We start from the raw sequence: 61,729 nt of genomic DNA on the forward strand, positions 1-61,729 counted from the left end.
CTATTTATTGACAAAAGATTCAGAAAAATACATATTCATAATACCAGCCCCTCCCATTCCCTGCTTCCTATGATAATTAGCTTGAATAGCTATTAAGCATGTGTAAATGGCTTCCTAAATTAAGTCTGGGGTCGTTTTTGTGGGGAGGGGTCCTAAAAGGAGGAAGTAAGGCGAGTCTTCCTCGCCCTGAACTTTCGACCCTTTTCTATTAATGACAATACAAATGATTTCTGGGGATATTCCAATTTTTCAAAGAATGGGTTTCTGGTTGTGATTGTTCGTGCTTCTTCAGGCCTGCTTACCAGTTTCATCTTTTCCCATTGTAAGCGCAGCTGAGCAAACATAAGATGACAGACGATCAATCAATTATTTAAGTTTAACTAAAATCTAATTTTTCTAATATTATGTTTCAATTGTCCATTAACTTCGGCAGTTTTGTGTGGAGAAAACTGTTATAGCAGTCTTTCTCATGTACTTAAAATAATGTGAAAACGAACATGTATCAAATAATGTGAACACTGATTTTCAAGTACCGAAATAACTTCAAAGTTGTCCAGTTTGAAGTAATAATAATTTCACTTAAAGTTACTTAACTAGTTAATAAAAGTGATTTTAATAGACATATGTGTATGTATATATGTGTATGTGTACATATTTATGTGTGTGTGTATATGTATATTTTTATATTCTATACTTAAATTTTTCACTTCATATTCAAAAACTTGGTTTTGACTCTTTTCTTACTGCTTGGGTTGCCTGAGGGCTGATTCTGCCTCTGACACTGTGTGGCATAGAGAGCAACACTGTGTGACACAGAGTGTGGCACTGTGTGACATGGGCATCGGGTGACACTGAGAGTGTGGGACAGTGTGTGACAATGTGAGTGTGACACTGAGTGTAATACTGAGTGTGTGACATAGTGTGACATCAACAGTGTGGGATGTTAGTGTGTGACACTGAGAGTGTGACATGGACTGTGACACTGTGAGTGTGACAGTGACACTGAGAATGACACTCCGTGTGCCCATGGCTACTCACACTGCCCTCTGTGATGTGGCCAGCGACCCCAAGACACCCCACGAGGGTGACAGATGTTCCTAAAGCACATTTTGTGTGTGTGTGTGTGTAAGGGACCTCATCCTACAGCCCTACAGGGGATTGGGGTAGCGTGAGGCACCTCCAAACTCACCCTGCTGCCTTGTGGGGGATCCCAAACACCTCCAAACTCATCCTGGTGCCAAGGGGGGTTCCTGACATCCCAGCACCCCTCCTGCTGTCACTCTGCACAGGAACACAGGCTCAACAACCTGCAGTCACCCATGGGTGACAGAAACGTCACTCCTCCAAATCCTCCAAAACTGAACAGGGGTTCACCTATGCTTGTTTGCGTATGTGTGAGAGAGAGCAAGTTGCTTCCACCCCCCAATCCACACCTGGTAAACAGCAGGAGGGGGTGTTGAAATGCTTATCTGCGTGATAAAACACCTGGCAGCCTAAAAGGAGGGACGGTTCCCAGGATTTCCAAGTGTGGGACAGCTCCCCGTCCCAACACACACCCCACAGCCTACGAGGGGCAGCCTGGATCACCTCCGGGGTGCCAGCTGTCCCCCAGCACACTTCCCGTGGGCTGAGGGCTGGGGTGGGAAGGGGAGGCTCCCAGATACACACCCTGCCTTCCTGGGGTGGGGTCACCTGTTTATGGGACAGTCCCCCCCGTTTTTGCAACATGCCCAGGAGGGAGGAGGGTAGGGTGATACTGCTGTCTTGGGGACAGCTGGATGGGCAGGGAGCTGATACCTGCACCTCTGCCACCCCTGGGTGTGAAATGTCCCCTGTGTGTGTGCAGGGTCCCCCCTCTATGTGCAGTGTCCCCTCTATATGTGCAATGTCCCCTCTCTGCGTACAATGTCCCCTCTACATGTGCAGTGTCCCCTCTCTGTGTGCAATGTCCCCCCACACACTCATCACAGCTGGGACAGGGAGCTGCTCTGTGCCCACCTGCCAGATTCACCCCACAGAACCATGGAATCATTTAGGTTGGAAAAGACTTCCAAAACCATTGAGTCCTCACCTTGTCACCCAGCCCGGAGTGCCACGTCCAGTCATTCCTTGGACATCTCCAGGGATGGCGACTCCAACATGTTCCTGGACAGAGCGTTCCAGTGCCTGGCAAGCTTTTCTGTGGAGAAATTCTTCCTCATATCCAACCTAAACCCTCTCAGGCACAACTTGAGGCCATTTCTCCTTGTCCTGTCCCTGTTCCCCTGGTTGTCCCCTCCTGTCAGGGACTTGTGCAGAGCCACAAGGTTCCCCCTGAGCCTCCTTTTCTCCAGGCTGAGCCCTCCCAGCTCCCTCAGAAATTCTCCAGCCCCTTCCCAGCTCTGTTCCCTTCCCTGGACATGCTCCAGCTCCTCGATGTCTTGTTCTGAGAGATCCAGAGCTGTCCCCAGAACTGGAGGTGCCTCACCATGCCCAGCACAGGGGACAGTCCCTGCCCTGCTCCTGTGGCCACTCTGTGGCTGGTACAAGCCAGGTGCCCTTGGCCTTCTTGCCCACCTGGGCACACTCTGGCTCTTGTTCAACCAGCACCTCCAGATCCTTCTCCAGTTTTCCAGCCTGGAGCAGTCCATGGGGTGGTGGTGACCCACAGGGCTGTAGCTGTGCACTGATTGTATCCCCAGCCCCACCTGCACATACCTGCACAACTTTCCCAGGGTAAGAACAGGGAAAAGGAGGTGACAATGTCACCTCTGCCTCTGAGCTACCCTGTGCTGGCCTATGGTGGATAGAGGGGCTTTACCCCTAAAAAAACAGCTAATGTGTGTGTGAGTGCCATGTACATTCTTGTGACCCCCTAAAAGTCTGTGTGTGAGATTCTCCTTCAGAATTTTCAGCAAAACTCCTCTCACGGCCCCACTGTCAGTTGTGGGGGGAAAAACCCCCCAGGGTACAGAGCATGTGTTCCCTAATTCCCCCTTCTCCCACGCACCCTGCTCATCCCCATCCTCCAGCCTGCAGTGACAAGGGAACTTCTGTGCATTCCATGGTGCTGGATGTCCAAAAATAGGCTTGTGCTCCACCTCCTACGTTTGGTTTCAGCTGGGGAATCCTGTTAATGGAGTGTGTTAAAACCCAGAGAGAGGCCAGGCTGAGTTCAGGCAGCAAGGGGAGGTGAAGCTTTTAAAAATGTTCACTGCTGGCATGGTGTTTCCCTGAGTCATTAAAATCCTGCTGAAACGCTGCACATGGATCCTTGGATGCATCAGCAGCGCTTTCCAACCGTAAAAGCTCCAAGAATATTGTGAATTCAACCCAAGGAGCTCTGAGCCTGCTTCTTCTACCTTTTCAAATGGAGAAAGAGGGAAAAGAGAGGGGACAAGCAAGGAGCAAGCAAGGAGCCAGGGGAGGAGGCTGTGGTGCTTGACCCCACTGTTTTAGCATGATCTCTTTGTTTAACTTATCTTTTGCATTTCTAATGAGCTACACGAGGTAACCTCACCCTGAAGCCTTGTCTCAGATTTTTCTCCACAGTGGGGAAGAAGAAGGGAATGTTCATTATGTTGTAGATTGATTTTTAGACACAGGTTGTAGGATTCTCACTTTTTATCCCCATTTCTATCAGTGTCAGTGTGATTTCAGCATCTTTTCTCCTCTGACAAATGTTTCACCCTTCATGTCACCCTACTCAAATTCTCCTTCCTTTTTCTCCTTTTCTGAGATCAAGGGAAGATTTTCCAAATGAACAAGGGGCACTCCAAATGTTTTTTACCCACCTTATGTATTCCTTCAGATCATGGAATCGTTTGGGTTGGGAAGAACCTTAAATCCCATCCAGTCCCACCCCCTGCCATGGGCAGGGACCCCTTCCACTGTCCCAGGCTGCTCCAAGCTCTGTCCAACCTGGCCTTGGACACTTCCAGGGATCCAGGGGAAGCCACAGCTGCTCTGGGAATTCTATCCCAGCCCTACCCCACCCTCACAGCCAGGAATTCCTAATATCCCATCCATCCCTGCCCTGTGGCAGTGAAGCCATTCCCTGTGTCCTGTCCCTCCATCCCTTGTTCCCAGTCCCTGTCCTGGAGCTCCTTTAGGCTCTGGAAGGAGCTCTAAGCTCTCCCTGGATTCTTTTCTTCTCCAGGATGAAGAACCTTAGACTTAACTGAGCACCAGATGTTCATCACAATCATCCTCCTCCTCATCATCATCATCAATCTGAACCACAGCAGAGAGTTGTGATGTGATTTTTCTTCCTTGGAGACCTATGGGGACACATGGCCTCAAAAACAGTTTATTAAAGGCAAAATTAAGGGAATTCCAGAGCCTGGAACCCTCTCCTGAAGGATTTCTGTTGGATTTCACTTTGATTTTGGGAGGTCTTGGCTGGGGTGGGCTTGTATGAATGATGTTGGAAGCCCAGACTTCTCTCATTTGAGCTCAAAAATGAACAATTTCCCCATTTTTACTTCTGGCAGCTCTGAGCTCACAGATGTGGAGGAGCTTGAAACTTTCTGGCATGACATGGGACTCAGGCTCCATCAGCAGAGAATTACACGAAATGAAAAATAAGACCAAAAGTATAAATTTCATTTACTATCAGAGGAAGAATTTTCCCTTTGAGTAGAATAAATGTGGAAATCTTATCGCCAAGTTACTTTTGTTTTGAAAAGTCATTTATAGAGCTCTGTGAATTTCCATACAGGTCCTTTCCAACTCAGGACATTCTATCCTATGATTAAGAGTGGTGGATACTGGGATCCTTCTGTAATGAGATCTTCACAGAAGACTTCCACAGCTATTTATATTTATATTTATATTTATATTTATATTTATATTTATATTTATATTTATATTTATATTTATATTTATATTTATATTTATATTTATATTTATATTTATTAAGTATTTATATTTATATGTATCCATGTTTCCTGCACAGTTGAGAATTTCCTGGGAAAGAGGTAAGGAGGTCCATGAGAAGCTCCTGAGGATCTCCCTTTGTCCAAGAGGAAAAGGAAAAGTAGTGAGAATGTGTGTAACTGCACATCATCTCTGAATATCCACCGATTTGTAATGTTGCTTTTAAAAAAAAATGTGCAAGAAACCCTCCCTGAAGGGATTTGAAGTCCATGTGGATGTGGCACTTGGGGACAGGGGTCAGTGGTGGCCTTGGCAGTGCTGGGGAATGGTTGGACTCTGATCACAGAGGGCTTTTCCAAACTTAATGATTCCATGAACTCATTTTACAGCACTTTGTTTACAAATACACTGCTCTGATCAGTGCAATTTTAAGTAGTGAAGCTATTTACAGTTTGGAAACTCTCATGATGTGATCATCTTCCATTTTCCTGCAGCTCCTACGCAAAGCACAATGAATAGCACAAGTGAAAGTGCTTGCAAGAGTCCATTAGAAACAGCCTTTATTCATTGATGAATCCTTTATTTCCAAGCCACTTTAAGATCTTTCCATTAGCTGTTTTTAAACCATTTGCTATGCACTCACATTGATTTAGTCTATTTTTTTTTCCTCAAATCAGGGTATTGCACAGCACTGAGTCAACACCATTCCTGATAACAACTGTGTTTGTGATTTTATTAAAGAACAAGCTGAAGTTTGCTCTGTGACAACAGGAACCATTTGCCATGAAATCTGATTGCTGTTCCATTACATCCCCACTCTCCATCTCCTCCTCAGCTGGTACAAACCACTTCATCATCCCAGGGTCAGGAGCGATGCTGGACGAGCCAGCCTGAAACTTTGTGGACTTACCTGAGTCACACTCTTCAAATATTGACTCAGTGCTGTTTTTCTTCTTCAGAATGGTCTCCTGGGCTGTTCATAAACTCTCACATTCCCACCTGGTGTGAGAACAAGAGCCAGCTCTGCAAATGATGACACACATGTCCTTTAGACTCGCTGGCTTTGAAATGTTAGTTGTGCTTTTCATGTTGCTTCTTCAACCTGGCTCAGGGAAGCACTTGCCCAACTTGCCAGCCCATCCCTTAGCCCAGCTCACAGAACTTGGGCTGCCATGGATCCTGTCTGACCTGGGGCAGGCTCACAGCTGTGCCCCAGTTGTGTGGAGAACTCGGGATCATAAAAAGAACTGAAAACTGGGACACCCCTGAGGGTTTGTTTCCACAGTCATCCCCAGCCATAAATATGAGAGCTGTGATTTCTAAATCCCATCCTCCAGATTTCTTTCTGCCAGATGTCTGGATCCTTTTCTCATTCCACTCTTTCAGTTTTGCAGTGCCTGGTCACAAATTCCGGTGCACGGCATGGGATGAGTTTGCAGATCCAGGGTCTGCACTGAGTGGAGTTCTGTCAACCAAACTAGAGGCTGCTGAAATTGCACCAGGCAATTTCTCCTCTGAAGATGTGTCCATTGATGTCACTTCCTTATCTCTTTCCATGAGCAATAAATAGAAAGATAACTGTCCTGGGGTGACGTTATGGTGGTCTGTATCCCCAGTCGTGTGTCCTGTTTAAGCAAAAGTTTGTCTAGTCTACTTATCAGTTGGCTCCCCTCCCCCATGTCTGTGCTTGGGAGGCTAGCTCTGCTGGCTCGGCTTTGCTGCTTTGCTGCTTTGCTGCTGCCGCATGCCGCTTGCTTCTGCTAGCTTTAGTTTGTTTTTGCTTATTAGTTAGGCAGTCCAATCTCTTTCTGTGGACTGTTCTTTGTTCTTTTCCCTTTTCTTTTCTGTATACTCTTTAAACCTGTTTGGACCGGACTTGGATCACCGAGGGACACCGGGAACCCTGCAAAGCTGAGACCTGCAGCAGTCATCCTGCCCGGAAAATAACGCTACTTACAGGAGAGACTTTCCTGAGCTTGTCACCCTCCTACACCAGTGAAAAAGTTTTTGTTTGCCATCAGGGGTTGTTAATTTTCCTCTCTCGTGTTGGGAGTGTTTTGTTTAATTAATAAACAGGTTTTTTCCACTTTTATTCCTCTGAGGAAGTTCTTCCCGAACCCAGTGGTGGGGGAGGAGTCTTGGGGGTTGGTTTGTTTGTTTTTTTTTAAAATTGCCCTTAACTAGGACAATAACCCAGTGTTTTGTCTGCAGTGCCCACAGGAAGAGTGAGATTCTGGGTGTGGAAATGTCACCTTTGTGACAGTCCTTCAACCTCTGGAGGACAGTGCACTCCTGCCATCTCATGGACACCTCATGAACAGGGAGGAATTCTTCAAAAGGAAGAGGGGATTATGATGAATTTTTCTTCAAATCTATTTCAACAGGTGAGAATGTAGCCAAGTATTAAACAGATTAATTTTTTTTTTTTTGCCTTTTTGTAGGCTTTTGATTATGCAGTTTTCATAATGAACTCAGTGTGGTTGTTTCCGATTTGGCCCCGTAGCATCTGGCAGGGAGCCTCTGTCTGAATGCGAGACTTGCTGCATCCAGATTTGATTCCTTTTCCTTGGCACGGCTTTGCCTCCTGCTGATGGAAGCTTTAAAGAAAAAAAAATACCATGACATCTAAAATACTGCCCAAAAACATCAACATGCTTTCTGGCTGCCATCTATTGTGCAATGCAAACCTCTTAAGATTTAATATTTCTAGAACTGTGGTGCACCTGTTTGCAAGAGAAACTACCTTGTCACATGATGACATGTTTTGCCAAAACACTTAATTTTTATTTTTTATTTGCTAGCTTTAGAATATAAGTTCCTTCCCTTTCCTCCCTCTTTTTCCTTCCCACCCCAAATTTCTCCATGCAAAAATCCTTGTTCCAAGAATCGCTATCTGTAATTATATAATGCATTTCTGCATTTCCCACCCTCTGGCTTTGACTGATTCTTGTCTTCTACCTACAGTGAGAGCTGCAATGACTGGGTGCATTTGTTGTGAAGACCTTGGTGCCTGCTGTACCCAATTTATACCCAGATAAACCCCAGTTTGGTTCAACTGGGAGCTTGCCAGTGTCTGCAAGGTCACATTGGTTCAACTAGTTCTTCACTACCCCTCACTGGACTGAAGAGGGCTCTGCTGTCTGGCCAAACCTCTCTGTCTGCCACAAAAGAAAGTTTCTTATTCAGCTTGAGTTTATTTCAGTTGTTTTTCAAGGTAGATTTCAGCTCCACAGCTGCTTGGCTGGGATGGGAATCTGAGACAGAGCTGGATGTCACAGGTGGGCTCGGGTGAGCCAGGAGAGCTTGGAATGAAGAAGTCTCCTGAAAAACAAGTGGCATCACTTCATTTTGCTCCCACCTGGTAGATCAAAGTATTGCTCAGTGATAATGTCTCACTAGTCACCTTCCAGGTGTCACAGAACTAAAGCGCTTTGCTCAGGTTACACTTGCTTTTTGCTGGTCTCGCTGTCACCAGAGAGAGCACAGCATGCTGACTTCAGGAATTCCTCCTGAAAGACCTTCTCCTACTTTTCGGAAGAGTGGCAGCATGGTCTCACTTCCACCTCCCTTTGACCAATTGTTTTTCTACTCTTCAGGGAGCAGAAGGACTGGGTGTAAATTGGCTTAATTTCGAATCAGAACCATTTAAGCACTGTAGGTCTGGTTGAGTTCAAGAAGAACTTGCACAATCTAGATTCTGGAAGAACATGTTATACAAAGAGCAGGAAAGATGGTTTTCTTCGTCTTTGTGGTCTTTTTCTTCAGCATTTGCCAAAAGTTTGCTGCCTTCTTCCTAATTTCTGGCATATACTCCTACATTTACACCCTGTCTAGTTAGTCATTATTTAGCAAAATTCCTGTTGCTTCTCTTTCATGTTTCCCCCGGTTACTCTCTGCTTGAGTTCTCACGTCCTCTGCTTCAGCTCTCCTGGCCTCAGCTCAAGCTCTCCTCTGGCCTTTGCTCTCTGCTTCATTGCTTCTGTTGTGTAGATACTCCACAGCACCAAGAGCAGGAGCAGGTCTTCAGTAGCAGTCCAGAAAGGACACCCATGTGCAGGAACACAAAACACCTTTCCCTCAGAAGGGATCTGCTGAGATAAGGACCCCTCTGGTTTTCTCCTCCATGGAGCAGTTTGGATGCACAGTGTGGGTTGATGCAACCTCAGCATCGTCCTCCTCATCCATCCTTGGGTTCCCCTTGAAGAGTCTCAGCCCCGGCATTCTGTCAAGGCCCCTAGGAAGGGGATATGCTCCCAAAGGATAGGTGCCAGCTGCGTCTCCATTCCCCCTATGCCTTATGTCCCTGCCTTCAGGTGGGCACAGAGAGGATGGGGACTCCTGCCTGCCCCACGGCCTGTCTGTCGGGCCTGTCCTAGGGCAGCTGGGCTGTGATTCCAGTCCTGTGTCCCCCCCAGCCCTGCTGTCCCTGCTGCCAGCGCCCTGTCCCTGGGCAGAGCCGTTCCCTCCCTGGGCACAGCTCAATGGGTGCTCTGGCCTGGCCTGGTCCCAGAGCAGGGTCCCCCTGTGGGTGGCCCCGGGGTGGCTGCGTGTCCCCAGCCGGCTGTGCCTGGGCAGCTGCCTCAGCCGTGAGGGATGCAGAGCTGCGGGAGCCCGTGGCTCTGTGCTGCCCGCACTGCAGAGCTCCTGCTCCAGCTGGCAGGGCCTCGGAGCCCATCCTGTGCCCTCCCACCCCACTGTTCGTGCCAGGCCCCACTTGCTGCCCTCATGGTGGCACTCCTGGCCCCAGGGCTCTGCCAGGGCTCCTCCAGGGACACCTTCCTGCAGCCTTTCAGTCCCTGCCCGGGCCCAGCACAGACCTGCACAGGGGCTGTTTGCAAGGACCTGCAGGGACAGCACCAGGGCCAGTGGCTTCCCAGTGTCACAGGGAGGGCTTAGGCTGCAGATGTGCAGGAAATTCTGGCCTCTGAGGCTGCTGAGGTCCTTGTCCATGCTGCCCACAGAAGCTGTGGCTGCCCCATCCCTGGCAGTGCTCCAGGCCAGGCTGGGTGGGGCTTGGAGCATCCAGGTCTAGTGGAAGGTGTCCCTGTCCTTGGCAGCAGGGCTGGAACAAAGCAATTTGTAAGGACCCATCCAAGCCAAGCCATTTTGGGATTCTGTGATCACAGGGCCTGGGGGCAGCTGGCCTTAATTTCTCATTAGAACCACTTCAGCACTGTCAGTTTGGTTGAATTCAAGCTGACAGCTCACAAGCCCAGGTTCACAGTGTGTGACTTTTACCAAAGCTATCAATTTGGCTGAGATCAAGAAAGTCTTGCGCAATCTGAATTCTTACATATTGTATTTTATTGAAAAAAGATCAAAGCAGTTTCCAGCTCTCCAATCAGAAATGCAATAACTGTAGAGCACTAATTTGGCTTGCAACAGAGAGCGACGCAAGATATGGCTTTACTTGTACATAAAAGTAATATCAATATATATATGATATATACATATGATATAAAACATAAATGCTATATTTCTATTAATATATAACCGCTATAGTACATCTATATCTATGTCATATATGGCATAAATACATCTACTTTATGGAAATCTTTCCAGACATAAATGCACTAAGTGCATTAGTACATGTCACAACAGGTAGTGACACTTAATATGTACTCTACTATTATAATTTAAGCATTACATAATAAACTCACCAGAATTATTTTTAATAACTTTATAACTTCATATTTCATATCTTTGATAATATTTATATTATTATATTGTTCTGTTTTCTCATATTTTACTATATATATGACAATTTATACACTTTACAGTATATAATAGGTATACACTATATATATATATAAAGCTATGAAAAAACCTATCTCGATTCCTATATATACGCAATTTCAGGTCAGCTCCAAGACAGTTTGTCCAATGCTGACCTAAAGGTGTCCCTTGCAGGGACAAGGAGAGACAGCATCCATTGAGTGATGCCAGCCAAGCAGCGCTGACTTTTCCTCTTGGACTTTTTTCTTTTTTCTTTTTCTGACTGACATTACCACTTCTTTCATGCCCTAAATTTTGGCGCTTCTCAAAGACTGGGCACAAGTGCATATTAAAAGTGGGGTTGGTGATTTTGGTCCTGCATAAACAGCATGTTCTCTCTTCATGCATATTCTCAGGAGTGGGGAAATTCCAGCAGGGCTTTATGCAGATCCAGGTGCCTTCTTTGGAAAATTAAATGATACAAGGAGCTGGAATAAACTCTCCCATGGCCCTCCACCTGCTGAGGTGGCGGCAACAAGGGCTGTGGGACCTTGGCCAGAGACTATGCTCACACCCTCTTCTCCTTCAAGCACCAAATTTCTGCTATGAGGTGTCTCTCTGCTGCCAGCTGTGAGCAGCACAAGCACAGCTCTGTGCATTGGCACGTTCATTCACTGCTCGCCAAGAAGGATTCTTTTGAGCCACTGTAGCAGAAGCCGGCACTCATAAATCGCCTGGGTGTGGGCGGCCGGTTCCTCTGCCAGGTGATGGAAGAGATTGTACCGCGGAGCAGCTTGAACATCTGAGGGTAAATGGATGTGCTGAGGCAGCCTCCGGTTGCCCACAATGAAATGGTTCAGGCGTTTTGCGAGCACACATATGCGCAGGCACTTGCTGATATCCAGCAGTCGGTTCAGCAAATCTCTCCTGCGCCACTGTGACACAGGCACCACATTGAGCAGGTGCATGACAATGGTCTTCATGGTGTAGGGGGAAAAGCTGAAGCCCAGCAGAAGACGGGTGAAGAGCTGCAGGCATTTGAGGTGCAAACTGTCAGGGGGTGCCTGCTGGGCAATGTGCTTGAAGAACTTAGCCTCAGCCACAGCATAGGTCTCAGGCCAGGTTATGCTTTGCGTGTGGGCCTCTGTAGGCTGGCTGCTCACAAAGATGTCTGAGTCACCTCTCTGCACCCCAAAGAATATCTCAATCCTGAGTCTTTCTCTACCGTTGGTCACCTGGAATTGGCAGGAACGTGTGGAGGGCAGCAGCTTTAAATGCCAATTGTGTGACTGAGGCAAAGCTGGCCAGATGGCTCTCACCAGCTGGTAGAACCAGCGGGCAGTTTTCTGCACATCCAGGTAGGAGTCGGTGCACAGAGTGTCTAGGAGGCTGGGATCCTGATTGCTCCTCAGCTCCTCCTCGGGATGGTGCAGGAAGCACAGCACATTCTCAGCCTGCTGCTCCTTCGTGCAGGTGCACTCCAGCTGCACACGGACACGGAAGTTCCTCTTGTGCCTCTGCTCTGCAGAGTCCAGCTCCAGGTGGAAGCTGTGGCCTCGGGGAGGAGTCATGGGTATGAGCACCTGGTACACAACATCCTGCTCACATGGACTCCAACCTTCGAAGGCGCTGCCCACCTCGATGGCTCGTTGCAGGCCTGGGTAGAAGCTGTTTGCTAAGACGTGTCCAAAGTAAACTGTGTAATTATCCATTAGGTTCCTTGTCCACTCACAGCCCGCCTGCAGCTCCTGCACCGACCACTGTATGCGTTCCATAACAATTCTTCCAAGGTCATCGTCAAAATCAGTCCCTGCTTCATAGACTGCAAGTGCATGATCATTGTTTCCTGCATTTGCAGCCTCATTGACAACTTCATTTTCAATATCATCTTCTCCATTTGCAGCAACATTGCCGTCTTCCTCCTGAATCGCATAATCTTCTTCTGCATTTCCAACATCGACTTCTTCATTTGCATCTCCGTCTCTGACTTCCTCTTCATTTGCACCATTGTTTTCTCCATTGTGCACTTCTCTCCTCTGGCTCCTTTTGCATCCCATCAACCACAGGACCATGACAAGGAACACGAGCACAGCAACAGCTAAGAGCTGCAAGAGCTCCATGAGCTGCACCTGCTTCAGGGTGAGCTGCTCCACCTCCTGCTCCAGCCGAATCCTCTCGCATTCCAGCTGCTTTGCACGCACTTCCATGCGCAGATGGGTTTCCTCATCCCAAGCATCACCCACGAGCTGTGGGTACTGGATGAGGCTTTTCAAAAGCACGAAAAGCAGTATTATGGAATTCATGGTCTGCAGGAAGATGGAGAGAAGGCCTTGAGTGGGGCTGTGAGGGAGGCAGCTAGCAGTGGGGGCAGCAGGGATGGGAATGCTGAGGGTTCTGAGGGCAGGAAGGACAGGGCCCCAGACAGCTGGCAGGCAGCAATGCCTGTCCTGCTGCCCCAGCAGCAGCAGCAGCAGCAGCAGAAGGAGAATGGTACCCTGCCCAAAGCTCTCCCATGGGGGTCTGTCCCAGCATGCAGGGGGAGAACCCAGCCCTGGGTGCAGCGTTTCTGCCCCGGCCCTTGTCCCCAGCCTGGCTCCCCCACCACGTGTGCACTCACCGCTTGCCCAAGCAACACTGGGCCAGCGTTACCTGCTGGGGCCTTTTAGAGCTACCCCCATTGTGACATGTCCCCTGTGATGTCACAGGTGTCACAGCACATCAGAACCCAGCCGACCCCACCCTTTGTTCCCACCCTGGCTCAGCCTCTCAGAGTTGCCCTGGTGTACTGGTTAAGGCTGCCTTTGAGTGAATCGTTTTCAAAGATCTCCCCTTGCTCTTTCTTTTGGATTGGTATTCATCTGCCTTGTACAGGCAATCTCACTGATATCCATGTTGGAAGGCAGCCTTGAGGATCATTGAGTCTAAGCTTTGACTCCTCACTGCTTGAGCTACACTTCAATCTCAGAGTCAGTGAGGTTGAAAATGTCCCTGAAGATCACACAGTCCAACGGCAAACATAACCCTGCCTACTGCACCAAACCCCAGATGCCACATCCACATGACTTTGAAACCTTTTGAGGATGGTAACTCTGCCATGTCCCTAGGCAGCCTACTGCCAAGCTTCGTATTCTTTCAGGTGAAGGAATGTTTCCTAGAGATCCAATTGAAACCTCCCATGGCTCCACTTGGGATCATTTTCCTCTGGTCGTATTTTTTTGTTCTCAGGGGGTAATATAATGATCCCCACAGAGCTACAATATCCATTCAGGGACCATTGTGTCAGGCCCTTGGGCTGTGAATCCAGTTCCTCTCAGAGAAGAGAAAGGTGGTGCTTTTGCACTGTGATTCCCATGATTCAGTGGGACAAAATGGATTTTTGGTGGGCAGAAGAGTTTCATTCTGCCCAGAAGCATTTTCACGTGAAGAGAAACTTTGTGTCAAATCCATCAACCAGGGAATCCATCCCTTTCCATGCAGAAAGAAAAATCAGAATTTTCCTAGTAGAAAATGGAAAGGTTTGGAGTGAAAGTCAGTGCTGGAATGTCCCCACATGTCCATGTGGATTTCAAGAAGCTGCAAGGCCAGACTGTGAAGAAAGGATCCCAGCAGACAAGAAATGCCCTCTTGCTCTCCGGCCTTCCATGGCACTGGCAGCACAAGTGAGAGCCCTTCCTTAGCCTTTGCCTTCAGCAAGGCACTAGTTTGGGCAAACCCTGAATTCCCTGTGAAAGCAGCTCAGATTTGCACTGGCTGGCCTGAAGGAGGGATGCCAGAAGAATGACGAGCTCCACAAGGTGCTTGTGCAATCCAGCTTGGGCTACAGCTTTGTGCCCTTGTGTCTCTGGAGACTTGGAGGAAAAGGCTGCATGGCTTGCAGTGACCTTCACCAGCTCTCCTGCTAACAGCACTGGGCACCCCAAGGCTGTTTGGTCTCAGCACAGGCAAGAGCAGGAAGAAGCTCTCACCTGAATTTTGGAGACGCCCCCTCAGACGGGCAAGGACAAGGAGTGTGCAAAGAGAACATCAGCACTGCACAGCAGCTTCTCTCAGCCATCAGTCATAGATAATCCAAATATTACTGTTTGGGTTTTGCCTTTGTGTTGCCTTTGGTTTTCAGCCTTTCCCCCACGGGAAGACCTGTGACATTTTCAATGCTGGTGACCTGGATTTGAGTGGTCCCCTTTTGGTGCTGTCTAGATGGAACTCAAAATTGTGCCTTTGCCCCTCTCTTTCCTCTGTTACCATGTGTCAGTCCTAGGGCTTGATGGGTTTCTCTTTTCTCAACTTGTGTTAGGAGCTGGGAGAGATGCCAACCCCCCTTCCCTGCCCCAGCTTGACCCTAAAAGGGTTCTGCAGTAGGGTAAGGTGGCATGCTGCCAGTGGCTCAGCTGCCAGCCCTGCTGCAAGCTGACAGGAAGGCTCGTCTGTATGGCTTGAGTCAGCTCCCAGCTGCCAGCACCTGGGCTGTGTCCCATCCCACACTGATCCTGCCATCAAATCAGAGGGCACAGATCTGACACTCACAAGTTTTCACAGTCCACAGAACCTGAGCAGGGGTCGTGATGGTTCGTTCGACCGCGGGGTGCAAAGGACAACAGCAAGAGTCTAAGGTTTTGTTCAGCAACAAGCCGCAAAGCAATTCAGTGAGGGCCAACAATTCAGTTTTGGGGTAATGGTGAGAAGGAGAGAGATAAAAAGATGATGAAGTAGGGGGAGAGAGAGACAGAGAAAGGGACAGAGACAGACAGACAAAGAGAGAGGGACAGAGAGAGACAGAGAAAGAGAGAGTATAGGGGGAATAGCTACCAACAGATGGTATGTCCTCGGGTCATCCAGCGATGTCTTCCATCCATGGGGAGAAAGAAGTCTCAAAGGTCTCTTTGGAGAGTAATAATTTTATAGTTCATTTCAAGGCGAGGGGCCGCTGGCCGAAAGGTGGGGAGATTTATGGACCATTGTGTTCAGAGGACCGTGGTTTCAAGAATCAGGTGCAGACAGTACGGCTGTTCTAGCCTCATACCTGCCCCAGTCCATTGTACCGTGACAGTACAGCACACACATCTCTACACAGTCCCTTGGCAAGCATCCACCTCGACCAGGACCAGCAGCTCCTGCCCATAGAAAGTGTTGGAGGTCTCAGGGTCTCAGTCTCTGACGATGATTGTGAGGCAGATCAGGCAATCTTCGGACCGACCCTTACACCACCCCGTGACTCGCGATCATTGTCAGGAATGCTTCTTTGTGGTGTTGTTCTGGTGTCTTCAGGACTCGTCCAAGTTGGTAGCACATCCCAGAAAAACAAAGACAGGACAATGGACAGGATAGAAGAATAGGAAAAAGATAAGGGAAAGAAAAAGAGGAAAAGAAAACAAACAAATAATCAATTTTCAATTATTCAATTGTTTTTTCATTACACAGAAACAATTTCTGATTACAAAGAAAATAATAAATTTCAATTCAAAATGCAACTAAAATAATCAATCTTAATCAATATTCAGAATATAATGTGACTAAACTAAGCAATTTTAAGTTATTATTCACAATATAAGACAATCAGAAATAATCAATTTCAATCAATATTCAAAATACAGGACAAACAAAAAATAAGCAATTTTAATCAATAACACGTTCTACAAAAGCAAATCACATCCTGCAATTTTAGTAAAGTTATAGACACAAAGATTTGAATAATTTTCTGTACTCCCTACCAAAACAAAACCCAAAAAACTATTACAAGCAGTTTTTAAGCATGCACACCTATTGCCTAAATATATATATCGGTACTGTTTCAAGGAATTTCGTTTGGATGATTTTCATTCTTCTGTGTCTAAGCAAATATCTTGAGCTATGATTGCGTTACTTTCACAGATAAACTCTCGTTGTTCCCAGACAATGCAAATTTCCAAATTAACATTTTGCCATTTTCCGCCAATTTGACAGGCCCACTCTCTATGTTCAAAGGATAGAGAACAGCTCCATTGTGATTCAGCCCTAATGCAATGACAGGAAATATTGAATGCACTGAAGCACTGCATATTGTCCATACAAAGGCTGTGGTTATATTTGTGCTGGGGTCATAGGTAAAATTTAGCAGGTTCCTCCAGGATTGGAATTTTCTTTCAAAGTTAGCAGCACTATCCAAATTTCAGTAGGAAAAGGGCTTTCCTTGCCTTCTCTTATAATTGAGACAGCAACTGATTGCATCCACAATTGAGCCTGGATACAACTAAGAGATAAAGAAATGTTGCAGTCAATTTATCCATCAGTATTTCTGAATCAATGCTATTCAAAATTCCCAATCCTGTTCCCGCAACACCAGTTATGTCTCTTATTATTCATTACTTAAAAGAATTATTGACAATTTACCTTGTTTGAAAAACTATGCCGAATTAAACAATAGTGTTGTTAGCCAGTTTTTCTAATTACCTATGGTCTAATTTCAAAAATTTTCAGGTTCAGTATAACCGGTGATTGGGTGTTAGGTGTTACAACATTAACATCAAGTTATCCCCAGTATTTTGTATTATTTTTACTACACGTGATTTTATGGGAAAAATTGTGCGACGATTAAGTTAAACCAAGAATTCTGATTTTAGATTTCAGAGTATAGAACACGGCTGAGGAGGTCTTGTGCCATAACTGTATACAGGTTCGATGAGGGATTCAGCAATTAATCTTGATGTCCTGTGGCATTCTTCTGTGAAAAGTAAACACAACAGAATCTGCCACAAAGAGGCAGGGGGTTAAAATGATGAAATTATTCATGTGGACTGGAATTCTGGTGGCTAGAGGCCACTCTGTACCTCCTTTAAACACAGCACAAGGGTCAGTGTAGATGCAAACAAGAGAGGCAAGCTGTACCTCAGGTTGGAAAACACCCCAAACAGCAATCAGCAAACTCCAAACTACTATTAGCTCCCCGTCTCTTATAATTCTTTTCTTAAATCAAGAATTTGCTGTTTGGGGGAGAAAGGAGTGGCTAATGTGATTACTGAGGCAGGTCTGTTTTGGCTGCCAGCCAAGCTCTCAGTTTCTGGAATTGTCAGATTTTTTACAGCTGCTTTTGTCACTGAGAAGGTGTTACAGTGATGCTCTATCAGGTCATACCACTTCCTAACTGAGGAGCTCTGGGACACCCTGTCAGGGGGGAGGGTCCCAGTGGTGGTTGTCTTCAATGCCTTCAGTTTCTGAGCAGGTTTTTGAGTTTTCTCTGAGGAAATTTGAAAATTAAGGCTTTCCAAATGGGAGATTACTTTTTGTTCAGTATCCCCCACTACTTCTATTTCGCCTCCTCCCACAGGAAAATCATTAATAAATTGATAAACAGCCACGTTGTCAGGTTTGGGGTTTTGTACTGACCATATAGGAGATTTGAAAGGAAAATTAGTATTAATTATTGTTTCTTGGTCTTGCAAATCCTTTATAACTTGTTAGATCCCCTCTTTGGTACTAGAGGGAAGAGGGCATTGTTTTACATTTAGAGGTGATTGCACAGGTGATTTATAGCCAGCAGTGAATTTTATTTCGAGCACAATTTGCAAGCAGGCAACTTTGCGTAAGTTTTCTAGGAGTTGGTTGGGCGTACCAATTAAAGCTACAGGGTCTTTCCTTTCCAAGGGCTGAAGTCCCCCTGCTCAATAAGCTGCACACCAAGTTAGGGACCATGAGCTGTGTTTGTCTCCCATTGTTAAGAAAACCCAATGTCCCCAGTACCCCCTAGTTACTTGTTCTGACAATTCAGTAGCAGTGAACAGGATTTCTTTAGTGGTTACTCATGGGTCAAAATCATCATCATTGATACAATTGAATTCTGGTTTAATTACGGGTTTCAAGCTAGGACAGCAGTGTTCCCCACGATTTCTCATTAGAGTTAGTTCTTTTGGAGGATTTATTTGATTAATTTCCTTCTCCTCTGTTTCTGTTGGTGAGTCAGTGTGTTTTAATGTTTGGGTATGTTCTTGTCTTAAGGAGGCTTCTAAAATATTAGAATTCATTCCTTAAAACATGATGCTTATTCCTTTCTTCTAATTGTTTTTGTAAAATTTCCACTTGATTTTGTAAGGAGTCAATAGCTGTTTGTTCCTGACATTTTTGCTAAGGCGGGTTTCTACAGCAGCTGTAAGACAAGCCCCCAAAACTGAGCAAAGGATGGTTTTATTCCTGCCCAGTTTAAGTTTTGTATCATGTTGTAAAGAGTTTATGCTATCAATCAGATTTTCTAAATTGACCTACATTCATGCTATGCTTGCACTGAAACCTTGGCTCCCTTGAGTCCCTGTTACGTACCTCCAGTCTCCATCTCCAGCTGCATTTCTGTTTCTGCTACGACTGCATCTCAACTGTGACTCTGCCCATCCAGGGCCTCAGCAAGGACACATCCCCTCCCACCTGGAGGTGACAGACGAGCTCTGGCACCAGCTGGTGTCACTTCTTGGGGATGCAAGAGTCGCCGCTTGGTCTCCAAATGGGGCTCTGTGGCCAGGTCTCCATCTCAGGGCCATTGGGCTCACCAGGCTGCACTGGGACTCACGGTCCCCACTGAGCCCTGTCCTGAGAACAGCTCTCCAGCCCTGCAAGCAATCTTGGGGACCGCCAGGCCCTTGACACCACCAGGAGACCCAGAACCTGCTTCAGGACACCTTCCCCAGCATCCCTGTGTCCCTGCAATGCAGGACTTCAGTGCCAACAGCCCATGGCCATCCCAAACCCATGCAGTCCCTCTGCCCACTCGGTATCCCCACATCTCTGAGGTGGAGCTGCCATCATCTCCTTCGGCACCACATCAGCTTAGAGTGTCTGGGACAAGCTCCTGAGACCTGCTGCAGGCTCAGCTCGCTGATGCACCAGGAAGGAGCACCATGCAGCACCTGAGCCCCAGCAGCAGCTCTGCACAGCCCCAGCTCCCCTCAGGCATCCCCGCACCCTGGGAGCTCCCGCCACGGGCACCGAGCTCCCGCTGCCGGGGTCCCCCTTGTGCAGGCCCGCCTGGAGCTCAAGCGCCATCTCCGATTCCCGCCTGCGCCTCCTCAGGCGGCAGCGCCGCTGCTTCTCCTCCTGCCGGCCCGTGCCGGCCCGGGCAGCTCCCAGCCACACACGGGACACCCACAGATCCTGCGGGACACCCACAGATCCTGTGGGACAGCCACAGATCCTGCGGGACACCCACAGATCCTGGGGGACACACACAGATCCTGCGGGCACTCGGCACCCCCACAGCCCGGGCTGGGGCACGCCCGGCACACAGCAACCCCACAGTGCCTGCCTGGGACAGCACCCTCAGCACCCCACACCTCACGGCCATGGGGAAAAGCTCTATGGGGTGCCATGGCCGGGCTTTAGGAGCACGGGCTTTAGTAGCCACAAATGTGGCTTCTCTGAGAAGGTGCTGGAATGTTCCTCCCCATCCCGGCCCAAAGCCTTCATGAAAAAAAAGAAATTGGCGTACTGGTCGACAGCCTACTGAACATGAGCCAGCAGTGTGCCCTGGTGGCCAAGAAGGCCAATGGCATCCTGGCCTGTGTCAGGAATGGTGTGGCCAGCAGGAGCAGGGAGGTCATTCTTCCTCTCTACTCAGCACTGCTGAGAACACACCTTGAGTGCTGTGTCCAGTTCTGGCCCCTCAGTTCAGGGAGGACGTGGAGACGCTTGAGCGCGTCCAGAGGAGGCAACGAGGCTGGGGAGGGGCTGGGAACACAAACCCTGTGAGGAATGGCTGAGGGAGCTGGGCTTGTTCAGCCTGGAGTAAAGGACACTCAGGGGTGACCTTGTCACTCTCTACAGCTCCCTGAAAGGTGGCTGTGGTCAGGTGGGGGTTGCTTTGTTTCACCAGGAAGCAACTGACAGAACAAGAGGACACAGCCTTAAGTTGCACCAAGGGAAACATAGAATGCGTATTAGGAAAAAGTATTATATGGAAAGAGTGATAAAGTACTGGAATGGTCTGCCCAGGGAGGTGGCGGAGTCACCATCCCTGGATGTGTTTAAAAAAAGACTGGATATGGCACTCAGTGCCATGGTTTAGTTGAGGTGTTAGGACACGGGTTGGACTTGATGATCATGAAGGAAACTTCCAACCTAATTCTGTGATATCCTGGCTAGGAACCCACACCCAAGTGACTAGAATTGCTTGCAAGGCAGACTTACCATCAGAAGAAGGACCACGAGGTGTAGTGGTTCCTTCAGACACAAATGAAAGGCAAAAAGATTCTGTCAGAGAAAGTAAATTTACTTGAGATGAAGTAAATTTTTAAAACTATGGAAGTGCACAGAACTGAATTAGTTATGGATGGAAGGGAAGGCTATGTTGGTTTTTTAGTGACACACCAGAGGCTAAGCTGGTTCCAGACCCAGTGTTGCTTCCGTGGCACATTGCCATGATGGCTCGGTCAGTTCCAGCCAGCGATTGCTGGACATCTTGACTGTAACTTTGGTCAAGCGGACTTTCTGACCTGTAGCTAAAAGGTTGATGTCTAGGCCCTCTCTGGAATAAAAAAGAAGAATAAAAATCAAATCAAGAGAGAATCTACATCAGCTGTTAAATACCTCTCCAAAAGGTATGTCTTTGAAGTACTCATGACTGTATGATTCTTGTCTTTAGTGCTTATTGGAAATACAGGGCACCTGGTTATAGATATTAATCTTTATTGGACAAAGGACATTAGCACAAGTATCCTGCACAAGGAAATCTTGGAAAAAAACAGCACTTTTTTGAAGAGCTACAAATTCTTACCAACATCTTTTACCCCTTATCATTTTAATTCTAAGGCTGTGTTTTTAAATTAAGTAAACAAATTTATTCTATGGTCTCCCTTTCGCTGTTATTAGGGAACACATGCCCTGTTAGCCACAGAAGGGAGTCCTTTATATTTGGACATATTTCACCATCAATTGAAATCAACAATTCATACTCTTCAAATATTAGTCAGGCATATTGTTACAGGCAACATTTAAATTAAATTACTGTAATATTTAAATATGTTACAGCAGTCTGACAAGTTAAAAGTTCACATACCTAGAACACTGAGTACCAAACAAGTTTTGCATAGAAAAGGCACTTTCTTTACCAAATAGCAAGTTTGGGGTTGAACTACTGTGTTTCTGATCACCTTGTCCTACGTTACATCATGTGATTTATAAGTTTCATATTGTTATTATTTTAAACTGTGTGATTTACACTATTTGGTTACAAGTACTATTTGTGTAAGCAAAGTCAAATGATCAGGAGAGTATTTGTACCAGGATACCTGCATTCCTTGGCTCTGCAGTAATGTTGGCAAGTGACGCCCAGTGGATTAAAATCAGGTAATAAGACTTCTATAATTTGTGTGTTCTCAAAATGAGTGAAAGCACAGATTTCTTATTATCTTAAAAAAAATTTGGCAGTATAAGAGCACTTGCAAGTTTCAGAGTCTCCTTGTATCCTTGTAAGGTTACAAACTCCAGGAGTGCTCCAGTCTTTTCAGTGAACACCAAAGGTTCACAAATACATCTCCTATATTACATTTAAAGAGTATTATATTTACATAGGTAATAAAAACCGCATCTCCCCAGCATTTAAGTTCAAGAAATCTCTCTCTGTTTGAGAAGGTTTAAGAAAATTTGGGGTTTTGAATGCAGAACTAGTAGGGGAAAAAATGTCTAGGTAAACCCCTTCCTTTCCACGTAGTATTGTCATAACACACATTATTTGTAAGAAAACAAAACCAAAGATGACACGAAGAGACCAGGTAACAACAATGAAAAGCTAGAAATATGTGAAAAGAGAAAAGGAAAAAGCAGCACGATGAGAACTCTTGGGGGAAAGAAGTTTTTGGAAAGAGTGTAAACAAATAAGCAGGACTAGATTTTATTTGTCTTCCCCCCAAAACGAAAAAGGAAGAACTGCTGGACATAGTGGCCAGATAGAGAGAGGGAGACCTTAATTACAATTCTGTATACACTGAAGGAAGGAGTAACAGAAGGTAAGGAACAAGAAAAAAAAGAGAGATAGGTTTAGCAGGTTATATTTAATTCTTATGAGACAGCAAGGCTTTTGTAAACTTTTATAAGCTTATAAAAGCAGATGAGTTAGACATGGGAAAATAAGAAGATTCTAACAAATGTAGTAGCTGTAAAACTTTGTGCAATCTCTGCTTGTTTTGGCGACTTGGGACTGATGTAGCCTCGGGTCCATAATTTTTTTTTTTTTTTTTTGACTTACCATACAGTTCCAAAAGCTTGGTTTTTGCGTCATATAGCTCGTCCTCTGTAGAATCCATCTGCTTCTGAGCCTCTTTTCGAGCAAAGGACATGTCACTCTCCAGAATTCGAAGAAGAGCCTCTCCTCTCTCAAGTTCCAACCTTAATTTCATTATTTCTTTTTCATAACGAGACATCTAGAAAATGTATTTCGGAAACTGGATTCACAGCTAGAAACTTACCACATCTGAATTTGCAATGAAGTCTTGAAACTTCACGTTTTAGGTACTTTTTTAAAAATGCAAACTAATAATGTTCTTATATAATTTTCATCTATCTTAAACATATCCCTCTGTATTTCCAAAGATATTTCTGCCTTAAGACAATAAAAGTTTTAATTATATTCCACAGGCAATTTTCTGATAACTGTATTTAACAACTAGGACAACAGTCATGTTGGGATACTGGAATATCAGACACCTAGTAACCCATTATGTAAACACAAACTTCAGTGCAATGTTGTTCACCACTCAAGCAGAATGCTATTCAACACAACAAACAAAACAAAGAAAACACTTCAAAAAAGGTTCTTATCTGCTATAAGAAAGATAATCTAGTCACTGCTGCCAGAAATTACCACATTCAAGCCACCTGAATGCAAGAGGGTGGAAAGTAAAGCATGCATTTCTTCAGAACATGTACAAAGCAACAGCATCCTTATTAACAGGATCTCCATGAATGGGAAATAATTTAACCCCATGACAAAGGTTTTCCCTGATGCTCTTGTCACAAACTAGTACCTAAATAAAGTAGCAGAGAGAAAATACTTCAATAAAATTTCCTTCAGTTTGAATTATTATTATTCTACAGGTAACAATTCTGCTCGCAGATTGTTAGGGTGTGAATGATCATTCTTCTTTTTAGATTAAATTCAGCAAATAAACCAAGTTCCCACATGTAGGCATGAGAGGTCTGTACAGGGGTGCTGCTTTGTTATTTTCCAACTAGTGACTGTGATCTGGATTCACCCGATGAGAGGATTATTTCAAGAAAACAAATTGCAATTAAGGAAACAAATTGCATTTATTCTAAGGGAAAAATAAAGCAAGCAAGCAAGCAAAAAACCAAACAAACTCCTTACATCTTGATGGTGTTGGTTGGTTAATTCCAAGTTTTTTTCCTCAAGCTTCTTGAGTTTACTTCTTAAATCTTCAATGGTGTCCATTTCTGATTGATTTTTGTCCTGCGGCAACAGCTGTCCTTCTACATCATTGCCTGAGCTAAAAAATGTGTTTTCAAAACACATGAGTATTCCTTTAAAGTTTCAATGCTTCTTAACTTCAATTACCCAGGCTTGGGCCCAGAGTGTTACACATTCACATAAGTAAAATTAGTTTGTTCAGTTTTCACCCACTATCGCTCTTTGAAGAAAGGATTATACACAATTGCTTATTTTGCAAGATATGAGAGATGTGGCAGCAGGAACTTTAAAGAGAGATGAACTTTGAATTACCAAAGTTGATTCAAGCATAACGTGTTCATTATTATTTTTCAGTATCTTTATTTTCGATAATGAACTTCCATAATTTTTTATAATAAACTTGCAGGAGGCTTAAAAACATCATTCCAATCATGTAAGTTAAAATAACTGGCCATCTTTTTGTCTCCACAGTAAGACTAATTTTTTAACATGAGTTATCTTCTCAAAACCATTTCTGTCATGAAACAAATGCATAGATGTAAAAAAACCCTCCATTTTACATACTTTATCTTCAAGAGATCCACACACTCAAACTACAGACATGCAACTGATCACAAACACTACACAAATGAAAGGTGTAATCCTCCAAACTACTCTGTTTTATCTTAATTTCCACTGCTATTTCAGCTATAACAAAATCTACTTGGAAATGAGCAGAATGAGCCCTCAAGCACACCAAGCAGTAATAAAAGAGTCAAAACCATTTTTCTGTATATTAAGTGGAAAATTTAAACATAGAATATACAAACTTGTATATACACACGCACATAAATATGTACACATACACATATATACATACACATATAAGTATTTATAATATAAACAAATTTATTAACTCGTTAAATAATTTTAAATGAAATTATTATAACTTCAAACTAGACAACTTTGAAGTTATTTCTGTACTGTAAAATCAGTGTTCACATTATTAAATATATGTTTGTTTTCACATTATTTTAAGTACGTAAGAAAGACTGCAATAACAGTTTTCTCCACACAAAACTGCAAGAGTTTATGGGCAATAAATGTAAAATACACAGATATAAGAAATATAATTAAATTAAGTACTAAATTGGTATCTATAATAATGAAATATAAGTAATAAAGTACCGTACTTTTGTCTACATGAAGTATCTTTACAGAAATGAAATTGTACTGACATTGAATTAATAGATCTTTCTAAATCAAAAGTGACCAATTTACTTCTACACTTGTGTACAGGAACAACACATATTTTTCATAACGAAAAATTTATCTAATGACATATGTTTTCTCACTTTGTTTTGGCTTTTTTGACTGGTAAAAAAGACACAAATGCCATCAAGGAGGGGATTGGTAACTTAGATTAAATGCCTTTAAAGACATGACTACTATTAAAGGATAAAATTTCAGGTTTTAGCTGCAGAGTATAAATAGTTAAATATAAAAATTATATGAGACCACAAAAATTAGCAAATTAAGGATGCTATGGAAATGAAAAATGTGTATTAGAGCATTAAAACAGACAACATTATATTGCATACTGGGAAAAAGCATTAGACAGCTTTTTGAAATCGCATTTTATGAACAACTGTGAACTCAGGATGCAATTGGTGGAAATTTAAAAACATATTTCAGAAAATCCTAATTTCTTTTCTTAGTACAGAACAAAAAAAACCCAAACCCACAAAAATAAACCCACCAAAAAACAAAACAAAAAAACCCCCCAAAAAAACCACAACCAAAAAAAACCAAAACAGAAAACCCCAGCAAAAAGCAAAAAACAAACGAGAATAAAAAAACCACAAAAAAACTCCAAAAAACACTCAGACCATCAGTGACCAAACTAACCTTAAGCCAGCAAATGCAGTACTTGATGAAAGCTTGATACTACTGCTTGGAGATTTTTCCTTTCATCTTCATGTAACACCTAGAAGCGCTACAACCATACAGCTCTCAGAAGATTCAAACAAAAAAACCACACAAAAGTAGGGAAAGCTTTGAAGCATGCCCAAATTGCAGTCTAAGAGAATTCAGAGAGTGTTTTGTACTTCCATTTTCATATATCACTAGTTCATCAACACTTGGTTTTGAACTAAAACATGTTGTTTACCAACTGCAGTTTTTATTTAAGACACCATGTATAGCAGGACTTTAGGAATCTTCAAGAAAGTACATGAGCAGGTGAAACAGCTCTTGAGTCCTACACTGCAGAAGGCATTTTGTGGTTCAAAACCTCAGTTCTCAGTGTTCACTTCACAAGTCTGCTGGTTGCAGTCAACATGGACCATGGACAGAAAACCAGCTTCTCATCAGCTTCAATCCTACAGCTGGCAGGAAATGCAGAGTCATTTTGCAACACAGAGAAATGTTCTTTCCCTTACTCCCTAGCGCTGTAATTTTGCTAAACTTCTGCAGCTGAAGGAGCAGACTGCAGTCTGATTTTCTAACCAAAGTCCGCATTTGTGGAATTTTGCTGTTCCTATGTAACTGGCAGTTGTGTACAGACTAAAGACAGACAAGGAGTTTGTGCCAAAGATCAAACTCTTATCGAGTTATAAAACACAGGGCTCATGGTAAGACTTAAAGCCAACCTCTGCCACCTCAATTAATGTGGAAAACCCTGCTGTGCCTCCTGGGCAGTATTCCTACGTGCTGGCAGAAACTCTCTCCACCTCCTGATGACTCTATGACAGCTTGCATGTATCACACCAGATCTGGGCTCTTCCTCAGCCTGAATTGCATCATTTCAGGCCTCTAGAAAATAAACAAGCCACAAAAGCAGGAAATCAACTGCTAGACTTAAAAACCCAAAACTGGACCTGACCGTTTAGCTTCTCCAGAAGAGTTGTTGACTGAATCCGTGGTGGTTGTAGCGCCACTTCTGAAGTCTATACATTGTGGGGAATTAAGAACATAGTTAACCATATATGGTTTTACATGATGAGCATCAAAGATTAGTCTGTTCTATATCATAAAACCATTAAGGCCTCCAGCAAAGTCGGGCTTTATTTGTCAACTCACTAAAATATATGTTTTTTAACCATTCATGAACACTTACACAGTGTTACCAGCATGTCACTTAAGTAATTATCACAACTGCAAGTTGACATCGGCTTTAGAAAACAGAATTGTACTGCTAGACCTCCAAGCCTGAATATTGTAGAGAAATAAATATATATGTAGCAGAATATCCACTGTCAGAGATTTCAGAATACCTATAACAAAATGTTTGTGTAGATTGAGCTACATTCGCCTCAGCAGATTGCAAACTCTGCTTCTCTTCAAAACAATTCTAAGGGAGATAAATGGTAGTACTATGATTTTTAAAATTAGATCAAATACACAAGGTTGCCTATCTAATAGAACACTTTCTATGTTAAGGGCTTACACCAAAGTCTCCTAATGCACAGCAAAAAACAAAACAAAACAAAAAAACAAACCCAAAACCAAAACCAACAAAACTGTAGTTTCATAACAAATCAAAATGTTTTTCTGTCACATTCACATCATTCTGCAGTTTTAAAACTTCTTTAAAGTACTCTGAAGTCACATAGAGGAAAAGAGGAAACTAAACCTGAACAGTGTCACCTGGGGATGCTAAAGATTTGGAATATGCAATATTCCTCTGTGAAAATAGGTATGAATACCTTTCTAGCACACAAAGGGATAAATTAAAAAAGCAGGCTATTTCATCGAGAGAAAAAAAAAATTCCTGTGCCATGAAGCAGCTTGTTGAAGTTCCATAATTAAACAAAAGAGCAGAGGAAGCTTTTGCTTGGGGAATTATGTTTGATGTGTCATTAAAAACTTGTGTCAGTTTCTTCCTGCAAACATCTGAATATATGCTGAATACTTCAGAACAGGCCACTGATTTAGACTAGATATGAGGAAGAAATTCTCCTCATTGAGGGTGCTGAGGCCCTGGCACAGGTTGTTCAGAGCAGCTGTGGCTGTCTCATCCCTTGAAGTATCCAAGATCAGGCTGGACAGGGCTTGCAGCAGAAGGTGCCCCTGCCCATGGCAGGGTCTGCAACAAGACTTTAGAAGGTCCCACGACACTGGAAGGTGATAGACACCACTCAAGAATAAATCTAAACATGATCTGAAAAAGACTAACCACACTAACTTCAAGCCAGTAAAGCCTGGAGCGAGCACCAAAGGCGCAATGAAAGCACAGAACTCACAGGACAGCGCACTGCCCATGGCTGGAGCTGCTGCGAGGCTGCTCCTCCTCCAGCAGGACCGGATGGGACGGTCGGAGGGCAGCGGCTCCCGGCAGGGCAGGACCTGGAGTGCCGGGACCAGCCGGGACAAACGCGGAGCCGGAGGCGGCGATTCCACGGTTGCCACGGACGCGCACGGTGATGCCACAATGGCCCGAACCCAGCGCGGGGCTCTGCCGGGGCTCCCGCTGCTCTCTCCGGCCTCCCAGACATCTCCTAAGGCTGGAGGGCTCCCGACAGTCAAATAAAAGTGCAGGACACTGAAAGGAGCCCCTGACACCAAAGCCAGACTGAGATGTGCGAATCCTCAGCACACCGCACTCTTCGGCCAGAGAGAGGAACAAACAGCCAGAAAGTTTGGAATTCTGTGGACAGAATTCCAAGCAGGGCACTCTCTGCACCAAAGGAGTACATTTCCCTCCATCAGGAGGGAGTCAGGCTTAGGGAAAGGTTCTCATAAAACCTCTTGGACCGAGAGATTTCGAGCCCCCGGTGGGAGCGTGGATGTCCAACAACAACTGAATAAACCCCACCCTACAGGATCCTGGAAAAGCACTTTCCTCTTCTCTGAGCACTGCTGTACTTGCTGTAATTCTCAGGTTTTAAAGTTCCTGTTAAATTCTCGATGTCTGCACACTTAGCATGCAGATGATTTAACTCTTTGCGGGCACCAGCCACGGTATCCTGAGTTGCTTACAAGTTTTGTCTTACAGCACACATCCATCAGGATACATGGGATATATCCTTAAGACTGAAGGTTTTAATTGCAAGAGATAAAAACTCCATAACCTTTCACACTGTCTGGGATATGTCTCAAAACTTCATTTCTCATTTGTGACTTGATCTCTGTAAATGGCTTTCAGCCGTGGTTTTGTTAATTCTGTGTCATGTAGTTATCTGAAATCTATTGTGCCAAAAGAAATAAGGATGAGGGGGGGGGGATGGAGGGTGTGTGTGTGTTCTTTTATTTGTTCATTATAATTTCTGAGAGATTTTAATGCACAAAGTTGTGATTTTAAAACAAATAAGATAATAAAGTAGAGACTAAGACACCAAACTAATTCCATGGAAAAATCACAGAAATATGAGGTTTAAGTTTGGGTATCAGAAATAAAGATTGAGTTATAAAATGCAGTCCTCCCCACAGCTGTCTTCTCTTTCCTTCTGTCAGGAGAAGTTGTCAGGTCTAGTCCATGGCCAGATGTTCTCTGTGTGTCTTCTTTTAGAGTTTCATGGAAGACTTGGCTTTGATCTGCTGCTTCACTGGGATGCAACTCCAGTTTTTTCTTTTAATCCTTTAGCTGTTGCTCCTATTCATTCAAAAGTGATTATGCCTGATGCTTCCAACGTCTGCATTATTTAATCCTCCTACACTGTCAAACCTCTCCCGGGTGATGAATTTTTGCTGAAGCATGTTTAATTGTTCTCACAGGCTCTGGGCTTTGTCAGCTTCTTTTTTTCATCTTACTGAAGTGAATTCTGCAAGTTGTAGGTGCAGTGAGTGGTGTTCCATCTGTGCTGCATGAAGCCTCCCTGTAAATTCAAGTATTAGCTTCTGCAAGGATGCTTTGTTTTTCATTCTGGACAGTCTGTCACACAATCCACACTCCAGATGAGGAGTCTGTCTCTAGATCAGTGGTGCACTTGCTGTGGGCTAGTGGAACTGTCTCCATTATTACTTCAGCTTGTTCATAATTTCTGAAAAGAAGCTTCTGGCTGCACCTACTTGAAAGTGTTCACAAAGCCAGGACTTTGGTGTGTTAAAAACATTCTGCAGTTCATTCATGGAACTGGCTATTGCAGCATGGAAATAAACTGGGAAACCAGCTGAGTGCTTCAAAGCAGCCAATTTCTGCCTCTTCACAAACTGGCAGCTTATGCTGTGTTTGGATTCTCCTACAAACACTCGAAATCCAGCACCTCCTTTTAAGCCCCTTGTCCAGGTCAAAAGGGAACAAGAGGACAGGGCTAAAGCTTTAAGACTTTTAGCTGCCAAAACTGGAATCACAGCTCCTCAAAGTACATAAACCTGGCCTTTGGTTCTTCTTTTCCTCACCCTTGCTTTGTCTTGATTGTTCTCCTTGTTGTCAGGGAGAGCATTATTTAGGCTCCTGATTTTCTGGTTCATGGATTTGTGGATATTGTCCTGGTCCTGGAGAGAGTCTCTTTGGGAAGACAAGCACACAGCTGGCGGTTGGGAGGGCACAGCCACATCAGGCTCCTTTTTACCCACTCCTACTGATTGCATTCTCTAAATCCCTTTTTAAATTGCCTGCTAATGTTCTGGAGATTGCCCCAGGTTCATAAGGAAGAAGAATTAGAAGCTTGGGGCAGTTTTGTATACGTGGAGAGAAGTGAAGAATGCCACTATCAAGTACAGGTGCAAATAAGGAAGATTAAAATAAAGAGCATCTGCACAGCAACTGTTGCATACAAAATATGTGAGATTTTCCTTCTGCAGACTTCATTACCTTTTTTTAAGTTATATTATGTAGTGTAAATAGTTGCATTTGGTGTTTCTTTCCCATTTTCCTTTCACTGTGTTGTAGCTTTCCCCCAAAACACTTTTACCAGCAAAAATTGTAAACAAAGCACCCACAGTATTGGACAGTATCCAGTAACATTGTAGACAAATGCCTGACTACTGTGAACAGGTATTTAATGTGGTGACTACTTCATATACACATTGTTGTATGAACTGTACACAGCAGCTGAGGCAGAGGTGCTAAATGCTTCACATGAAGCTCAGGCAAATTCCCAAGCAAAGTCCTTAAGTGTTGGGTTTTCTGTTTTTAATAGAGAGGCTCTATTAAAAAGTAAATAAAAGTTTCCATTTTCTTTGTAAAGACTCAGCCAAAACAATCACAAATAAATGTACAGTGGCTTAGCAGCACTCCCTAAGATTCAGCATAAAACGCAGTTTTACATTAAGTGCAGGAAATGCTGATGTCCTCAAGTGAACTGTGAAAATGAAGAGACTCTCATGGACCAGCTGATCCATTACAGAACAACAGTTATAATGAGATCAGAAGTTTTGTTTTCTCTATCATAACCTTTACACAAGGAAAGAAGTTCAGCAGATGCTTAAGGCTCAACTTCTCCAACCCATTGTGGCATTTTGCAATTCACATGGAATTGGATGAACAAACAGATCAGCTACATTGATGATGAATTTCATTTTGCATGGTATAAATTTATGAACCTCATCAAAATAACTACACAATAAATCTTAATTCAGATCCTATGAGTGCTGAATAGGAGAGAATCACCTATATGTAAGCTCCCTCTTCCCTGAAACCACCTGCAGGTTTTATCTGAACAAGACCTACCCTGGTAGTGGGACAGGTATCCTGCCAATTAAACTACTGGAATGTCATTAGCAACACTTAATACATTATGTAAGGCTAACTAAGTCACCTTGCTTTTCATATGCCTTTGGGATGTGCAAAGGGTCCCAAGCCAGCCCCCAAAAGAGCTTTGAGACCTTGAGCTGTCAGAACAATAACATTCAGGTCATAGTATCCTGTTCTTTTTCCTCATGCCTCATCACCTCTCTGTCTGAGAAACTTTTGGAGAGCACACAGTAGGCAGTAAATCCTGATGTAACGCTCACCAGATGTGTAATTACAGACCTTCAATAATGTCCCACCCAGGGTCTCCTCCTGCCTTTACCTGGCCTCTACCAGCTGCTCGGAAAGGCCTCGTAGGTCCCGCCCTGTGGCTGTCAGTCAGACTTCCAGGGCAGCGTTCTCTTGTGCCAGCACCGCCTTGTCTTGGCACACCTGGGACAGTGTGTGCCCCTGGCGAGAGAGCTTCTGCAGCACCTTCTCCAGAACCCTGGGTGCTGGCTGCTGTGGGCAGCAAACCTGGAAGCACGGGGGCACCATTTTTCAAGAGGAACAACAATGATAACAGCAACACAGTCTCGGTCCTACTTGCTGCCAGAAGCAGCATTCAGGGTGATCTTGCTGGGACAACTCCCTCTCCCACAGATGCTGCCTAGGAATAAGGTGAGCATACCTTTGGCACTGCCAGAGGAACCTCCTCCTTTAGCTCATCCCTCTGAGGCTGCGATTCCTCTGCTGGTTCTGCTGCCACTTCACACGCCCTCTTTAGTGACGAGTGGCACTTCCTCTCAAATCCAGCCAGCTCCTTCCATCGGCAACAAGGGGACAGACGAGCAAACCATTAATAGCAACACAGTCTCCTTGCAAAAGCAGGACTACATACCATGTCCCACACAGGGCAGTGTCAGGAACTTCCAACAGCCCTCCAGTTCCACCTCAAGAGAATGCTGCAATTCCCTCCCTAGACCAGCATCTCTCTTTGTCATTTGTGCAGGTGACAGAGCCACCAGTGAGAAAGCCCAACAAGCTTCCAGAAGCCACAAAATTTTTCCCGTAATCTCAGGTTCTCAGAGCTTAACAGCTTCCTACCTGCTAAGTGTTAAAACTCCTCTCTGGCAGATGATACCTTACCTGCAAAAGTTTTTCTTTTGCTAAGACACGCTTTAGAATTTGAGATGAGTACTGCCACAGTTACTCTTGCTTTTAGGAATGCAACAAGACTATTCCCTTTTTCCAGGCTTCCAGAAGCTACAAAACTTTTCCAGAAATGTCAGGTACTCTCAGCTTAACAGTTTCCTGCCTGCTAGGTCCCACACTCCTCCTGTCTGATACAGCAGATGTTGGACTTGCAAATGTTCTTTATTGGCTAAGACACCCTTGGTGAGTCTAGATGAGTACTACCACAATTACTCTTGCTTTCAGTAGTGCAACAAGGAAAGAGCCTGCAAACTTGGAGTGGAGGTGGGTATGAATTTCCAACCCAATAATCAAAGGATCCCAAGATGGTTTAGGCTGGTAGGGACCCCAGGAAGCTTCTAGCCCAGTCTTCAGCTCCAAGCACTTGGGATCAGCTATGGCATCTGGACAGGCTCTGTCCAGCGGGGTCTTCCAAAATCTGCACAAACTCTCTGACAATCTTGCTCTGCTGCATTATTGCCTTTGGGATTCAGTGCTTCTCCTGAGGCCTAACCTGAGCCTCCCTTGTTTCTACCCTGGTCCAGTTTGGAATGGTTTTTGTCAAGTTTGAGAAGTGAGACCCACGAGGCATCTTTGCTGTAGGTCAGTCGGCTGCCAGACCTGCCCATGGGCTGCCTTCCTTCCCCTCTCTGTGCTGAGCGAGTCAGATGATGAGAAAGCCAAATTTGTGCCTTGACGCTGGGCCTCCTAAAGCCCAGCAATGCCCAACCCTGCCAGGAGAAAGCAACAAAGCTTAGCACACACCTGAACTCCTGGGCACAGAGCACTCTATCCATGCTGTCCTGCTGCCCTGTCTGTCCTGCCTGGGCCGAGGAGTCCTGATTGGCAAGAAGTTCTCCTGTTGGGGCCTGCAAGGAATGGGCAGAGAAAAAGCACAAAGATGCAATAAGGAGCAGAGAAGTTGGCTCCTGAGAGCTGGGAGAAGCAGCAAGCAGGGACATAGCTCACCTGAAGGTGAAAGCTGCTGTGAGGGGGATGTTGATGAGAGTAACTAAATAACTATTGTCGTTGTAGCCCTGACTGTAGCTGCCTCGACAGTGTGTGGAGAGGGGCATCTCCCTGCAGGCAGCAATGGCTCCTCTGTACCCCACAAGGCTGTGAACTGTGCCTTGGGACTGCTCTCTCTGCTGACAGCAGGGACTCTGCACAGACACTGTAAACAAAGGGGCTCACTTTGATACCAGTAGCATTCGAGGACATCATGCTACTGTTTATCTAACACCAAGGGAAGTTCACAGACCCTGTCAGAATGCCAGGAAAATGAGGCCTACATGTGAAAGTTCAAATCCCATTTCCCACCTGTCAGTGGCTGGGCTGAAGTGCTAGGTCATGGCAGGACTCCAGCCCTCAGCATCTTCAGCCACAAAGGGCAAGAACTGCCTGATCAGAAACCTGCATCTCTGCCCTGCACCAAAGCTTTGCACTGGACCAGCCAAAGCTGCCCCTTACTGCTTCAGGATGCTCAGGCCCTGGACTGACAACCCATGGACGTTTGTTGTCCTTTGCATCCCCTTTAGCCTCTGGAGGAAGAGTGTGAGCCAGAGGAGGTTCTGCTGCTGGTGTGGTGCTCTGCAGACAGAGAGCAGTGTGAGGGACAGGGAGTAACCTGTCATCTAGAACCTTATTTCACCAGCTTCCAAGCCAACCCTTCTCTTGAAAACGTTCTCTGTCCAACACTAAGGCACTCCTGAGAAACCCACTCCTTTGGCTCGTAGGAAACCTGTGAGGTCAGATTCCTCCATGGATGTGGGTTTGAAAAGTATGTCATGCCCAAGGTGGATATGTGCTGCGTAGTACTCCATTTTTCAATCCTTTGCTCTAATTTCGGGCCTGCAGGAGCTGAGTAGAGTGATCCTGCTTTTCCTGAGCTGACTTAGTCTCTTCTTTTAAGGACCACATCGCTCACAGAAGTGCAAACTCTGTGGGAGCTGGGGAGAGTTGTAAGCACCACACAGGACAAATGATACAAAGTGCAGGTTCTGTGGAATTCTCCTCCATCTTTTCATTTAAGACCTCCTGAGAAGAGCATTTGGGCATAAATCCCACTGGAATCAGCATTTCTTATAGGGATTGGTATTTGCTGAGGAACGGCTTACACTGCTCATCTTTTAACCCAGGCCTTCTTTTAGAAAGGAGGTACCTAAGTGAGTCTTTGGAGTTTCCTGGACAGAACAAAGCCCAGTGACAGCAATCAGCCTTTTCAGGCCTGCAATGGCAAGGTCTTGGACATGAATTTCGCATCTTTTTGGGAAGCAGAGGAATCCTGCATCTGCCTGTGAGGAGCTCAGCCATGGAAGTAACACTTCCCTTCTGGTTTGGTTTAGTGTTTTTTTCTTTTGGACAGCAGCTCTTTATAATATCAGTGGAGCCTGCTCCCAGCATGGTTGACTGGACCCTGTGAGCAAAGGCACTGCAGGAAGTCTGGAGAGGAGACAGTGGTACTTAAGGAGGCTTTGTGTCCTGCGAGCTCAGTGCAGCCCTGGCAATCAAAACTCCCGAAATCCTGCACTCTATGGCAAGATTCCATTCCTGGCAGCCTGCGCTCAAGCTGTCCGTGCCATGGCTCTGTCCGTGCCCTGGCTCTGTCCATGCACAGGCCCAGCTGTGGCTCCGCGCTGCTCCCCAGTGCCCCAGGCTCCCCCCTCACAGAAGGCCCCGCCCCGCCCCAGGCGCCCCCTGGCGGCTGTCCCGCCCCGCCCGCCCCGAGCAGCCGCGTTCCCTTCCCATGGCGCCCCCCAGCGGCAGCCGCCCCTCACTGCGGGCACGGAGCAGGGGTCAGGCCCCGCTGCTCATCCCGTCACTTGCTCCCTTCTTTTCCACAGCAAAGGAGGCTTCAGAGGAAGTCTTTTCCTGCCGTCTCCCTCTGCTTTACTTTGTGGGGTTCGAAGCTCTGTCCTGCAGGCTGCCCTGCTGTGTCCATAAGTGCTACTGCAGGAAAAGGCCCCTTCGTTCTCCCGCCAGTTGTCACTGCTGGCTCAAAAGCATCGCCCAGCTCTGGTGGCAGGAACAGCCCGCGGCGCAGTGGGTGCCATCCCTGCCCAGCCGGGGCTCTCTGACAGAGCAGCAGCAGCAGCGCTTTCCTTGGCTTCACCTGGGAAGGCAGAATCCTCTGTAAATCCGCAGGTTTTCAGGTTGCGACAGCTCCTGCTGCTGGGTGAATTCTACTGGCTCATTATCAAGGCAGCAGTATAGACATACACTATACAGAGCAACCGCAACACGGTCCAAAAATCTTGCAAAGCCAAGAGGGTTTGTGTGGCTATATGGGGACTGTCATGCTAGTAGCACCTCCTCCACTGCTTCTGTGCAATGCCAGTGTTGGACCATTTTCCTCTGCAAGTAGTCACCCCCAGTTTCATTCCCTGGCTGTTGTTTCCTTTGCAAAGCACACTTGCCCACATTCCTGAGTTCCAGCTCTCAGGATGGAGCAGCAGCCCATGTTGTTGCACATGAAGGAAGGGTCTGTCTCCACTTCACTGTGCTGGGAGAAACCACTTTTACTAAGACATAGGACATAGTGATACTGATAGTGATACTCAGGACATATTGTTCTGACTTCTGAAGTGATTGTGGAATGCCTCAGACTTTAAATTATGTGGAAATACAGATGCTTGGGATACCTTGAAAGAAGGAGAGAGACCTTCAGTCTTCATGATCTCCAGCTGGAGCACTTCAATAATGCAGTTTTATTTTCCGTGCAGTGTGGACTGTTTTATTTACCTAGTGGAAGGATGTCAGATACCTCTAGAAAGCTAAAATATTTGTGGTGCTGTTGATATTTTGTTGTTTGTTTGTTCCTTTATTTGACTTCTCCATTTAGAATGATAAATTGGAAAAGTCTACTGCTAGATCATTTTGCTATGATTTGACATTGTGTGAATTCATATTTCATTGTTTCTTCTCCAAAATAATAGGAGTCTGTGTTTTATTAGTTGTGCCATTTGATTATGTCTTCAGGTGGCTTGATAAAAACTTGTATTTTAATTTTAATCCCAACATTATATGGGGTCCGTACTTTGACTGTTTTAAAAGAATGTAAATATCTTGTTAGTAAGTACAGTAATTTCACGAATACAAGCCGCACCAATTTGACCAAAAGTTTGGTGGAAACCCGGAAGTGCGGCTAATATTCGAGGGCGGCTAATACATGAACAATATCCTAAAAGCTGCCAACACGGAAGTGAGAGCCCGCAGCAGACCCAAGCCAAGCTGGAGCCCGGCCAGCCCCGGCTGAGGTGGGAAAGCCTGGCAGAGGCGGGGCCAGCAGTGTGGCGGGCGGGCGGCAGAGCCCGGGCCAGCAGGGCGGGGGAGCCTGGGAGAACTGGGGCTAGCAGTGCAGGGGAGCATGGCAGAAGCAGAAAGCCCGGCGGGTGGGGCTGCCTGGCAGCGGGGGAAGCCCAGCAGAATCAGGGCCAGAAGCGTGGGGGAGCCCGGCGGTGCGGGGGCCTGCATTGCCGGCCAGGACGAGCAAACGCGGTGGCAGTGCAGACAGGAGGGGGTGGCTGGTGAGCCTGGTGGCGGCCGCCCCGCCGGCAGAGCCTGGCAGCGGCGGCAGCCCTGCCAGGCGGGCGAGCTAACATGGCGTGGGGCGGCCGGCGTGCCTGGCAGCGGCGGCGGCTGGCCCGCCGGCAGGGCGAGTAAACGCGGCAGCGGGGCGGTGCTGACGGGAGAGGGGGGCCAGCGAGCCCGGCGGCGGTGGCAGCCCTACCAACCGGGCGAGCAAACATGGTGCGGGGCGGCCGGCGTGCCTGGCAGTGACGGCGGTGGCTGGCCCGCCGGCAGGATGAGCAAACGCAGCAGCGGGGCGGTGCTGACAGGAGAGGGGGGCCAGCGAGCCCGGCGGCGGTGGCAGCTCTGCCGGCCGGGCGAGCAAACATGGTGCGGGGCGGCCGGCGTGCCTGGCAGCGGCGGCAGCGGCCGGCCCGCCGGCAGGGCGAGTAAACGCAGCAGCAGGGCGGCCGGCATGCCTGGCAGCGGCGGCGGCGGCTGGCCCGCCGGCAGGGCGAGTAAACGCGGCAGCGGGGCGGTGTTGACAGGAGAGGGGGACCAGCGAGCCCGGCGGCGGTGGCAGCCCTGCCGGCCAAGCGAGCAAACATGGTGCGGGGTGGCCGGCATGCCTGGCAGCGGCGGCGGCGGCTGGCCCGCCGGCAGGCGGGGTGGCCGGCGTGCCTGGCAGCGGTGGCGGCGGCCGGCCCGCCGGCAGGGCGAGTAAACGCAGCAGCGGGGCGGCCGGCGTGCCTGGCAGCAGCGGCGGCGGCTGGCCCGCCGGCAGGGCGAGTAAACGCGGCAGCGGGGCGGTGTTGATGGGAGAGGGGGACCAGCGAGCCTGGCGGCGGTGGCAGCCCTGCCGGCCAAGCGAGCAAACATGGTGCGGGGCGACCGGCATGCCTGGCAGCGGCGGCGGTAGCTGGCCCGCTGGCCAGGCGAGTAAACGCAGCAGCAGGGCGGCTGGCGTGCCTGGCAGCGGCGCCGGCAGGGCGAGTAAACGCAGCAGCGGGGCGGCCGGCGTGCCTGGCAGCGGCGGCGGCGGCTGGCCCGCCGGCAGGGCGAGTAAACGCGGCAGCGGGGCGGTGCTGACGGGAGAGGGGGGCCAGCGAGCCCAGCGGCGGTGGCAGCCCTGCCGACCGGGCGAGCAAACATGGTGCGGGGCGGCCGGCGTGCCTGGCAGTGGTGGCGGCGGCTGGCCCGCCGGCAGGATGAGCAAACGCAGCAGGGGGGCGACCGGCGTGCCTGGCAGTGGCGGCGGCAGCTGGCCCGCTGGCAGGGCGAGCGGTGCTGACGGGAGAGGGGGGCCAGTGAGCCCGGCGGCGGCTGCAGCACCACCCGGCCGGCCCCGTCGGCAACCATGAGCGGGCCGAGCCTTCCTGGCCCCGCCCCGAGCTAGTAAACCCCGCTATGCCGCGATCCTGTTACTAATTGGCCAATTTGTGAAAGCTGCGCACGGATTCTCGCTACGAACGAAAGTGCGGCTAATATTCGGGGTGCGGCTTATCTATTGACAAAGACAGCAACATTGTTGAGGCACCGGAAGTGCGGCTTATACTCCGTGCGGCTTGTATTCGTGAAACTACTGTACTAATTAACTTTCACTAAAAAAGAGTGCTCTGTGCTGTCCTCATGAAATTCCTGTTTGTAAAGGATATAAATAATGTACAAATTTCTCACTCTGTCTTTACTCTTGCCTGCACCCCTTTAGAACAGTAGGTTACCTGGACCTCAGGTCTTTCTTTTGGTGCATGTAGCAATGTTTAGACCTGATGAACTTTCTGAGATTATCTCAATGGACTTTATATGCAGATACAAAAAAAGAACAATATTTCTGTGAAGTTCTGTAAAGGAGCTTATCCTGGCCTTAGAAAGTCTACCCCAGGCTAAGAGATTGACTAAATTTCTTATTTATTCCAAAGAATTTCCTGACACTAGTCTGCTACTATCTGAGGAAACCCCTAGGAGATTTAGCATACGGATGTTAGGCTTAGCTACAGACTAGAAATTTTTCAAAACATGCAATATTTTTATTTTTAGCATGTTTCTGGAAGGAAAGATTTCGAAAGTTTTAAGAGATTTTCTACTAGAGGCTTTCTTGTAGATGGACACACAAGCAAAGGTTGTTGCTCCTTGCAGCTTGAATATTAACCTCACCTAATTTTTAACATTGCAGTACATTTCTAAGAACCTTAATGGAGAGCTATGCCTGTTGAATTTCCTCAAAACATGAAATAGGAAATGAACCATCTTATCCTGTATGACTGGATATCACTCACTATACTATCAAACAGCCATCAAGCACAGGAAAAAAGGATCAAACAAGGGGCATGTTCTAGCATACAGTATAGAAGTGAAGGATTTATTTGAACAAACAAGTTTATAATGTAGTTTAATAGAGAATTGATTTTTTTTCCCATGACAGATGTTTGTTTCAATTAATTTGAAGGAAGATGGAGTTAAATCTTGCAGTCATTTACCTTATGTGCCTAATTACAACCAAGATGACAAATGTTTTCCCATTCAATACCGTGCTGAGACGTGGCAGTTCTGAGCCATGACAGAGCAGGAGGGGCTCACAAACAGCCCTGCCAGACGTGCAGGTTTGTCCATCAGGGACTCCAGCGTGGACATGTAAGAGAGATTCAATGGCACCCATTTCCCCTACCCTGCATTACCTCTTCAAGTCCAGCCTGTAAGCTGGCACTTCCCAACCCACCACTAAGCTATGCCCTCAGGTGTCACTACTACACATCTCTGATGGGAAATTCACCACTGCCCAGCACAGCCTGTTCTTGAAACCCAACTGAAAAAAAAGCACAAAAAACCAGAAGGATTGAAAAGTCCATCCCAGGGTGTGTGCCATTTTCTTTTGCTGTCCCAGACTTAATCATCATCAGACACCCACTCATGACTCCCAGGTTACGTGAAAAACCCCCGCAACTTTCAACTCTCAAGCCCTGAAATTCTGCCCAGCCCCCAGTTTATTTTTCTGAAAAGCAAAATTTGCCATTTCCTGATCACTGAACCTAAGATGGGCTCCAGCTGTCCCATTGTCCAACAGTCCTCTCTTCACAAAGAGCAGGGTCAATGGCACCTGCCCTACAAGGCTCACTCACCATCTGTGTCACAAAGTCAACTGCAACACACTCCAAGAAACTTCAAGACAGTTCTCTCTCTCTCCCCCTCTCTCTCTCGGCTTCTCTCTCCCCCCTGCTCTTCTAGCAGTACAGATGTCTTGACCTTGTTCACTGCCGTTTGCAGAGCCATGGTCACCTGGGGGAGGAAGGGCAGCCACAGATGAGATGCAATGGGTGACCTGGGCAAGAACGTGCCACCATGGCCACCCCTCCCCTGAGTCAGCATGTTCAGCCAGGTGGAGAGAGGATGGCAAATCCTCCGTCCCGTGCACCCTGCCTGCCTGTCAGGTCAGCCTCTGCACAGGGGGGCTGCTGTTCCACAAGTCTGTCCTTGCATTCCTGATCACACCTCAGCCTAGTCGACAGTTCTGGCACTAAGCTGAGCACTTCCTCTACCTGTGATCACTGCTGCCGTTTGGGACTGGCCCAGGAGCAGAGCTCTGCCTGCAGATGACCCCCAGGCTGCAGCACAATCCCAGCGCAGCTCTGTCTGGGCAGCTGCAGCAGTGATGGTGGGTGACTAGCTCAGACAGGCCGTGCCTTTCTGCAGGGTGGATATTGTTGAGTCCTGGACTGTTGCAGTCAGTGAGTCAAGGGCCTGCCTGAATCCTTCAAGCAGAAGCCAGAGTGCAGCAATTGAATTAAAAACTTTGAATGGATTGAAACATGTTAAGCCACCCACACATAGAATGGGAGTTTAAGTAGAGGAATAAGTTTAGGTATAAGTTTATACATAAGTTTGAGTTTTAGGATAAGTAAGTCAGTAAGTAAGTTTCAGTGAGAACTGTACTGTTTTTAGTAAGCAAAAGGTTCAAGATGCCAGAGTAGAAGAACAAGTTCTAGCGAAGGTTAATAAACACACTAATGTTTCCAAAAGAGGATCCGGAAGCTCTTTCTTAGACACTACTTAGACAAAATAGAACTTCAGTGAGAATATTGGTTACATTTTTTAGATAGAACAAGATAGATGGTATACATACTTTATACGTATCCTAGCATGTTAAGAAAATAGAATTTTCATAGGTTGAGAGAAAGTGGTTTGAATTTACATGTTATCTTGTTAGAAAAACCCTATATAAGATTATGTATTGGAGAGAGTTAGTGCTTTTGCTTTTGCTCTTTGCCTTTTGCTTTTTTGCTTTTGCCATTGCTTTGCTATGCCTGCCCAGCGTCTGCAGCACCCGAGAAGAAGATAGGCGCTCCAGCAGCGTCACCAGCCTCTCAGGCAGCCCCGGGGATGGTTCCTGCTTTTGTTCGGGACTTTATGTTAAAACTTAGCATGGACTTTAATGTCTATGACTGTACCTTTGAAGACTGATGTGCTTTTAGAATAAATAACCTTTTTAGCAACTACTAGCTGCTTTAATCATTTAGAGATAACCCGATACAAAGGGTGCGTCAGGAGTGTCAGAGGTTCTTAACCTCACACTGGACAAGCTGGAAGGGCATCAGCACTATCCTGCATGCTGACCTTCATCATCAGCTGTGCTCTGGCCTGTACGCCTGCCCCAACTACTCCCACACCCCAAGAGCTTCTTTCTGCTGGGTGAGCATATGCTCAGCTACCTTTGCTCCCAGTCCACTGACACCCATTAGCCATGGTCACACCAGCAGTGAGCTCCTGGTGTCTGTCGTACCTGCCCGTGGGTGTTCCCCAGTTCAGTAAGCGAAGATGCTCGCCTCAGCATGTAGTTGGTGCCTCTGCATTTTAAAAGTGATAGCCCAGTACAGCTACAGCATAGCAAGGAAAACAATCTTCCAATGCATTGGAGTGTAACAATTTTATTGCGAGTCAGGCTGAAATTAGGAGTCTTTGGGCTTCATCATCATCTTCATCATCATCGGTCTTTAAGTCCTCCAGGAGACGTGTTCAGGTTGACAGCTCACTGCACATGTGTGGTCAAGTTCTGCTGAATTGGACTAGCTAGTTCTTGATAGTTTCATTCTTATTCTGACTAATTTATTTCTTCTTAAAGGATAATTGTGAGGTACTCTACAGCAACAGTACTCTACTCTGATCTAAACAATGCTCCATTAATGGAACTTTCTAGAGTCTATAGTCCTAACTAAAATATAACTACAGCTAAGAAAACCTCAAAACATTAAATTTCCTATGAATGATGCAGCTCCTGTTAAAACTCATGGGATGTCTGAATCTTGGCCTAAACACCATGCATCCCCTTTCCACTCCTCTCAGCTGGCTCGGCACAGAGTCCTCCTCAGGCGCAGGTGTCTCCTGTCCACTCTTCCTGCACTTGCTTGGCTGAGAGGATCAGAGCAGCCAGGCTGGAGGCAGGATGGCCTGAGGTCACAAATGGATGCTGCCCAGAGGAAAAACACAAAACAAAGGGACCCTTACTTTGCAAGACCACAGGCTCAGGCAGGATTCCACTGGCTCCCAGCAAGATGCACAAAGAGGACTGAGGGCACCATCTGCCCCTCTGCCTTCCTGTGCCGCACCTGCCTCAGCCAGGCCCACGTGGCCCACCCTCCTCTCCCTGCCTTCATGTGGGTCTCCTCAGCTCACGGGCCTTTGTGCCGCTTTGCTTTTTCTTACCTGCAGGAGTTCCTGGGCAGACCAGCGCCTGTCCTCGTCTGCCTGCAGGCAGCACCGGAGGAAGTCGCGCAGGAGAGGCGAGTGGTGCCTGGGGTTCTGCAGCTTTGGGGGCCTGTTCCTTTCGATAAGTTCCAACACCTACAACAAATGGAAGAGGACGTTCCAGCTGCTCCTTCGCTAGCCACAACAGCTCTCCCGCTTTTGAAGCTGCACCTTACCCTCAGACGGGCTTCCCTCTGGTAAGGAGCTTCCCCTTCCACCATTTCCAGCCCCACAATCCCCAGCGACCAGATGTCCACTTTGGGGCCGTAGGCTTCGCCTCTCACCACTTCTGGAGCCATTCAGTTGGGAGTGCCCACCCTGGAGCTGCACTTGCTGCGCTCAGGGCTGAGCTGAGCACAGAGGCCAAAGTCAGCTGAGGAGAAAAACAGACCCTGTCAAAGCCAGCTGCCCCTGCCCAACCTGGCACAAGCATTGCCCAGCCCAAGCCATGGGCAACTGGCTGGAAAGGCAGCCATACTCTGCTTCCGTGGGGCCAGAGCCAGCAAAAAAGATGTTGGCCTCTTCACAAACACCCTCACCCTTCACACACACTGGCCCAGCAGTCCTTCTGGAAAACTGGCACTCACCCAAAAGCAGCCCAAGAACACATGCTGGGAATGCTGCACCTGCCCAGGGATACCCATCCAATTTCACAGATCCGTCCAGGCCCACGAGAATGTTGCCACCTTTGACGTCTCTGTGGATGACTTGGCGGGAATGAAGGAAATGCAGTCCTTGCAGGCACTGAGAGAGAAAAGACCGAGGGAAGGGTCAAAGTTGAGGACCTGATTACATCCCACAGGAAAGAAAAGGGCTGAACAAGACTGACAGCTTTCTCCTGGAATTGGGAGGCAGGGCGCAGCATCATGGTGAGAAAAGAGAAAGGGAAAGAGCGTGCTGCTTCAACACTCTTAGAAGGCTTCCGTTTTTTTGAAAGGCATCTGAGTTTCCTAAAGCCCTTCCTGCTTTCAGTAAGAATCATATGAATGTTGGCTGGGAGGCATCATGGCAGACATTTTCTTGATAGCCTTGTGGTAGCAGAGGAGGAAGCAGCACATTAGACATGTTCCAGAATCCAGTGCCATCTGGGCTGAAATGCTCTCCTTTGAGGCTGAGAACATCTCCATTGCCCTTAGCTTGAAAATTTGCAACTTGCATGCCTGCTTAGGGCAGCAAGGAATGCAGGACAGTCATATGGACTGCATGCAAAGATTGAGAGGAAAAGCTGACAAGACAAAACAGGTGAAACCAAGCAAGCGAGCAAGCATGAGCACCAGAGGACAGACAGATGGAATCGTGCAAGAACAGAGTCCAGGGAGTGAAGGGACACGGGCAGGCAGTTCATTTCAGATGCTCTTTCTTCTTCTCCATGTTGTGACAGTAGCTCCAAAAGAAAGCCATGAGCAAGAAATCTCTGCCGTTCCTACCCACCAGTTGACAAGGACCATGCTGGGCAGGCCAGGGGAAGCACAAGCGGGATCCCTCACTCCCGAGAGACAGCACCGACCTGTCCTTCCTCCAGGTACACTGCCCTGAGCACATCTGACAAGGTGCCACCATCCATGAACTCCATTGCCAGCCAGAGTTCCCCATCAACTAGGTAGTTGGAAGAGGAAAATCGGAGCATGGTGAGAGAGGAGTGGGCACAGCTCAGTCATCCCAGGGCCTGAGGCAAGCTTTTGCAACTGCTCTCCAAGCTACAGGTGCCAGAAGAGATAATTGCACAATAAGTGCCACCTCCCCGCTAGGCCCCAGAGATGACTCCAGAAATCATCAACAGCTCCCTTTTCTGCCAGTGACCAAAGGGCTTGGTCACTTCTGGCTTGCACTATCTAAAGGAACAGTGACATGACACCAGCCCAACCTGTCTAAGAAGGTAACAATATTGGCATTCCTGTTGTCCCTCATGGCCAGGATTTCATTGACAGCCAGCTCCTCGGACATGCCCTCTTGAAGGCTCATTTTCTTGATGGCCACCTAAAAGGACACTCACTTGAAGACCACTCTCTTGAGAAGTGGCTCCTTGGCCCAGATCTCAGGGAGCACAGAGCGAGTGCTGGAGCAGTGATGCAACAAACTGTGCCAAACCACCTTTGGACTAGACAGCAGAGCTTAGGAGAAGCACCGCAGCCCGTCCAAAATGCATTCTGCACTCTGAGCCAAGATAGTGCTTCAGAGCAACAGCCTCTGCTGCAGCCATGGAGCGGCCAGCCAAATCTCCAGGCTGAGCTCACTGCAGTGGGGAAAGTGCTGCAGAGCTGCCAAATCTGCTGGGAGTGTTGACACTTTACCTGTTGTCCTGTGCTGGCATCCAGGGCTTTATAAACAGCTCCAAATCCCCTAGAAAGAAAAGGCAGCAGAGAAAGCCCTTTAGTCCCTGGCAGTGAAAGCAGGCCCAGGCAGGAGATGTCCCCACGCTGCCTGGACTGTTTAGAAAATGCCTGGCTGCAGCGTCTCTTCAGCCACTATCCCACCAGCTTCTGCCATGCAAGGCAGGGGGTGCAAGAGAAAACTGAGCTGCAACATGAAGACCAAGGGCTGCTGCAAATCTCCAAGGCACACGCCCAGTCAGGTCAGCTCCAAATCTAAGGGGGCTTTGTCCGTGTGTGGGTGTGCATGCATGTGCACGTAAAAAAGTGGAGAAAAATTATATTCAAAACACTGTTGTTGAGAATCTGACAATTCTTGGGTGCCAAGGTGTTCTTTTAGGCCATAAAGATGCAGAGGCAGGAGATCTTCCAGGTCCTGCTCCTTGCCACAAGCAGGACATTGCCAGCGCCAAGTTGTCTTTGATGGTGCCTTCGGATTGCTCTGACTCAGCAGTCCTGAGTGATGGCAGGAGACCAAGCCATGGTCTGGTGGTATTTGGAGCTTGCCTGACTTCACGCTTGATATTGCACAGGCCAGACATGGCCAACGGTTTTGTAGAAGGAGCAGGCGTCACTCTTACCCTCGTCCAAGTTCTTCAAATGCCGTGTATTTCTTGGTTGGCTGGCCCACACTCACAATGCTCCCTGAAAGACAAAAGCAGTGCAGGACACTCACTTTCTAACAGAGAGGCCACTCCACAGATGATCCCAAATGCAGCCCCACTGTCACCAGCTCTGGGCCCTTTGCAGTCACTTGGCTTCCAGCCGCTGACAGCAGCAAGTGGGAGGGCAATCTTCTCCACCTTTGAGCAGCTGGCCTTTCCAAAAAGGACTTTCTTTCCTTCAAGCACAGCATCTCGTGTGATAAGCCCAAATAATGGGCCTTTAAGAACGGGGCCCCCAGAACAGAGGAAAGGCCTTTGCAGCTTTTGCATTCACATCAACCCTCACTGGCAGGACCACTTAGGAGCACAAAGTGTCTGAGCCAGGAAGAAGGAGTGAAAACCACAGCCAGAAAACAGCCGGGGCCAGAGAGCTGCCTGGGGCCTGGTCACTCACTAGGGGCCAGCATTCTGCTCAAGCACAAACAATGATCTCTGCTTTTGTCTTTGGCACAGAAGGCAGTGCAGGCAGAGCCAAGGCAGTGCCAGCTGCCCTCAGAGGCAGCAGGAGCAGCCTGAGCGATCTCTCGCTGCCTCAGAGCACAGCCACAGGTGCTGCAGGGAGGCCCAAGAGCCTCTGAGACACTAAAGCCAGAAGGAACTGCTGCCATGGCCAACACTGAGACACAGTGCAGGCAACACAGTGCCCTGGCAGACAAGAAATACAGCAGCAGACGTACTCAGGCTCTTCAGGCTCTGCTCCTCTCTCAGCTGGGGCTGCTGGGCTGGGCTGCTGGACGATGTGCTGGCAGCTGGGGGAGTGCCGGCTGCGGCAGGCACTGCCGGTCCAGCAGCACGCTGCAGTGCAGAGCGTGTGTCGAGCTGCGAGAGGAAAGGATTACCTGTCAGAAGGGGGGCTGGCACAGATGCCCTGCGGAGCACATGGCAAAGGCAAGGCCTTGGGCAGCTGCTGTCAGCCAGCGCCAGGCCTCTTCAGCTGGGGGCTTTTGGATGTCCCCTGCTCCAAGGCAATGGGAAAACTCCAAAGGCTACTTTGATGCAGGAGCTCTTGGCCAATTCCATGCTCCATTTTATCCACTTTTCTGCAAGATGACTGCAACAAGGTATTGATGCACTGGCAAAGATCCAGAAGGAGATCAGAGCACTGCCCCAGAGCCTTGTTGCTTTCTGACTTCTGTGCTCTGCTGGGCAATGAAATCACCCTGCAGCGGGCATCCAGGTGTCTGACCAGAAGGCCAGAGCATGTACCTTTTCTGATCTGTTTCACTGATTTCCCCTCTGTATTTCAGGCTTTAAGGAGTGGCCCTTCAGAGCTGCATTCCAGCCCTTGCAAGACCCAGCAGCCTTTCCAATGCACAGCTGCCTAGGATTCTCCTCACCAAACTCTGCTGTGACTTTGCAGAAGGGAAACACAGTCTACTTTGTGCCTGAAGCTGATTAGACCATGGAGAGGAGCCAGTGTCTCCTAAGTATCCTGCAAGGCTGTGGTCTCCGGCTTTGCACCTGTCTGTGCGCTGAGCACAGGCAGCCTACACAGACACTGGGCACCAAGGGGCTCACTTCTATGCTGGGACTACTTTAATGCTGCCCATTGTCTGATCCCAAGAGACATTCTTGGGCCCTCCCAGCAACCCAGCAAAGTCATGCTTCAATGTCAAAGGTCAGAAGCCAACAGCCAGGGGTGCCTGGCTTGGCAGAAGCAGCACTACGCCATGGCAGGCACAGAGTCAGCCACAAGTACCAAGGGCTGGGTCATCCACAGCGTGAAGCTTGGCTCTGCACCACAAGGCAGGGCCAAGCCCAGGTGCCACTCACTGGCTCTGCAGGTTCTGGCTGTGGAGGGGCTGCAGCTGGAGGCTTGATGTCCTTCTGCTCCTCTTCAGCCTCTTCCTCAACAAGAGAGGGAGCCAGAGGTGCTGAGCCTGCTCTTGAGCCCTGCAGACAGAGAGCAGTGAGAGAGAGTCTGGGAGCAGACAATCCTTTAGGAGCTGGTTTCTGTTGAGCTGGCTATGCAGCCAGAAGAGGGGGAAATCATAGACTTTGATACAAGTGGCATTCTGAGTCATGAAAACCCCATGAAGATGGGTGAATGAGCTGGGACTCCATCTTTCTGAGTGTTTGGGCTGCCACCGTTGGCTTTCATCTCTTGAGAGGCTTTGCACTGGAAAATTAGGAAAGAGCCAGTGCTCCCTTTGCTACTGCTGAGGCCAAGAGCCAGTTGGGCTTTCTCTCAGCCTGCCAGGCTGACACTCTACACTCTCCTACAACAGGCCAAGCTCACGGCTTGCCCCACAATTCTTACACCAGCAACATCACAGGTTCCTTTGCCACTCACCAAAGGACAGGTTTGCCTCCATTCACATGTGAGGTGACCTGCAGTGAGCAAAGGAAAAGAAGCCAGATGTCCTTAGAAACGTGCCTGTCTTGAGGAGTTCCACAACACAATTTAGTCCAAACGGAGAGCATTTCCTTTTTCCCAACATTCCTCCAGGAGCAAGCGTTCTTTCCCATGGCCAGCAAGAGAACAACAAGGACGCTAGCCTAGGCTCTGTCTACATTTGGGCCTCTTTTGTCAGGAGGCAAATAGAAACATGGTCATGGAAATGCTGGTTTTCCCGTAACAGTCAGAGCTTCACTTCTGCCCAACTGTTCATGCAGTGTTTTCCTCTTCTCTTCCCTGCATTTTCTCGACTGCTTTAGAAATCTCACACATGAATTCCCATCAATTTGTGGAAGACGACAGCCCAGGAAAGCTTCCCCCATGGGCCCTCTTCTCTGGGGCAGCTCTCTGCTGAAGCAACCTGGGAACAGCTCCTGGCTTCAGCAGCAAACCCTGACTGCTTTGGTGTTTTTGCTGCATGGCCAAGGGAATCGCTATCTTGGCGCACCGTAAAGGGTCAAGTCAGACAGCCAAGGCCTCTCGGTGTCAGAATGTCCAGCAAAAGATGCTTTCCCTCATTCCCAGAGAGAACCACAGAGTTTGTAGACAGCCCATCCTTCCTCCAGCGAGTCATTTTCTGCTAATGGCCCATTGAGTCCCACTGTGGGACTGATAAAATTGCTGCATCCCATTGGGAGTTGCTCCAGCCAGGGGGAAGAGCCCAACATTTCTTACCAAGATAAAAACAGAGGTTTTGGGACACTAAGGGAGCCCTTTCTCCACTGGACTCCAGAGGAAAACCGGATTTCTCCACATCATCACTGGACCTTTAGAGGGAAACTGCATCTTCTGCAGGAGCACTGCTTCAACTGAATCACATCTGTCACTGCAGGAGGATGCAGCCACCATTTAATGGGACTGCTACCAACACCCTGCCTGACAGGGTGTCAGGTTGTACTCTGACTTTGTCAGGGTTTGGAGTTTGTTTCTTTGTAGTACTGTATTTCTATTTTAATTTCCCTAGAAAAGAACTTATTTCTAATTCCCATATTTTTGTCTGAAAGCCCCTTGATCTCAAAATGATAATAATTTGGAGGGAGGAGGTTTACTTCAGAGGATCTCTCCTTAGAATCTGAAAATGCAGGTGCTCTTGCTTGAAGCAGCAAGCTGAGGGAATGACAGACTCCACTGCCATGCACAGCTGCTTGGAGGGAATGCAGCCGCCGCAGCTTAGATTGCAAATCTTCTCCACTCGCCACCCGGTACAGACACCCCCTTGGGAGCTGACGCTGTTGGCAGGAGACTGACCAGAGTGGTGGCATCTGAATGGTCGTTTTGCTCCCAAACAAACTGGCTCACTACTCGGGCAAAAAGAGCAGAGTAAAGCACAGGCCAGGTGATGTGACCCCCAGGATAAACCTTTACTTATGCGTCAGGTGCGTCAGGTAGTAGCCAGAATAAGCAACAGAAAAAACGGTGCAAACCGCAGCACAGACTTGCTCGATCATTTTAGCACTGCCATGTGGCTTTGCACACTGAACGCCACCCAAGGGAAGAGCCAAAACTCCTCTCAGGGTGCAGGCCGTCTGCTGAGAGCTCCTTGATCACAAGGATCCTCCTGCAGCAGTGAGCGCAAGAGCTGCTCTGGGCAGCCAGGCCTTGCGCGCCCTGGGACAACGCTGCGCTGACAGCGCTGTGACGTAGCAGCGCTGCCTTGATCTCACAATGGCAGCTGCTCTGGGTTTGTTGCCGTAGTTGTTCCCAGCAATAGAATCTGTTGTACAGCTGATGCAAAGGAAAAGCCAGGGAATTTCTCCTCAGGCATGAAGTGGCAGGAAAAATTCCTCACAGTTCATAAGCCAGTGCTCGAGGCATCCCAGGGAAGCTCAGAAAATGCACCAGCCCAGCCGGCACCCACAAAATGCAAGCAAATATGACTTTTGGTCCCCAAGGCTTGAACTAAAAGCAAATCTGCTTCTACCTTCTGGAATATTTGTTGGCTCTGAAAAGCCAAACTTCTTCAATGACATTCAGGGGACAAAAGAAGCAGTGGAAATAAATTTCCAGGAGTAATTGTAGTGTGCGGTTGCTTCTGGAGCACATGGGTGAATGTTCACCTTTGTTTTGACTCACTTTGGAGCCTGACCTCCCTTTGTGTCAGGGAGGTGCTGGCTTAGCTCCTGTTGCAAAGCTCCTCTCGTCCTGCTTGCAGGTTCTCTGGCAACTTAACCTCTCAGAACATGCAGAAGGGCTGTGTGGTGATTCTTGGGCTGCCACAGTTTTGTGGTGTTGGAGCTGTGGCAGCAGCCTGCGGCCCACGGTTCCGCAATGCCCTGCAGATGGCGAGCCCAAAGAAGGTCCCTTTGGAGCAGTCCAAAACCACACTCTCCCAGGTGTTTGCCCAGGCTCTGTGTGCCCTGTATGATTCCCTGCAGACATTTAGATAGCCAAAGGCCAGTAGAAATGACAGGGACTCTCTCTTCTCTTGCAGAGTCCCCAGTTCAACCCAGGAGCCAGCTTGAGAAAGGAAAGAGTACTGGGTGGGAGAAGTGAACAAGTGCATGCAACTCCTCTGGAAACCAACTCTGTTCACCCATGGAGTAATGAGGCCAGGCTTAGCTTGCTTTCCTGGTGACTCAGCACAGGCAGATCCTCATCTGGTGGATGTGAGGTGGGGGTCCGTTGTGACGCAGGATCCCCAGGCAGGTGTGAAGGAGAGCTGCTTGATTGTAAAAACCAGGCCTTTGGAAGCAGACAGGCCTTCATCAGTGACATACTTTTCAATCATAACAAACGTAGTTCAACCAATCACCACACACCACCGTGTGCACACGCCATGGTTTCTCTGCCTTTACTGTGGTTTGTCTACCTCAAATGCAGCTGAGTCACTTTCCCTCAGTCCTTTCTTCCTCAGATGGAGCAGCAGGCTTGAGCCATGATTTTACAAGGTTTTCCCTGTATGCAACGAGCGAGCAAGGCAGTGTCTTTGAGGAGCCTTAGGCTGGGCTCTTCACACTTCATATGCTGAGGGTAATATTTGAAAATAAATAGCATTGCAAAGGCCCAGCCCTTCCTCGTTTAAAAAAAGACTGATCGTGGCACTTGGTGCCATGATTTAGTTGATGAGAAGGTCGTAGTTTATACCTTGGACTTGATAACCTCAACACTCTTTTCCAACCTACCTCATTCTCTGGAATTCTTTTCAGGTGTGGAATTATAGTGCTGAAAACCTGCACTAGTTACCCAGGAGAGTTCCTTCAATTTGAAAGCGTCTGTTTTTCCCCATTTGTGAGTCGACTCGCACCACGAAGGCAATCTCAGGCCTTAGAGAAGGAAGAAGGACACCCTAGCAAGGCAAGCCGAGTGTAGGCCCTCGCATCCCCTGGAGCAGAGCGCCTTGGTGCCCCAAAGGTTGGAGAGAGGGAAGTGTAAGGAGGACGTGCCCTTTCAGCCCTCCTTTACTCTTGCATACCCAGTGACCGCCAGGAAAGGGGGACAAGCGGGGCCTGCTCCCTGCTCCTGCCTCGCCTGGAGGGGTGGCTGGCACTGGGGGACACCAGGGTGAGAGGGACAACATCTCTACAGGGCAGGTGGTGTGGGGCAGCTGTCAGGGGGTGTGTGGGGCAGGGAGGGGACCCTGTGTGAAGGGGGAGAACCTTGGGCTGCTGGGAAGCAGCGCAAAGCCACGAACGGGACAACCCGTCAGGAGCACACAGCTGCAAAGGCACTGAGCGGTTCAGGCGCAGCGTGGCAAGGCAGGGAACCTACCAGGGCTCTGGAGGATTTAGAGGTCGTATTGCCAGAGCTCTGCAGTCAAGTGCAGTGTGGCAGGTTACATGCTGCTTCATTCTTCTCTCTAGGCGAGAGAAACAGGATATCATATTGCCAAAGTGGGCAAGTCCCAACTGAGAGGGAAGTTACGAAGCAGAGACCAAATAGAGCAGGTGATGGACACACTACAAAAAGGCAGGCTTCAGAAAAGCATAAAAACACAATCCTTCCAAAGTTTGGAAGCCTTGTGCTCTCTCCTCTCATTGTGAAACCACCCAAATGATGACTGTATGAGCAAGACCTGTGGGAGCTACTCTGCTGCTCCATTTCTCTCTTTAGCAGAACTTGTATTTCAAGTCCCTGAAAGGCATGAGCAGTAGAGAGGAGGTGACATAGAAACAATACTTGTGTTCTCAGTTTACACATTACACATTAACCCATCATGCATTAACCCAAGAAATCAGACTAACTGCACTCTTGTCCCGCAATCATTGTGGTTAGAATCAGCACCTTAGAAATAGGAGGTAGAAGAATGGAAGTTTAGGCCACACGAGCTGACCCAGAGCAAAGGTTTTGATCAAAGTAATGATGCTAACACAAACTAGCTGAATCCTGCAGATAGAATCATGGAGTGAAAATGTCCTTTGTATAGGAAAAGGAGTAATGCATTACTCAGTGTTACAAAGTAATAATAAAAAGGCCACCAGAAAGTGTGTCCATGGAGTTGTTTGTGCAGTATATTTATATAGTATATTTAGAGTGTATTTGTGGGCCTGGAGACCAAATGAGTCATCAGAATGATTTTACACATCTTTGCAAGGGATCATTTGTTCAGGAAAGTTTTTCCATTATTTTTCTGCTCAGGTAGAGGGCAGCAGTGCTGATGCCATTCCAATGTCAGCTGAGGAGAGGCAGAAGTTGTCCTCTTGCTGCAGAGGAAGATTGCAGCTGCAGTGTTTCCCTGGGCTGTACTCCAGGGAATCTCCGTCCCTGTGTCACCTGCAAGGCTCAGTCCTGGCAGCTCCAGACAGATTTGCTCAGAAGGATTCTCCAGTGGTCCCAGGCCTTGCAGGTGAGCCTTGAGCTCCCCATCCCAGTCTTTTGGAATCAGTAGAGCTGGTCTTTAGGGACCTGACTCAAGCACTGCTGGAGACTGGCTTTTGGTGCACCAAGATCCTGATGCACATGGATGGTTTTAGTGGGAGGAGTTCAGATATCACCCCAAGGTAGGCTCACCCATAGATGTGCAGGACCAGGTAGAAGGTTTGGGCAAAAAAGTGGAGCCGCTTATTCCCCAGAGACGGTCAAAGCATAACTACAAGAATAAGGAAAGGGATGAAAAGGCGTCTGGTTTAACCCAAAATAAAATCAACTGCATGGGACCCTGGACAAGGAAGGCAAGAAAGCAGAAGATTGTATACTAGAAACACTCATGTTTCTTAGAGCTATACTTTTATCCTACATGATATACATATCTCAAGTCAGAGAGAGATTAATTCTTTTCTAACAAAACTTACTGCATTTGCTTAGACCTTAAAAACAAAATGCATCTTGAATTTCAGCAGAGGTCAGTGATGTTTAAGCTGCCTTTTTGCAGCTGAAAATGTAGCTGATGAGATCAAACCCAAAAGCGTCTTCTCCCATACCAGCACCTGTGACAGTGATGACAGCAGCCTAGCAGGTACGGCATGTATTTTAGCAAGGAAAATGGCTCCTTTCCCCTCATGCACCAGGGAGACTGAAGTCAGAGTTAAATGTCTCTAAAATCCTTGGCTGCAATAGAGATTTCAATCCCCAAAAGGCAACAGAGGACTAACAGGATTATTAAGTAAATGGTTTTGCTCTCATCAGTAAGGTTTAAGGCTAAAACACCTCCATCATTTTCTGCTTGGTGTAACAACCCCAAAATCTCCAGCCTCTCTGTTCCAAATATCCTCCTGTCTCTAATTTTGCACAGTCCATGCTTCAGGTGCTGATGAATGGAGAATAAACTGCTGAATGCTTCAAATCCCAGCTTCCTAGGATCAGTCCTAATTTGTCTAATTTATAACTACCAATTGTTATGGGTGAATTGTTGAGAAATTGTTTGGGTTTTGTCTGTGTTTACCCAGTTATGTGTAATTGTTGTTAGTATTCACTATTTGCTGCTAAGTTCTGTGTCCCTGGCTGCCTGTACCTTTTCCCTGTCCCAGCACTTCCTTATGTAACCACTCCCACCTGCCTGTCTCTTCCCATGTCCCCCATACCTACTTGTTATCCACGCCAACCCTAATGCTCCTAGTTGTTTGTCCTCTCCCAGTTCCCATACCTATACTTTGTATCCACGCCCACCTCCCCATTGCCATTTAAATGAGAAGCAACCTCTGTAGGGATCGGCGCTCGGAAGATCTCGCGTTGTTACGGAAAGCTCGCGATAGGGATAGAAAGTGCAAAGTGAGGCAGCGGTCAGCGAAACGTATGTAACCAATCATAGAATACATTGCCTTATATGTACTAACCAAATATAGGCATAAGTGACTGCTATCGAATGGTATATAAGACTGGTGCGCTGGCAATAAATCGGCTTTTGTTGCATCCACCACGTTGGTGCCTGTGCTTCATTGCCCCTGGGACGGGATGTCCTTGACCGAAGCCCTCCGGTGTTAGAACTCGGTTGCGGAAAGCAACAAGTGGTGCCCCGTGTGAGGAAGTGTACGCCGGCCGAGAACCGGAGCAGCTATCGGTGGACCGCAGGCGGTCGAGGGGGGATCCGGATCCATGGAAGGGGTGAGTCAGATTCTCATCCAGTTAGCTCGAGACGGAAAGCTTTCAGTGAAAGCGAAAGATATACAAGGGTGTCTCGAGTGGCTCCTGAAAGATGGAGCGATAACCCATCCGCGGGATATTTTTGGCCCGGAAGGATGGGGGGCATGCACGCAAGCGCTGGCGGAGCATGCGATGGCTACCAAATCAGCCAAACATCTGAAAGTGTGGGGCACAATCTTGCAGTTGCTGAAGCGGGGTATGGAGGAAAAGGAGACTATGTGGGCGGCACGCAAGGCACTGGGGATGGACTGCCAGGGTCGCCTCCCGTTCACTGAGGAACAGGAAACGCAAGTAGAAAAAGGCGAATTAGAAATAGAAACAAAAGAGGAAGGCTCGGACTGTGAAGTTCTGATAGCACAAGAGGGAAAAGGGGAAGAAAAGCAAGTGCAGGAAGAGATAATGGCGCGTGTGTGTTTAACTTGTGGGATTATGAAACCAATGTCTGAAGGGTCGTGTCTGGGATGTATAAAGAAAGCATATCCAGTAACTGGAAAGAGGTTGAACCCTCCGCAGTACCCCTGGGACGATTTGCGGGAGGCAGAGCGTAGAGCACGGCCCACGCAGCCCGCTCCCTCGCCAGCTCCGTTGCCATCCGCGCCACCACAGTTTGTGGACCCAGAGGAATGGTTGCCTGGGCTAGCAATGAAAGCCCCGGAGGACCCGTTAGAGGTGGCGGCAGAAATAGCTAGTCCGGAAGCTGGACGAGGAGCAGATAGGCAAAGATGGCGCGAGAGGGAAGTGCCGCGCCCAGGAAAGGGGAACCAGTGGCGGGCCCCTGATAAACATCCTGACATTGCAGAGGAGGTTGAGGAGCTTACAGAACAGCTTGCGGCTGCGTGGGGGACGGAAGAGGGGGGAGACGAGGCAGCGGTCGGAAGCCGGAAACCGGGTCGGGAGCCTAGTCGGCTTGGGGGGACCTCTCGGGCCGGGAAGGCGCAAGTCAATGACCACAAAGTGCAGATGAACCTGCAGCAGTTACAGCAATTAATTAATGAAATAACTGCAGAGGTAGAAAGGCAAAAGCGTCTGCTTCAAACCCGGTCTCCTGTACCACCCTCCCAAACAGAACCATCCGGGATCAAATTCACTGATTGGCGACTTATAGCCGATGAGTGCATATTGGGGGGTTTGACTTTGCGACCCATTGCTACCGCTTATCCTGTAAGGGCAGTAGCCGGGGGGGGAGTGGAATGGGTGGCCCTAGAGCCCAAAGCCGTACAGCACCTCGCGGCTACCATAGAGGCTAAAGGATTGGGCCATCCCCTTACATTGACATTGTTAGATAGCATTCATGCTGGGGGACTTTTGCCATGGGACTTACGCAATCTGGGGAAAATAGTGCTGAAGCCCACTGCCTTTCTGATGTGGAAGGATAGCTGGACACAGCGACTCAGAGGGGAACTAGCCCGTGCGGCTCAGCAACGACCCAACCCCCTAGCAAACTCCTCCTTAGAGCGGCTGAAGGGATCCGCGGCAGGATTAGAAACACCACAACAACAGGCAGCAGCCTTGACAGCCCGAGAGATTCGAACGACTACTCAGGCATCATTGGCAGCATACACTGAGATTATAAGAGAGGTAGAACCCACTGCGCCATGGACGCGCATCCAGCAAGGTCCTACTGAGACCTTTACTAGCTTTGTGGACCGATTAAGTGTAGCGGTCGAAAATGCCGCTAATCTGCCTGCTGTCTCAAAGACTGCTATCCTAATAGATTGCATGAAACAGCAAGCAAATGCGCCCACTAGGCGAATCCTAGCAACAGCACCACGTGAGGCAGGGGTAGCAGATCTCGTAAAACATGTTGCTAATGTCCAACGCCATGAGGACTTGACACAAACCGCAGCTTTGCTCGCTAGGGCACAGCCTCCGACCTGTTTCGGTTGCGGCAAAATTGGGCACCTTCGACAGAACTGCCGGAACGGCAGAGCAGGTGGGCGGGGGCAAGGTGGAGGACCACAATGTTGGGCATGCAGAGGATTCGGGCACACGGCTAAGCAGTGCAAAAGGCCGGGAAACGGGAAAGGGGGCAGGGGACGCGGGGGCCCTTTGTCTCCACAGGCCAGCTACCCCGCTGCGATGGTTCAGGCGATGCTTCCATCGAAAGGCAACCTGAAGGAGCAGCAGCCCCCGGAGGCACTAGCAGGATCCCCAGGGTGGCCATGGTCGTAGATTGTTCGGACCAACCGCGGTGGAATATCACCTTTACAGCCCCGGATGGATGGATACCACAAAGCATCACCTTGATTATGACATTAGATACTGGAGCAGATTTAACATGCATTCCCCGCGCTCGCTGGCCGTGGAGCTGGCCATTAGGCCCGGCCATGCCTTTGATGGGAATCAATGGGATACAAATGGTTCCACGTAGCCCAGCTGTGCTCAAAGCAACAGGAGTAGATGATGATGGATCCTCATTTATGGCTCATGTTTGCCCTGCTTTGACGATCTCCCCAGATGGAGCCCTGGGCCGAGACGCATTAACGCAGATGAAAATTAAACTGACAAATTTAGTCTAAGGGCCACTGTTCATTTAGTTAGCATTGCTGCCGCCATACCATTACAATGGGACACCTCTACTCCGGTATGGGTTGAACAGTGGCCCCTCTCTGCAGAGAAACTCCAGGCAGCACACAGCTTGGTAAACAGAGAATTGCAAGCAGGACATTTGGAGCCTAGTGTCAGCCCATGGAATACTCCTATCTTTGTCATCCCTAAGAAAACACCAGGACAATTTAGACTGCTACATGACCTGAGGGCAGTGAACGCAATAATGCGGCCGATGGGGCCAATACAAAAAGGGTTACCTGATCCAACAGCGATCCCAGCAGGATGGCCTGTCATAGTATTAGATATAAAAGATTGTTTTTTCTCTATTCCGCTATGCGAAACAGATCGTGAAAAATTTGCTTTTACGCTGCCGGCATTAAACCATCAGGAGCCAAATGCTAGATATCAATGGAAAGTGTTGCCCCAAGGGATGAAAAACTCACCCACTATTTGTCAGCTTGTAGTGAGTCGCATATTGCAGCCAGTGCGTGAGTTGTCCAGTGGTGTCATCATACACTATATGGATGACATCTTAGTAGCACACAAAACGCCATCACAAGTAGAAGCATTGTATGCAAGGGTGCGAGACGTTTTGCATCAGGCAGGACTAGAAATCCATGAGGCAAAAGTGCAAAAGGGGCCAGAAATCAAATTTTTAGGGTATGAAGTAACTCTCAACAAAGTGCGAATCGCGCCCATAAAGCTACAGGGAAATATACGTACTATACATGATATGCAGAAAGTGTTAGGAACCATACAATGGCTTAGATCCACTGCACAAGTCCCACCACACCTTATGTTGCCTTTATACGAGCTGCTTAAGGGTAATACCCCTCAGGACAAGATAGAGTTGACAGAACAAGCTAGAGAGGCGTTAAAAAGCATTGAAGCCTTATTACATACTGGAACTGTAGCTCGGTGGGATCCATCTCAACCATTAAGTCTAGCCGTCACTATTGTCACATCAGGAGCGATCGGAGTACTTTTCCAAGGACCACTAGATAAACCCACAATTCTCAAGTGGATAGCCTCAAGTCAAGTAAAGACAGCATTCATTCGGCACACGGCCATGCTTAGAGCGATGATAGAGAAAGGGAGGAAAGTTAGTGTGCAGATCTATGGCAAAGATCCTGATACCATCGTACTCCCTTGTGGTAAAACAGAACTAGTATCTGAATGGCGGCATCAAGAGGATCTAGCCCTAGCCTTACAGTCATATGGGGGAACTCTTTCCTCCGGTAAGCACTTGTCCGCATTCACCCACTTGCGGCAACTACAAGTAGACATCCAGCCGCGAATAGTAGACACTCCGGTGTGTGGTCCTACCTTGTTTACAGATGCTTCTTCTCGCACACATCGAGCTGTAGTAACTTGGAAGGTCAAAGAGAAATGGCTAGTGCGAACCTTTGAAGATCCACGGCAATCAGTACAATCCCTAGAAGCAAGGGCTATCGCCATGGCTATGGAAGTATTTCCAGACAGTGCAATCAATATAGTGACTGACTCAATGTTTGCTTTTAAGCTGGTCAAAAATATGTACATTGCAGGTATGCCTACTACACCCATTGCCATACAAATAGAAAATAGTCTTGAAAAGCGCACAGCTGTATGCGCAATCCTCCATGTAAACAGTCATACAAACATTCAAGGTTTCTATCAAGAAGGTAACCAACAAGCTGACGCAGAAGCCTCTCGGGTCTATTCCCTTAGAGATGCCCGCCTTTTGCATGAAATACTACACTTAGGGCCACATGCTTTAGCAAAGCGTTGCAACATTCCAATAGCAGATGCCCGGACAGTAACTCAAACTTGTCCATATTGTGTGAAAACCCCTCTTTTCGAGGGAGGCCTAAATCCTAGAGGCCTGAGTGGCCAGGACTTATGGCAAACAGACTTTACTTGGTGTGAAGCTCTGAAACCGCGCCCGTGGCTTTGTGTCACGGTTGACACATACAGCGGGGTGATACAAGCAACACAACATGCAAAAACCACGGCGCGGGACGCAATTAACCATTGGTCCGTTGTCATGGCTGTATTAGGCATCCCTAAAACGATTAAGACGGACAATGGGTCAGCCTTTACCTCTTCGCAAGCAAAGCGATGGGCTGATAGATGGGGCATAGAACTCAAGACCGGCATTCCATATAATAGCACAGGACAAGCTATAGTTGAGCGTGCAAATCGCACGCTTAAGGAAAGGCTCTCCGTCATTGCGGAGGGGGAAGGGTTCCCCGCCACGCAATCAATACCTGTAAAATACCAGCAAAGAATTTTGCAGCTTACCTTGTTATCTCTTAATTGCTTTCTGAGAGGCTCGGCGAAATGTGCCCCGATGGAAAAACATTGGCAAAAGTCAGAAGTATGGTCCAAGCCAAAGGTGCAAGTACGCGATCCAGAAACGAAGGAATGGCAAAAAGGATGGGTTTTAGTTACACAGGGACGTGGGTACGCAGCCGTGGAGCTTGAAGAGGGAGGGCCCATCAAATGGGTCCCAGTAAAGTGGATTAAACCTGATTTGTCTCAGATCAATATTTCCACAGGTACCGAAGTAGTGAAAGAAGCAGACGACCAGCAAAAGGACGCGTGAAGAAGCACAGTGGATCACCGGCTGTAGCTACTTTGTTGTCTGTATGGTGAATACTGCCTTGCCAAAAAACAAGGTGTTGCTATATAAATATTAACGCTTAGCTAATTACGCATTGCAGGAAAAGGAATTGCTTCATCTTTATTAGCCTGCCGCACCAGCAAAATGTATCTTAGTCTGTTTAGAAGCTTATATTTCGTGAGCATAATGACTATCGTAGCTATATATGTTCCACCTCAGCCTAAGACTAACATTTGGGTTACTCTAGCTAATCTTACAAATCAGGAATCCATTTGCCTTGCCCTTTCGTCACCTGGTAACCCCTTCTCCACATGCCTTGTAGGTTTGCCGACGGATGTCTGGCCTTGTCCACTCCTGCCGTATTTTTGTGTTCTTCATGGCGACGAACCGCATTGTTCAAACAGCACTCCCGCATGCGATGCTAATAAGCCAAATAGGGTAGTTGAGCTATGGGATTTTTGGGTGCCATATCTCCCCGTTGCTCCTGCCGAGCCTCAAGAATTAGAACTGTTAGGCTCTGTAAAAATGGACAGTTGTTTATACTTTAAGTGGACCAATGAAAAGGTAAAGAATATTAGTGCAACAGTTGTGAATTCAAGCCTTCCAGTTTATAGGAATGCATCTGAGTGGTGCCAATATACTGCCAAGCAACTCTCACAATCCTCTGATCATCCTTTCTCTTTGCCTAGCGGCCTATTTTTGATTTGTGGTGATCGAGCTTGGCCAGGTATTCCCTCAAAACTTAGAGGAGGTCCTTGCTCGATAGGTAGATTGTCCCTATTGACACCCAACACATCCATGATTCTAAACATGTCCAGGTATTACTCCAGTAGGCGAATGCGACGCAGTGTACACAGTTTTAATAGCAAATGCCAGGATAATGTAAAGTTCTGGTCACCAGGAGAAATTATCGCAGCCTCCTTTTTAGCTCCAGGCGTTGCATCAGCTGGGACGCTGGCACAGCTTAACAAGCTAGGTTGTTGGTTAGCTAAACAAACTAATGCCACATCGCGAGCTATAAGTGATTTGTTAATTGATGTAGATTCTGTAAGACATGCCACTCTTCAAAATAGAGCTGCCATTGATTTTCTCTTATTAGCCCAAGGCCATGGTTGTGAGGAGTTTGAAGGCATGTGTTGTATGAATTTGTCCGATCATTCTGTATCCATACATAAGCAGTTGCAGACTTTAAATCAGCTCACTCAGCAATTGCAAATAGATGATGGTCTAGGGTTAGACGGATGGCTTAAAGGCTTAGGCATAGGCCCTTGGCTGAGAGACATTATTAAGAGTGGAATAATCATTTTGGTTGTAGTTTTGGTAGCAATGCTCTTACTGCCTTGTATAATCAGTTGCCTACAGGGTATGATTATCTCTATGTTTGATAACCAAAAGCCAGCCATGCTAGCAGCTAACGGACGCGCGAGAAACTATGTAATGTAAAGCAGGAACAGAAGCAAAAGATTTAGAGAGCTTGCCAGTTCAATATATAACATAGTTAAATTAGAAGGAGCTTATTACAGTAACTGTAGCATTTATCGTTGCAGCGATTACAGTTCGCCTTAAGTGTCCGCTTCTCAGCTGCCTCATCCGGCGTCCGACAACAACGTGAAACACTTCAACAACGACTGTATCAAACTGAGTGC

General features: G+C 47.6%; 1 protein-coding gene and 1 pseudogene across 1 annotated transcript; both read right to left on the minus strand.

Moving 5' to 3' along the window:
• Positions 1-11,243: 11,243 nt before the first annotated feature.
• On the minus strand, positions 11,244-12,779 carry LOC117011572 (inositol 1,4,5-trisphosphate receptor-interacting protein-like 1). The gene has a single exon (XM_033086996.1). The coding sequence runs from the start codon at positions 12,777-12,779 to the stop codon at positions 11,244-11,246; it is 1,536 nt and encodes a 511-aa protein (XP_032942887.1).
• Positions 12,780-31,940: 19,161 nt separating this feature from the next.
• Positions 31,941-60,461, minus strand: LOC117011573 (annotated as a pseudogene).
• Between the last annotated feature and the right edge of the window lie 1,268 nt (positions 60,462-61,729).

This window comes from Catharus ustulatus, unplaced genomic scaffold, assembly GCF_009819885.2.
Source record: "Catharus ustulatus isolate bCatUst1 unplaced genomic scaffold, bCatUst1.pri.v2 scaffold_95_arrow_ctg1, whole genome shotgun sequence".
NCBI lineage: Eukaryota > Metazoa > Chordata > Aves > Passeriformes > Turdidae > Catharus > Catharus ustulatus.

Coding starts and splice junctions, on each gene's coding strand:
- LOC117011572 (XM_033086996.1), bottom strand. CDS start 12,779: ATGGAAGTGCGTGCAAAGCAGCTGGAATGCGAGAGGATTCGGCTGGAG.